The 72,089-nt window shown below is 38.8% G+C and overlaps 1 protein-coding gene across 6 annotated transcripts; it reads right to left on the bottom strand.

Moving 5' to 3' along the window:
- Positions 1-20,296: 20,296 nt before the first annotated feature.
- Positions 20,297-40,884, bottom strand: LOC127412970 (F-box only protein 38-like). Of its 6 annotated transcripts, none has more exons than XM_051649712.1 (21): positions 40,488-40,884; positions 39,976-40,174; positions 39,627-39,760; positions 37,942-38,105; positions 35,591-35,756; positions 35,228-35,503; positions 34,850-34,943; positions 34,626-34,756; positions 33,671-33,841; positions 33,305-33,447; positions 32,836-33,034; positions 32,627-32,749; positions 32,089-32,256; positions 30,478-31,062; positions 28,838-28,938; positions 28,646-28,748; positions 28,054-28,220; positions 27,388-27,533; positions 26,949-27,052; positions 26,555-26,668; positions 20,297-20,992 (listed from the first exon to the last, which is right to left on the bottom strand). In XM_051649712.1, the coding sequence occupies exons 2-21, from the start codon at positions 40,104-40,106 to the stop codon at positions 20,814-20,816; spliced, it is 3,399 nt and encodes a 1,132-aa protein (XP_051505672.1). In that variant the 5' UTR covers positions 40,107-40,174; positions 40,488-40,884; the 3' UTR covers positions 20,297-20,813. The 6 variants fall into 6 exon arrangements, 5 of the variants coding, with proteins under 5 accessions (XP_051505672.1, XP_051505671.1, XP_051505673.1 ...); XM_051649711.1 differs by having other exon boundaries at positions 40,494-40,884; XM_051649713.1 differs by having other exon boundaries at positions 28,123-28,220; positions 40,494-40,884.
- Between the last annotated feature and the right edge of the window lie 31,205 nt (positions 40,885-72,089).

The following is a 72,089-nucleotide window of genomic DNA, read 5'->3' as shown; positions in this document are numbered from 1 at the left end:
CTCTAAATAGGTAAAATGTCAAGAGAGAATTTGGAGAAATTGGAATATATAAACTAAAACCAAACTTAAGCTTAATATCCCATTGTAGAAACACAGGAAATAAGGGAAACTGAGGCATGTTGTCACACTCTATGGTAAATGGTCACGATGGAAACCACATCTTATTACAGGCATTCCAGCAAAATTTAAAGGAATGTTCCGGGTTCATACAAGTTAAGCTCATTTGACAGCATTTGTGCAATAATGTTATTTCGTACATAAATAAAAGTAATTTCAACTCATCCTTCATTTATAAAAAAAAAAAAAAAAAAAGAAAAAAAAAGATAAAAGAAAGCAAAACAACACGGTTACAGTCACTCAGCTCATTGGCTGAACTTGATTTAATCGTGGACAGTGGTTCCACATGTTTGAAATGAGTTTGTAATAAGCTTACATTAATTGTTATCTCAACAAACAATTTGTGTAGAAAGAACCTAGTTGATTTGGGCAAACCCAACAAAATTAGACGTGTCAGCGTAACTCAAATAAATCTCTTTTATTTATTTATGTACTAACTACTGAAAGTGATTGTTAGAATAATAAATGCCTGCTGGTTGGAAGCACTACAGTGCGTAGTTTTGTAAATATGCTATGGTTAGCACAACATTTGCTCAACGAAGCAAGCAATCAATTTTATGTGTGACATCTACCGGTCCTCATCGTAAGCTTTAGCTCTACTCTTCATCAAGATGGTAACCCCCGAAACTCTAACACAACAGAAACTCTTCTCAATCTTATCATAACAAAACATTAAACACTAACAAGTATCCCCCTTTATATTTATTCAGCACAAAAACACATAAAATAACACTTAAGTTTAACATTTATTCTCCCTATAGAGTCCCATCCAAAGCATGCTGGAAAATGGAAATCCCCTGCCCAGTTTCATCAATGATACATTAACACCACAAAAAAAATATTTTTGTAGTCCAAACTCAAATGGATTAAGTAAACCTCCATTTTACAAATTTAAATGGGTAGAATGACATCAAGTTGTGACATATTAGCAAGGGACAAGTTGAAATTATTTTCTGTGATAATGAACATTATGCCACAAATGCTGTTGATGCTTAACATGTATTGAACCTGGAATATTCATTAAAACAGTAAAACAATTATGAAACAGTTCACAAAACAGTAAAATGTAAAAGATAACATACAAAAATGTTAAACATTGTTTTGAGCAAGAAAAAATTAAATTTTTTAAAAACTGCAACCTGACAGTTTTGGGTTAAAATATACCTTCATTATGTAAACATATTACCCTTGCTTGAATGCAAATATTTATAGAAAATTGAACTTTAGTTTGCAGGATAAAATTCACAAAAACTATCCTAATTGAGGTCAGTTGTGAAGTTTGTGTGTGATTTTTGACTCAAAACATTTTAGTTATTGAGATAGAGCCCTTGTTGCAACTTCCCTTTTGCGACAACTAGACCTGGTCTCCCCTACACATCTGAAAAATATTTAGATGAAACTTTGTTTTTTGCCTGCATGACACAAAGATTAATGACAGAGAAACAGTCTCTGATGATAGATGTTGTGAGTGTAACAGACCAAGGCAAAGCTTTGATGTAATAATAGAATATGGCTCTGTAAATCTTCTTGTTACACTGACTACTGGCAACACAAACAGTTCCATAACGAAATTACGCACCCACATGGATAAACTGAAATCTTTGTTTTATTGATTAATCTATTATTGTGTATTAATGAGAGAGCGAGATAGAATAACAAAAAACACCAGCAAATTTGTCCAGTTACAGTGTTTTCTACAGAGGTCATGAGGCAAGAGATGGTCATGTTTGATATATTTAAAGTGTACTTTTGTATTTATTTAATTGTAACGCATTTTGCCATGTTGTATTACATTTCCTTATCCCCTTCTAATTGCAAAAATGTACATATCACTGTATTCAAAAGGGGTTCAAATGTCCACATTGAAAATCTGGGTTTCAAAATCCATCCTGATCTCCAAATCTTTTCTTTTTTATTATACTTAAAATGTAATTTATCTGACTGTGGCAAGATTTTTGCAAAATGATACATATAGCGGCAGTATTGAGGTGAAATGTCAACTGTGTGGCTCTAAATGCGAGTAAAATTTCCCCCAAACAGAGGTTTTAAAGTTTAATGCTCTATCGAGTTTTAAATCAACAAAACCTACCTCCCTACCTTAAATCTTAACCAAAACGATAATGTCACAAAAGCAAATGTGGGATGAAAAAGCAATATTTTAATTTTGTTTAATTTTTTCACTTCTATGACACTTTAATCTCACATGTCAACTCATGTGCTCATCATGACTCGTACCCCTGGTCCTTAAGTGTAATGTTCTATCAGTTGAGCAGTTGAGTAAGTGTAGTTGGTTATGTAACCCAAACATTAAAATATATCACCTTACAAGACTTGTGGTATAGTAAATGTGGTCTGATGTCATAAGATTGCATTGTGTAAAGAACAGAGCTAACAAGTAATTGTTTATTTACAGAAAAAATGGCATTTTACTTGTCATTTGTGTAAAGGAATAAAAGTCATTGTTGTTTCACCAGGAATATGCTGCGATACGTTCAATAAGCCCCATAAAAATCATTTTGCAAAAATGTAGGTATAGTTACATGATTCTATGAGACCAGGTTGAAAAAATCTAACTAAAGTATTTTGCATTAATATATGTTGAAATTAACATTAACTAAGATTAAGAAATGCTTTAAAATTACTGTTCATTGTTAGTTCATGTTAACTGTTGTTAAATGTAGTTACCTAATGTTAACAAATGGAACCTTATTGTAAAGTGATACCAATTAATTTTTTAGAGGTACCTTTATATTATTGCCCTTTTTAGGGTTAAACCTGGAAAAAAAAAAACAGAAGGTTTTGGGATATTGAAAAATTTCAAACAAAGAAACCCAAACAATCCAGACATTCAGCCACAGCAAGTCTCGGCATCAATGGACCACGACATCTGCTGAGAGGAGAGATAAGAGTAAGTATAAAGGAAAGCGTGACAAAGCCTTGACCTTGTGCTGTGCTCTCTGCCAGATGAATTTTCCTCCTGGACATGTTGAGCCATGGAGGTCAAAGAAGCAGATTGAATATGGCTAAAGAGAGAAAGAGGGTGGTGAGCTTTGTCTGTGAAATGTCCATCAAGGTTAGAGCCTTTTTCTCTTCCATAAGGGAGCCTGCAAATGCTTGTTACACTAATGTTTAGAGGTTCTGTCTCCTTCCAGACACATGCTCTGGAAAGTCTAAATTTAGACAATAGTGGGAAGGGGGGGTTGAGGGGGGTGACAACACGGTGTTGGTGTGAGCGATTGTTTGATGAGCCCTTCATTAGCTTCAGTAAGTAACAGAAGAGGTCGCCCCCTAGCTCTCCCTGGGAAGTCTTAAAAAGGCAATGTTTGGGGAATATTCTCTGTTTACATCTTGAGAAATGGGGGCCATTAAAAACAGCAGCCAGCCAGTGCCTCGTGGCCTGGCACCTCTGAGCACTAACAGTCCTGCTGATAAGTTATTTTCCTTCAAATAGTGAATGTCATACAAGTTCAGTGTAGCAGTGCAATTTCCTTCCTTACTCAGTTTATTTTTTATATATTTGAATAATGGATAATTTATATATTTAATTATCTTTATATACAGTGGCCCTAAAGAAGTATTTGGACCCTTAACACTTGTAAATTTATAGCTGTCATTGCATTGCATAGCAAAACATCAAACCAAGTGGAAATCGACATGTTGCTTCCGAAAGTGAATGTACCCCAAAATCAACCCCATTCTGATGAATTACTGACAGGCAGCATTCACCATTATACATTTTTGCATAAATTCTAAAGTGATTATCTTTTCCTCAAGCCTTACAGATTGAGACACGGGTTCTGGTCCTGTGGGAACCAGGAAGTAATCTTGTTCACTTAAAAAACTCCACTGATGGTTAGGTTTAGGGTTAATAAAATATGCATTCCTGTTGACTGTATTACGTCATTTACATCTAAAAATACAACTCGCTTTTGGCACCACTCTTAGCCCTTTTCCACCGACATGGTTCGGGGGCGGTGCGAATTCTCGAACTGTTCTGCACATTTCCACTGCAGAAAAGGCCGTTCAGGGGTGGAAAATCTGGTTCCGCACCAGCCCCAAAACCTTGCTGGTCTCTACACAGAAATCGTTTCGCCAGAGGGCGGAGGGCGTGAATATGTTTCGTCACCAAAGTTTTACAAACAACAACAGTAGCTACTGTCTGCAGCAAGGAGTACGTCATCACTCTAAAGCAACAATAAAAAAAACAAAGAATTGCGGAAGGAAAGAGCACTTGCTTCTACGAAGATCCAAGATAAACTATAAACTGAAAAAGATAAACTGATCTCAGTAAATTAATAGATTTGCAGACATTGTTAGGTTTTCTTACACTCTTCTTATCTGATTTTTGACAAGCTACACAATAAATTAGGATGATTGTGGCTATGTGTTATGTAAACCGGTGGGATTTTCAATCAAGACAATCAAGATTCCACTGTTACATTAGTACTTAGCAAGATAAGACACTTTAAAAATGTTATTACATTATAATGTTATTATGTTACCTGTTGACTTGGGGGTAGTAATTCCCAATGCGCTCTAAATCCTCGTGGTGGCGTAGTGACTCGCCTCAATCCTGGTGGTGGAGGATGAATCTCAGTTGCCTCTGCATCTCAGACCGTCAATCTGTGCATCTTATCACATGGCTTGTTGAGCGCATTACCGCAGAGATGTAGTGTGTTTGGAGGCCCACGCTATTCTCCGCAGCATCCACACACAACTCACCATGCGCCCCCACCGAGAACGAGAACCACATTACAGCGACCACGAGGAGGCTACCCCATGTGACTCTACCCTCCCTAGCAACTGGGCCAATTTGGTTGCTTAGGAGACCTGGCTGGATTCACTCAGCACACCCTGGATTTGAACTTGTGACTCCAGGGGTGGTAGTCAGCGTCAATACTCACTGAGCTACCCAGGCTCCCATCAAAATTCATACACTTTTAAGTGTATCATAGTGTCCAAATATGTTTCAGGGCCACTGTATATTATATAATTTTTTGAGTCTATAGAGGTCAGTAGTTTGTTTTGGAGCTATAATCTGCTTTCTGCCATAGACTTTGACCCCAAACAGCACAATGTGTTTAGTTTTAGTGATAGATGACTCCCTGAAACTGGTACACTGCTCAAATATACAAAGATAAATAAAATCTTAAAGACTATTTACATTAATGTGTTTTGTGGGGCCCTTGCTTGGGTTAACGAACTGTGGCAGACTGATTCTGAATGTCTTGAAAGGAATTCAAAGCAACTAAGGCAACAATACAGGTAACAACATCTTGAAACAATTGCAAAAACTTGAAATTGTGGGACCAATTTCACAGTCAATTTCCATGAAAAATACATGCTGGTGTAATCAGTTTCATTTTGCTATTTGTATGAAATTACACTTCGGTAACCACAAAGATTTTTTATGATGACACTACTAGTTTTTTAAAAAGTGTGGTTGTTGTGAGGTTCAAAGTGAGTATATAGTGGTATAAGCAACTACATCTATTGGTTCCCACAAAACATGAACCTATTTCCCAAAAGAAAAACACGGAACCCACACCAAATGTAGATGAAATGATGGGTCAGGAAGATGACAGACCAGAGAATACAGCCAGTCACTGATTCAAAGTATATAAGAAGGACAACTCAAAACATATATTTTTGTATCTTTAAATGATTTGGAAGTATATGAAAAACAAAAAGTGCTTAAAGGGATAATTCACCCAAAAATTAAAATTCTCTCATCATTTACTTACCCTCATGCCATCCCAGATGTGTTTGACGTTCTTTCTTCTGCAGAACGCAAAGATTTTAGAAGAATATTACAGCTTTGTAGGTCCCCAAAATGCGAGTGAAAGGTGACTATAACTTTGAAGCTCCAAAAAGGACATAAAGGCAGCATAAAAGTAATCCATACAACTCCAGTAGTTTAATCCATATATTAAAATATTAATCGGTTTCTAATCCACACTTATCATATCAAGTATGGATTACTTTTATGCTGCCTTTATGTCCTTTTGGAGTTTCAAAGTTCTGGCCACCATTCTCCTGTATTGTATGGATCTATAGAGCTGAGATATTCTTATAAAAATCTTTGTTTGTTTTCTGCTGAAGAAAGAAAGTCATACACATCTGGGATGGCATGAGGGTGAGTAAATGATGAGAGAATTTTCGTTTTTGGATGAACTATCCTTTTAAAGGGATCCAGCATGTTCATTTGGGGGACGGGATTGATATGAACTTTTTTGCTTTCGAAGGTTATTTATAAACATTATGTAATGTCCAACGAGCCACTCGTTGCAAAAAAAAAAAAAAAAAAAAAAAATTGTTGTCTAGTTTCCCCAGTAAAAAAAAATATCAAAAAATTATTAAAAAAAGATCAATTTACATTAGAAGCAAAATGACAGAGAAGCTTTAAAAATATATTATGTCTTGTTTTCCAAGAAATCGAACACAATTTACTAATGCTTATGCTTATAACAAGAAAAAACTATTTGCCAATGGGGCAAGAACGAAAAACTTGTTTCAAAGGGAAAACTAGTTTTTTCATACCCCATTGGCAAAAAATTTTTTTTTTTTAAAGCATAAACCCCACTAAATTTGGTAAATTTTTAGCTGAAAAGAAGACATAATATTTCATATCCAGGGACTAAAAATGGTTTAAGGAATGAAAACGTATGAAATTTTTAGCAGAACGTAACCGAAAACCAGAACTAAGTGATTTTCAATTGTTCCTTAATTTTTGTAATTATAATTTTTTCATGAAATTAAAGGCAAAAGGGTTTATCACATTTTATTTTTTGGAACTACACCACTTCATGTTGCCCGTAAAAATGAAACATGTTGTTTGAATCTGAAGGAAACTGCTGCATCACACATTTCTTTGTATAACTGTCATATATGTAATTGCCGTATTCTGTGAATGAAGACCTTTCTAACAACTATGTATAATTACTACATATACATGCACGGCTAATTCAGATACAAGGAAAACATTATTAGATGTAAAAAGTTATTTTTTTCCAGTTGTTTCCAATACTTCACTGATTTATTGTCAGATATGATACATAAAAAAATACAGATTTGATACTGCCGGGTTTTAACAGATATTTAATAAAAATTTTACTGAACTGTTAATTAACTGTATGCTTGTTACAATTTCTATTGTGATAAATCGGTAATGTTTTGTTTATTTTGAGGCGTGGCTTATTTTGAGCTTTTTTTTCCAGACCAGATTGCTTGCCTCTTGTCAGATCTGGCAATGCTGCAATTGGTACTTCACCGATTGCATGTCCTTGGCATCAAAAAGTTTGAAAACCCCTGAACTCTATAACAAAGGGAGATTTAACCAAAATGAGTATTGGATATTTTTAGTGTCGTACCTATTACATTTTTACTGTTTAATTTAGCTGAAATGCCTATAATAGGCTGTTTAATGGCATGTTCCATTATGACAGCTTATCCAATTTAGTTACAACATGCCCTGCTATTTGGGTAAGTTGTCACAAAAAGGTCAAGGTGTATTCAATGAACTGTATCTTTTTACCTGGGCAATAACAGTGGAAACGTTCAAAAGCTTTTTTTTAATTTTTTTTTTTTATAGCAAAGACATTACGGTATGTGCCTATACAGAACAATTTGTTTAATAAATAAATAAATAAATATTCACTGAAGTAAAAAGTGTGACAACCAGCCCGGTCTCTTCTACATGTCTGTCACTCACATTCATCTATCCCTGCACTGTCCTCTGAACAACCTCTCTATACTCCAGGAATACCTCGCAGTAGATCAGTTCCTTGGCCATACTCAGTAGACAGACACTGAATTATCTCTACACACTCAAGATTCATTTGCTTTACCTTCACATGGCCTAAAGGAAGGAGCTAGCCAAGGTGTCTAATTTAACTGGCCTGTCACATCTGGTTGTACTTACTTCCACCAGAGCAGGTTCAGCACATCCTTGAGCACATAGCCAGGGAGGTAAATGATGAAAGCCATACACTCACACATGGCAGGATGTATCAGCAAAGGGAGAACAATTCCCAGTGTCTGACAGCTGGAGCAATGCTCTATGTGTGAATGAGACCAGTGGGGTGTTAGCATGTAGTCCTGCAGCACTGTTTATATACCATATCCAATTCATTTGGTTCTTAGGCATATCTACATACAGTGGGGTCCGAAAGCTTGAGACCACTAGTGAAAATGCCTTAATTTGCTTTAGTGACAGCATGCACTAGACTCCACAAGTTTGTGCAAAGCATAATGATTCATGTTATCCAGCATGATTTGAAAATGTTCCAAAGAGTTCCAAAAAAGCCTTGTGTGCCTAAAAGGAAACAAGAAAATCGGACCTCTTATTGACCTTCATTATTTACTCACCCTCATGGTGCTATGTTGTTCTAAACCCATGCAACTTTCTTCTATGGAACACAAATGGAGATGTCAGGCAGAATGTAGGCCTCAGTTACCATTCACTTTCATTACATTTCATTTCATTTTTTCCTCTATATAAAGCAATTAAATCTGACCTTTTGTGCAAAGGTGTTTGCGTGGTCATTATAACAAATGACATTATATTTGTTTAGTAGCCTAGGAACAGTGCTTAATCTTAAATATTTCTTTAATATCTTTATGTCAACTTCTTTGTTTGAAATATTTTAAATCTTACAAGATGTTTTTAGTATGTTTAAATGAACACTTTTGGACCCCACTGTACATTCATGAACAGCCTGTATTTATCTTAACTATAGTTCATTTTTCCCATAAACGCTATCCTCAAAGACACTGAAGATGAGAGATTTCAGCTTGGAGGACTTTTTTCCTTTATAAGGCTCTCACTCATGGTGTATTAACCCCTAACATGTTTGTCCTCCCTTTGAGAATGCATTACGTCACCAACTACTTGCATCTTTTGCCCTTAACTGAAAAAAGACAAAGAATGCAGGAGGTTTATATATATATAAAAAATAAAAAAAATCCTTGGACTTTAATGGGATTTAGTAGAAAATGTATTCATTTATTACTGATTTATTCAAGGGTATACCTCAACTGTTAATTCATGCACAGATGATACAGAAGATGCAAGTCACACAGTGTAAAAATAGCTGCCTCTTGTCCAAATTGGCCTGTTTTGGGGTACTATATTCCAAACTAGATATTATAGAAAGTATGGCAGTGTGACCGGGTCTGGAGTGTCTCAAAGGGAGGAAATTATGTTTACATGAGCCAAGAACACAAGCAGGGGGTCATTCAAAAACATGAGCTGACAAAAGTAAAAAGCGTCACCAAATTTTCAAACAGATTTCCCGAACACTCGCCCTGTCCTCCATTTTTTGAGCCACTGTTCGGCTGATCGGGATGCCTAAACAAAAGGAGAAAGTATTATAAACTAATTTACCGGGTTCAATACAAGTAAAGCTCAGTCGACTGTATTTGTGGCATAATAGCCTATTGATTAACACAAAAAATTATTTTAACTTGCCCCTCCTTTTCTTTAAAAAAAAAGAAAAAAATCTGGGTTACAGTGAGGCACAGATTTGCCTTTGAATGGGGCAAATCTGTAAATGTTAAAATACTCACTGTTTCAAAAGTATAGTCTCTTTGCCGGTAGTGGTGAAACTCCGGCATTCTTTGGCAACAATGGACAATTTGCTGCAAAGCTCATTTGCATGTGAAAATTATCAGTGGCGAATTTGCGGCAACTCTTGATTATCGTAAGGGGGTATAATGTAAACAAACCCTAAAATGACTGTAAGAATGACGATTTAAACAACTTTATAGCTTCATATTTCTATATTTCAACCCTCCAAAAGCTGGCCCCATTCACTTCCATTGTAAGTGCCTCACTGTAATCTCGAATTTTGCTTATTTTATTTTTTTGTGAAATCAACATTAAGCCACAAATGCTGTCGATTGAGCATAACTTGTATTGAACCCATAATATTCCTTTAACATCGAAAAAATTTGATATTCAAAAAAGAACATTAAAGCCAAGATAAAATCTGTATGCTGCTTGTTTGAGCAAGTTATTGGTTTTGGAAGCCGATACAGTAAAATACATTATGTGCACAGAGATCAGAGCTGGTTAGACACTAAAAACAGGAACTCCAGGTTAATTACTGTTGTTACCCAAGCACGAGTACACTCTAGTTGCCTGTGAGTAACCATCAACACAAACCACATGCTTGTGTTTATTTCCTTGCATGTTAAGCTCAGGACAGCTGAAAAAGATTACCTTGTTGTGTCCTACAAAGAAAAAAAAAGTCTGTTTCACTACCGAGATTGATTTCTCTTTGTGAAACTGGCAGGATTTCAATGAATCACCCGGAAATGTTGCAGGTTCGACTGGTTCCTCCAGACAGGAACCGAGGACTGGAGGGGTGTTCTGCTCCAACCACAAATCTCTCCTCTTCCTGCTTATACAATGTTAAGCGACAAATGACCTGAAACATTAAACACCTTCTTGGTGTCAGTGACACACTGTAAACAATGTGACAAGACTAAATCCAGAGTAGGTCATGTACACGGCTAGGCATGTAGACAAACTACCTTCTCTCGCCTTGTGGGTTATTGAGTTTGGAAATGGACTGAACTGTAGAGTTACTGTATGTGGGATTGTGTTACACTACTGTAGGAACAGACTAATTGAAACTGACAGATGTTTTGCCTATGTTACACATTTGCAGCTTTTATAAAAACAGATGATGAAGGGAAACAATAAACCTTTGGAGGGATTTAGGAATCAAACACTTCATTTTGCTAATATCTACTATTATTTCAGTCATGGTTAAAGGAACAGTTCACTCAAAATTGAAAATTTTGTCACCATTTACCCATATGACTTTATTCTGTGGAACAGAAGATGTTTTAGCAGTTGATAGTGAATCATTTGAAAGCTTTAAAAAGCACCAGTCAAAAGAGAGTAGTCCATCCCAATTTTGCATCACATTCCAAGTTTTCTAAAATCATGCAATCACTGGGTCACGTGACGCCATGTGAGAAGCAGACGTGTGAGCGGCTAGCTCTGCGCACTTTGCTGTTTTTTTTTTTATTATTTTCATGTTATAACTGGTGAGATTCGATACACCCAGTTACATATTTGCTCTTTGAGGTAAACATGGCAAAGAAGTCAAAATCCTCAGACTTTGGAGACATTAAAAGACACTTACGTGTTCAAGCTAAGGCCTCTGACGGGACTGCGAGCCGGGGACTCGATTTGGATGGCACGTTGGGAGATGAAATCCAGCGTCAACTGTCCAACATCTCGGTGATGCTGACGAAGGTTGTTGCTGACTTAGAGGATCTCGCTGTAATACGTCAATAGATTATGGCGATGGAAACAAAAAAAACAAGAGTGACAGATGTTGAGAAATGAATCGATTGTCTGGAATCATCGGAAAAGGAATTATCCGCTAATCCACCCGCGTCCACAACAGACTTGGAATTTATTTTGGAAAAACTGGATGATCTCGAAAATAGGAATCGAAGGAACAGTGTTCGAATTGTTGGAATTCCTGAACATGAAGAGGGCAGAGATATGGTGAAATTCCTAGATGAGCTCTTCCCAATTCTACTCGACATAACAGGCCATAAGCTGGAAATCGAGTGAGCTCACAGAGTCCCAGCTTGCAGATCTGCTGAGGGAGACAGGCCCCGATCAATTCTGGCCAAATGTCTGAGATCATCCGATAAAGATCTCGTGTTGCGCCAGGCGAGGAGCAAAGGAAAGCTTTCTTGGAAGAATCACAATGTTTTCTTGTTCCCGGATTTTGCGAATTCGACAAGTGAGAAACGCGATCGGTTCAAGGAATGTAAGAAACTCTTACATCAACGGAAGATCGCTTTTGCACTGATGTTTCCGGCCAAACTGAGAATAGACACCAAGGATGGCAGCAAAGTATTTTTATGCCCCAAAAAGGCACTGGCCTTCATACAAACTATGGGTGAGTAAACCATTGGGCGTTTCTTATGTGAGTGGACTGACTCACTGTTCAGTGTCTCGACTGTCTAAGGAAGCTGGGCACCATTTTTTGTTTCTTTCTGCGTTGGCTCCGCCTAGCTGCTGGAGTTTGTTTTGTGGCATGACACTCCAAGAAACTTTTGCATTGACAGAAGATCGCTTTTACACTGAAGTTCCCAGCCAGATTGAGAATGGACACTATGGATGTCCGCAAAATATCTAAATGCTCACATAAAGGACGTCTTTTATAAAGTTGACGGACTGAGTAAGTCATGATGTATTTTTTTTTTTTATGTGGTCTCCGAGTGAATTTGACTCTAGATCATCCGAGGAACCAGGATGCCAGTTTTGTTTCTTTATGTGCTGGCTCCACCTAGTGGCTGGAGTTTGTTTTGTGGAATAACACTCCTTCAGGTCAGCTGTGGATGAATCTGATTGTTCTTTGTGTTTATGCCTCCTGTTGGCTGGAGTTTGTTTTGCGGAGTAATTTTAAGGGAATTAGAATGATTACATAATCTGCTGCACTCATAACAGCCGGCTCACTGAACAATTGTCTGTTTGTCTGAGAAAACTGAACGGCTTTATATCAGCTGGAATTTGTTTTGTGGAGGAACACACCTTCAAGACAGTTCTGTGAATGAATCTACATGTTCTTTGTGTTTATTCTGCCTGTTGGCTGGGGTCTGTTTTACAAAGTATTTTCTGTTATGTAATTTTGCCTCACAAAATTTGTATAGAAGCACCAGACTTGTGCAATCTGATGGCAAAGTTGTCGCGGGGGTTCTCGCATGCGCACATGGACTCTTTGAGTTTAGAGGGATTGACGCCAGTTGGCGCTGTCGTGCGCGGGGTTAATGTGCACGTTTTTCTTTTTTCTGTTTGTTTTGTTCGGAGGGAAGTTCGGGGTTTGATTGTTGCATTAATGGGGAATGTGGTCTGTATAATCTTGCTTTTGACACACAATTTATTTTTTTTATTATATCAATATGTTGATTGTTAATATGAGTGGATTATCTCTCTCCACATGGAATGTGAATGGGTTGGGGCACCCCATAAAAAGAAGCAAGGTTATTTATTTTCTTAAGCGTAAGAAATATGATATAGTCTTTCTTCAAGAAATCTTTCCCCACAGGAAGCTGAAAAATTTGGAACGATATGGGGTGGGCATGTTTTCTTTAGTGCTGGCTCAAGTAAGATTAGGGGAGTCATTATACTGATAAATAAACCTCTACAATTCAAATTTCTCAAACAGATTAAAGATAAAATAGGAAGTGTCATTATTGTTTTAGCAGACATTCAGGGGCAAAGGTTGATTTTGGCTAATATTTACACACCTAACACTGATGATCAGGGCTTTTTTATAGATCTTGAAGGGATGTTGCAAACCGCTGGCACCCCTCATGACATAATATTGGGAGGAGACTTTAATTTATTGATGGAGTCAATCCTTGATCATAGTGAAGCAAAAGTGTGTAAGCCCCCTAGAGCAACAGTGACACTTCACAGGATGTGTAAAAATCTTGGTCTCGCAGATATTTGTAGACTTTTGATCCCATCTGGTAGGGACTATACATTTTTTTCATCAGTTCATAAGATTGATTCTAGAATAGATTTTTTTTTATTTTTATATCTAAATCCCTAATTTCATCTGTTGTTGACTGCTCAATTGGAAACATCTTAGTCTCAGATCATGCCCTGGTGAGTTTAGAGATATTGCCACATACAGAGAAAAATAAATCATATAGTTGGCGCTTTAATGTATCCCTTTAGCAAAATCCTGATTTCCAACAAATGATAAAGACTTAAATCAATGTTTACATGGAGACCAACTGGTCCTCAGTATCCTCTGTGGTCGTGGCTTGGGAGGCACTTAAGGCAGTTCTTAGGGGTCGGATCATACAGTATGCCTCATTCATCAAAAAATCCAAAGCATGAGAACTCGTAGAGTTGGAAGAGAATATTAAAAGTGCCGAGGCAGAGCTGAAGCGCCAAATGTCGTCTGATGGCCTCAGAGAATTGACCCGATTGAAATACAGACATAATACTATTTTGTCACGGAAAGTGGAATTTTGGTTGTTCAGGGCAAGACAGTCATACTTTGAGTCGGGGGACAAAGCAAGGAAGCTTCTGGCAAGATATATAAAACAGAGAGAGTCTTTTTCAACCATTCCCTCAGTGAAATCTGCTGGTGGTCAAATTTTTACCTCAGCCATTGATATTAATAATGCTTTTAAAGAGTTCTTTCTTGATCTCTATAGTTCCACATCTTCGTCTACTGATGAAGATATTAGAAAATTTGTGGAACCATTAGAACTCCCTAAATTGATGACTGAGCAAAAAAATTCTCTTGATTCTGAAAATAACCTTGGAGGAGCTAGACGAGGTAATTAATGGCCTTCAGGCAAAGCTCCGGGGCCAAATGGTTTTGCCGCTGAATTTTTTAGATCTTTTGCTGCAGAACTGGCTCCACTTTTGCTAGAAGTTTATATGGAATCATTAAAGAATGGAAAGCTTCCGCCAACCATGATGCAAGCCCGGATCAGTCTGATTCTTAAAAAGGACAAAGATCCAAGCGAGTGTAAGAGTTACTGTCCAATTTCCCTGATCCAGCTAGATGTAAAATTATTGTCTACAATTTTGGCTAATCGATTAAGTAAAGTTATGACATCTCTTATACATATAGATCAGGTGGGGTTTATTAGGGGCCACATCTCTTCTGACAACATTAGGCATTTCATCAATATCATGTGGTCAGTGGCGAATGATCAGACTCCGGTCGCTGCCATCTCACTTGACGCCGAAAAGGCGTTTGATATGGTAGAATGGGATTGTCTTTTTAAGATTTTGGAAATATATGGGTTCAGGAGTACATTTATTGGTTGGAATAAGTTACTTTATAGACACCCTGTAGCGGCGGTACAATCAAATGGATTAATTTCAGACAGGGCATTAAGTATTTGGGCATTTTATTCCCAGCAAAATTGTGTGATTTAGTTACAGTTAATTTTGACCCCTTAATAAAACATTTTTTGAGCGATGTGGACAGGTGGGCTTCATGGCATTTATCTATGATCGGGAAAGTTAATGTTATTAAAATGAATTGTATTCCAAAATTCAATTTCTTGCTGCAGTCTCTCCCTATAGATGTCCCCCTCTCTTATTTCAAGCAATATGATAGCATAGTGAAGTCCTTCATTTGGAATATTAAGCATCCCAAATTACATTTCAATAAGTTACATAGGCCGATTGACAAAGGTGGGCTAGGCCTACCCAAGATTTTGTTTTATTATTATGCTTTCGGTCTCAGACATTTGGCTCATTGGTTGCTTCCACCTGAGAGAGCCCCTCCCTGGTTCTGTATAGAACAGGAAGTTCTTGCCCCTATTTCACCATTGCAGAGCCTATCAAATTAAGCGGAGAAGTTACATCCCGTTAACTCGCATTTGAACTCGGTATGGACAAAAATGTCCAGTGTTTAATTCAGACATTTATTTAAATGTTGCCTCGAGCATATGGCTGAACCCCAAATTAGGCATCAACAAGTCCCCTTTTTGCTGGTCAGAATGGATTGGGAGGGGGGGTTACTACACTCGGTGGCCTATATGAGAGTGGTGTATTGAGATCCTTTCAAAATTTGGTTCAACTTTTTGGGATATCCAGATCTCAGTTCTGTAAGTATTTACAGTTGCGCCACCTGCTTTGTACTGTTTTTGAGAGTGGTTTACACCCCCCTAAAGTGGCAGATACTCTGGGAGTGGTGATTACTGCTTTTGGAAAAGGTCATAAGGCATCGGTGTATTACTCCCTACTAATTCAGAGTCTGGGGGATGGAACTTCAACTTCTCTTAAGAGATTATGGGAAAAAGATCTAAACTTGGTATTGGAGGAGTGAGTGTGGGCTAGGATTCTAAAAAACGTCAAATCTGCATCTAGAGATGCAAGCGTTCGCCTTATGCAATTTAAAATCTATTGTCTATTGGACCCCCTCTAGATTGCATAGGCTTGGTCTTAAAGACACACCCACCTGCTGGTGATCTCAATCAGAAAATGGAGACACAACCCATGTCTTTTGGGGATGTGTTAAGATTCAAGAGTTCTGGTTGAGGATTCAGAGTTTTATGTGCAAGGTTTTGGCCTCTCAGATTTTATTCTTCCCCAGACTCTGTATTTTAGGAGATGGAGCAGTCATTAATTTGGAGAATAAACATGTGAAAAACTGGGTACTAACTAGTATTATGATTGCCAGACAGATTATTTTAAGGAGTTGGAAGTCGGCTGGAGCGCCCCCATTTCAGGAGTGGTGTTCAGAGGTGGCCAGAGTGGCAGCTCTTGAGGAGGGGATATCCAGAAGACTGGGGAGTCTAGACCTGTTTGGGGAGAAATGGGGCAAATATCTGTCTTTTTTGGAGGGCAAGGAAAAGTGGAGAGAGGCGTAGGGGATGTGTGCGATTAATTTATCATTTATTTAATTTGTATTTATATACTTTTTGTTTGTTGTGTGTCTGTAATTATGTGACCACCGGGGTGTTGATGGGGGTCGGGTGAGGGATTGGGGTTAAATATTGATTCTGTGTATATATGTTTTGCTGTTCCTTTTTAATAGATGAATCAATAAAATGTTAATCGCAAAGCATGCAATCACTTTGTATGATGAACAGACTTAAATTTAAGTCTTTATTCACTCTCAATTAAATTTAAATCATTGATCAACAAGTGTAAGAGTGCAAATCAAATATGGCGACAACTCAGTATACTTTACATAAAAACTTCAGGCCAAACATACATGCTTAGGGCATAAGATTTCATAAATGTGTAAGGGATATGTGCATTCAGCCGGTTATTATCACAAAACAAACACAGACAGACTCTACAAAATCCTGCTAATTTCATTGCTACTTAAAAAAAACAACAGAAAAACAAAACAAAATGAAACTAGCACAGCTAAGTAGGAAACAGTTGCCTTGGACAATGATCAAATATAGTTTTATACTTTGTACAGTTTTATACAATTATATGGTCATTATACAAAATATATCCTGTGACTGACCAGTCAAATATTCTAGAGAGCTGTGCAATAAATTCAGAAAATGTCAAAATCAAAGGACCCACTTTATATTAGGTGTCTTTAACTACTATGTACTTAAGGATTTGGTACAATGTACTTTTTCTTTCTTCTTTTTTTTTCACATTTTAGAATAATAGTAAAGTCATCACAACTATGGAATAATAGAAATGGAAATATGGGAATTATGTTGTGACTAATAAATTCCAAAATATATCAAAACTATGTTATATTTTAGCATCTTCAAAGTGGCCACACTTTGCCTAGATTTAGCAGATATGTACTCTTGGCATTTTCTCAACCAACTTCTTGAGGTATCACCCTGGGATGCTTTTTATTCTTGAAGGAGTTCCCATCTATATGCTGGGCACTTAGTGGCTGCTTTTCTTAATTATTCGGTCCAAGTCATCCATTTCAAATCTTTTTTTTTCTTTTTCTTTTTTAAATAAAATGTTTGTTTTGTAATTAAATAAATTATGTTGGCACAATTATATTTTTGTCCTCAAAACTAATTTCAAACATTTAAGCATACGCCTTCAGTTCAAAAGGTTTTTAAGATCATGAGAAAAATTTCAGGCAAGTGACCCCAAACTTTTGAACGGTAGTGTACATGCGTACCTGTTGCATTGTACTTACTTTTAAAGTACCTGCATTTAATTACATCTGTAGTTACTGTACACTGTTAACCTTACCCCTAATCCTAAATCTAACCCTACCCCTAAACCTACCTGTACCTCATCCTCAGTAGCAGCAAATGTTAATATTGTGAAAATTTTGCAGAACAACATGTAGTTACACAATAAGCACATTGTATTGTATGCATTTTAATGTTAGTACATAGTAGTTAAAGACAACTAATACACCAATGAGCCAAAATATAACGACAAAAACAGCGCCAACCTGCCGAGGCATGGACCCTCAAGACCCCTGAAGGTGTCCTGTGGTATCTGGCACCAAGAAATTAGCAGCAGATCCTTGATGTCCTGTAAATTGGGAGGTGGAGCAACCGTGGATCAGACTTGTTGGTCCAGCACATCCCATAGACGCTCAATCGGATTGAGATTTTGACATACAGATTTTGGAGGCCAAGTCAACACCTTGAACTCTTCATCATGTTCCTCAAACCATTCCCAAACAATGTGTGCAGTGTGGCAGGGCGCATTATCCTGCAGAAAGAGGCCACTGACATCGGGGAATACCATTGTCATAATGGGGTGAACCTGGTCTGCAATGATGTTTAGGTAGGTGGCACGTGTCAAATTGACATCATGAATGGCCGGACCCAGAGTTTCCTAGCAGAACATTGCCCAGAGCATCACTCTCCCTCCACCGGCTTGTCGTCTTCCCACAGTGCATCCCGGTGCCATCACTTCCCCAGGTAAACGGCGCACACGTACACGGCCGACCAGGTGATGTAAAAGAAAAAGGGACTCATCGGACCAGACATCCTTCTTCCACTGCTCCATGGTCCAGTTCCGATGCTCAAGTGCCCATTGTAGAAACTTTTGACGGTGGACAGGGGTCATCATGGGCACTTTGACCTGTCTGCGGCTACGCAGCCCCATGTGCAGCAGGGTGGGATGCACTGTGTGTTGTGACACATTCCTCCCATTATAATCATTAAAATGTTTGTAACTTGTTCCACAGTAGACCTTCGGTCGGTTCAGACCAGATGGGATAGACTTCATTGCCCCTTGTGAGCCTTGGGCGCCCAACACACTGTTGCTATTTTATGGTTTGTTCCTCCACGGACCACTGTCGGTAGGTACTCACCACTGCTGACCGGGAGCACCACGCAAGCCATGTTGTTTCAGACATGCTCTGAGCCAGTCATCTGGCCATTACAATTTGAACCTTGTCAAAGTCGCTCAGGTCTTCACTCGTGCCCATTTCTCCTGCATTCAACACGTTGACTACGAGAACTGATTGTTCGCTTACCACCTAATCTACCCAGATCTTGACATGTGGCCTTGTTAGGAGATGATCAATGTTATTCGCTTCACCTGTGAGTGGTTATAATGTTTTGGCTCATCAGTGTATAAAGTGGGACCAGATCAAAAAATAAATAGTCATGACAGAACTTCCAATTTTATTTAGTGAAATATTTATTCTTCATATAAACATATAAAACCAATCTTGGAAGGTCATTTAAATACAGAATATCTGTACACAGGCTTTGTACACAAGTTTCTGCAGTGCTCAGCATGGGTGTAGATTCAATCCATGTAGTTTCTTGGCTTCTGAACATTGCAGAGTTGGTCACCCAGAAAAATATAAAGTAAAGCAGCTAGAAGGGGGGTTCGTGCATTAATAGCTCTTGGACTCTCAACCCTCTAGTAATGAAACTAGATTTTCATTACCACTCATCACAAACACAAGTGAGTGAAATCTATTCTGCACCAAGCAGCCAGTTAAGACACATTGTGTGTTCTGTTTGATTCCCACGTTTTCTTCTTTTGTGCACACAAAACATTAAGCTACAACGTGAAGGACTAGGCAAGAAAGAAGGAATGAGAAATCCAGATACCTGTAATACTATGGAGTACTTTTTTACAGGTCTCATATTATAATGCAGGTTAATGGCTGCAATTTGTCGAGGCCATTTTGAAGATGCTTCACCCTAAGTAGAGAGAGCGCTTATGTGAAAAAGAGTATGTGCGTCAAAGTCATCTGAAGATGAATAAGGGATATGCTTGGTAACGTTATCCACTGTGCTTTTGATTTAAAACTATACTGCTGTAGGTTCATAAAAATGTTCTTTCAACTAAGGGGATTGGTCTAAAATGTTGTGCATAAAATACTTATGTCTCACATACATCTCTTTTTTCCACAATTTGTTTTTAGATCTATGAGGACCACAGGGTGCCATGTTCCTCTCAGAGGTCAAGAAACAGTTACAACATCTCTTCAACGGGTTGAGTTAAACTGACTCACATCAACGTTAATAGTGAAAATCAAATAACCAAAACCAATGAACCAATCTCTGGGGGACAGTGAGATGAAAAACAAGTATAAAATATGACAAAAAAAAAAACTTCTCTCACCAGCATGAAAGGTATGAGGTGCAAAAAACCAGCACTCTAGAACGATGATATTGCCAGTAAGGCATAGATCCTAGCCAAGACATTATGCCATGTGGCAAAAACCCTGCTTGGGTTATAATATATATATATATATATATATATATAAGCTCAGGAAAAGAAATCTACCATGGGATTTATTTCTGTTTCCACCAAAACCCAAACAAGTGATTTCACTTACCACCTGTCGTGGCTCTACATGTCTTTTCCCTCATGCACAACTGTTAACAAATTAAACAGCTGACGACACCATCACCCCCTCTTTACAGCAAGTGTGCTGCAGGTCAGTGCCAGGCTGCCATTCCTCTTTCATGACGAGAAGAGACACACAAGCAAAGCACAAGACACAATTATTCTACAGTTTATCAGTCCATCAACTTCACACATGAAAGCAATCGCTGACAATGGATGACTCAAAGCGATCACTATCAGTTTCAAGTAGACTCAGATATAAAGGCAACTGGAAATGCCTGGTATTCAACACTGAGGCTGTGTAAGATGCCTCTCTGTTCTCATACAGAAGGCAGCAGGGGTGATCAGAGTCTGGCAGAGGGCTGAATCAGAGTCCTTCAGCGTCTCCAGGCCCTCTGGCTGAGCAGTGACTGTTCTAGATGTAGTCATCGTCCACTGGTTCTCCACGAACATCACAGTAGTGGATGAAGATGACCACTACACGCTGGAAAACGCCCCTACATGTCTGCCGCCGCTCTGAGATCTCCTCACCGATCGTTTCCATGCAATTGTCAGCCGATAGCTGTCCTTTACGCCGTGGCGCATAGATAGTGGCTGAGAGACAGAGAAAGAAGTTTCAGAGAGCGAGTTGAGGAAAAAGGAGTGGACAACAATTCGTTTTCTACAAAATCTTTGCAAATTTTGACATTAAGGGAACAGTTTAACGTTGTGCCACCACGCGTACACATGCGTGGACATTGTATTTTGGCTTCGTTACATGCAATGCACAATTTAAAATGTATTTTAACCAACTGATCTCAGTTCAGAAGACCCTGTCTAAAGGGATCAACTTTCCACGCACGGAGTCATGTGACATAAAAATATGGCGCCGATCACAGCAGAGTTTGTCTTTGGGCGGCAACAAAACTACATCTGGTAAGAAACCTAATTAAGTTTTTACATTGAAACCTGTTTGAGTCAAAAGATTAGTCTCTAGTTTCATCCGATATGCCATTTAAACAATTTGAGTGATATATTGTGAAATGCCAGGCTGCTTAAACACAACGTACACTAATGTGCACTTCAGTGCATTTTTTACTTAGAAATCCTATATGTACTATGCATTTTCACATTGAGAATTTTTGTTTGGCTTTCAGAGGCTTTATATGCAATTAGAATGAAAATAAGGTGCATTTCAAAACAGTTCTGAGACTAATGCAAATAGACAGCACACTAGAGGTTAAATTACTCACTTAATAGGGAGCAAGGGAGCATCCTATAGCTTTTCTATGCAGTTAAGTTGCATTCACTCCTAAAATCTGACCAAAAGTTCAGTTTCAGACTGCAGATGATGTTTGGATCACTCAACATGTTTGGCAGATATGCGACAATGATAATCAGTACATAGATTCAGAATTTACACCGATCAGCCACAACATTAAAACCACCTGCCTAATATTTTGTAGGTCCCCCTCGTGCCGCCAAAACAGCGCCAACCCGCATCTCAGAATAGCATTCTGAGATGCTATTCTTCTCACCACAGGTTATCTCCGTAGAGTCACCGTAGACGTTGTCAGTTTGAACCAGTCTGGCCACTCTCTGTTGACCTCTCTCATCAACAAGGCATTTATGTTCACAGAATTGCTGCTCACTGGATGTTTTTTGTTTTTGACACCATTTGGTGTAAATTCTAGAGACTTTTATGCGTGAAAATCCCAGGAGATCAGCAGTTACAGAAATGCTCAAACCAGACCATCTGGCACCAACAATCATGCCACGCTCCAAATCACTGATCAAATTTTTTCCCCATTCTGATGGTTGATTAACTGAAGCTGTTGACCCGTATCTGCATGATTTTATGCACTGCACTGCTGGCACACTGTTGGTGTCAGATGGGCTGGTTTGAGTATTTCTGTAACTGCTGATCTCCTGGGATTTTCACGCACAACAGTCTGTAGGATTTGCCAAAAACAAAAAAAACGGAAGTGCTTTGTTGATGAGAGAGATCAACAGAGAAAGGCCAGACTGGTTCAAACTGACAAAGTCTACGGTAACTCAGATAACCGCTCTGTACAATTGTGGTGAGGAGAATATCATCTTAGAATACTATTCTGAGATGCGGGTTGGCGCTGTTTTGGCGGCACGAGGGGGACCTACACAATATTAGGCAGATGGTTTTAATGTTGTGGCTGATCGGTGTATAATGTATAATTTTATTTTAACATGGTTGGCAGTGATTAGATGATGCTGGCCATTACTTGTATCAGAATTATGCAAATTGTTGATGTAATGTCTGTAATGTCTCAAAAACATGAATAACCAACACTCCTGGAAACATAAACATTATGATAAAAAAAAAAATCTGACTTTCTATAGCAGTGGTTCTCAACCTTTTTTTGATGAATGCCCCCCTACTTCATTCCCTTACCCCAGCGAACCCCATGTGAAAACAGAAACTAATAATAAAATTGGTATTGTTATTATATTTAAAAAATAATTGAAAAAACTAATAATATAAGCATATTTTGTCGCACTGAAATGCTCGTTCTACATTACAGCATTGATTTTGAGTTGGATGTAGATGTAAATTTGCTGGTATCAACAACAGTAAGCTTATCTATAAAAGTCTATAAAAAATAATAATAATAAAAACAAATTATATATATATATATATATATATATATATATATATTTTTTTTTTTTTACATGTCACTATATGTACAGTTGAAGTCAGAAGTTTACATACACCTTAGCCAAATACATTTAAGCATTTTTCACAATTCCTGACATTTAATTGTAGAAAACATTCCCTGTCTTAGGTCAGTTAGGATCACTATTTTAAGAATGTGAAATGTCAGAATAATAGTAGAGAGAATGATTTATTTCAGCTTTTATATATTTCATCACATTCCCAGTGGGTCAGAAGTTTACATACACTTTGTTAGTATTTGGTAGCATTGCCTTTAAATTGTTTAACTTGGGTCAAACATTTTTGGGTAGCCTTCCACAAGCTTCTCACAATAAATTGCTGGAATTTTGGCCCATTCCTCCAGACAGAACTGGTGTTTGTAGGCCTCCTTGCTTGCACATGCTTTTTCAGTTCTGCCCACACATTTTCTATCTGACTGAGGTCAGGGCTTTGTGATGGCCACTCCAATACCTTGACTTCGTTGTCCTTAAGCCATTTTGCCACAACTTTGGAGGTATGCTTGGGGTCATTGTCCATTTGTAAGACCCATTTGCGACTGAGCTTTAACTGCCTGGCTGATGTCTTGAGATGTTGCTTCAATATATCCACATAAATTTCCTTCCTCATGATGCCATCTATTTTGTGAAGTGCACCAGACCCTCATGCAGCAAAGCACCCCAACAACATGATGCTGCCACCCCCATACTTCACGTTGGGATGGTGTTCTTCAGCTTGCAAGCCTCACCCTTTTTCCTTCAAACATAAAGATGGGCATTATGGCCAAACAGTTAAATTTTTGTTTCTCCAAAAAGTAAGATCTTTGTCACCATGTGCACTTGCAAACTTTATTCTCGCTTTTTTATGGCGGTTTTGGAGCAGTGGCTTCTCTCTTGCTGAGCAGCCTTTCAGGTTATGTCGATATCGGACTCATTTGACTGTGGATATAGATACTTGTCTACCTGTTTCCTACAGCATCTTCACAAGGTCCTTTGCTGTTGTTCTGGGATTGATTTGCACTTTTCGCACCAAACTACGTTCATCTCTAGGAGACAGAATGCATCTCCTTCCTGAGCGGTATGATGGCTGCGTGGTCCCATGGTGTTTATACTTGCGTACTATTGTTTGTATAGATGAACGTGGTACCTTCAGCCATTTGGAAACTGCTCCCAAAGATGAACCAGAACTGTGGAAGTCTTTGATTTTCCCATGATGTTAAGCAAAGAGGCACTGAGTTTGAAGGTAGGCCTTAAAATACATCCACAGGTACACCTCCAATTGACTCCAATTAGCCTAATTGGCTAATTGCCTAAAGGCTAGACATCATTTTCTGGAATTTTCAAGCTGCTTAAAGGCACAGTTACCTTAGTGTATATAAACTTCTGACCCATTGGAATTGTGATATAGTCAATTAAAAGTGAAACAGTCTGTCTGTAAACAATTGTTGGAAAAATTACTTGTGTCATGCACAAAGTATATGTCCTAAACGACTTGCCAAAACTATAGTTTGCTCATTTGAAATCTGTTGAGTGGTTAAAAAATTAGTTTTAATGACTTCAACCTAAGCGTACGTAAACTGACTTCAACTGTATATGTTTAAATGTAAATGTTTGTATGTATGTATATATGTTGCATTCTCTTGCACTGGAAGCTTCCTTATGTGTGTAAGCATACTTGGCAATAAAGTTCATTCTGAATCTAACTCTATAAAAAGTTAACAACTAATTTATGAGACTAAATTATTCTAACAGTGTGACTGAGTTGCAACTCCTTTCATCAGATTCTTACTGATTCAAATGAGTCATCTCTTGGAATTTTATAGTTTTAACAGTGGTATTTGTAACAAGACCATAGTAAGCACATGGATGCATGGATGTTCTTCACTACTGTGGTAAGATGTAACATAATTTCTATAAAACAAATTATGGCATTTGTGTAATTACAAACAGTAGGCCTGCTCTAAACACATGTAAAAACAATAAATACAAAATATAAACATTTCAAAGTTGTAACAAAAATGTATTATATTTCCTCACTCCCCTAATGTGGCCTATGACATATTTAATAGAGCTGAAGTAGTGATATGATAATATGTATTATGAATCTATTTCTGCCTAAAGTACAGTTAGTGTTACTATAGTAAATTCAAGGGTGGTGATGTAGAATTCTGTTGTGAATTTAAATGGTTTCCGCATCTCACGCTTTGCTTCTCACAGATTCTCGCAAAGCTGCGAGTTTAAGAGCTTGAGCTTTAAGAGCTTTGCGCTTGCGCTGCTCTGTCCATTCAGCCGTATCCACCTACAGAGCCATACAGGTGCATCAGCGGAGGTTGTGACTCCACCTGTCTATTTGAGGCTGCTAAACCAGATACTTCAGATGTGTCGCTAAATTTCAGAATCAGATGAACTGTGGTACAAATGCATACCAACCCATATAATGGAGTCCAGATAAACATTTTAATGCAAACAGGAACTTGACAACAGATTTGATTAACATGACTGATAAACGCCCGCCATTTGTAACCTAACACCCCCCTCTCTACTAATTTGTTCTCAGCTACCCCGGCATCCTTTGAATGCCCACTGGGGGGCGGTAGCATCCCCACTGAGAACCCCTGTTCTATAGCTTGGTAGTCCCGCTGTCCACATTTGTTGCCATCAATTTTTTTTTGCATGTTTATTAGGTGCTACTAGTTACAAACCAAAAAGGGAAATGGAAAATGCATATAGCAGTCACGCTCAGGTCTAAGGAGGTTAAAAGGAATAGTTTAAATAAAATAAAATAATAGGAAATAAAAATGTACAACCCTTATGCTATTCCAAACCTGAATGAGTCCTTCTGTGCTTTTTCAAAATATGACCGCGACATGCCATATTTGAATGTGAACGCAAATTAGATTTGATAGCGGTGGCGGCGGTGAAGATTTTCGAAGATTTTTTCAAATAACGGATCCAATTTTGTCCTGTTCCTCATACAAAGCTATCATATGTTTAAGACTTGAGTCACATGGGCTACTTTTATAATACTTCATGGTGCTTTTATGTTATTTTTTAAAAGCCTGACAGCATCTGTCCACATTCACTTTCATTGAGTGGAAATAGAGCACCTTGTAGATTCTGCTAAACTTCTCATTTTGTGTTGCATGTAAGAAGGTAAGTCATAGAATTAAAATGACATCAGGGTGAGCAAATTATGGCAATTTTCTTTTTTGCATGAACTTTCCCTTTAAGGCACATGGGCCTTTCCATTTTTTTTTAAGACATTGCATTTTAGCAGGAAAGGAGCATAAATGTATGTGAATAATATTACATACAACTTAATAGGGAATGGTTAATGAGAAAAAATAATGTGGACAGTGTATTAAAAGCACTAAATCTGACAAAGATGAAGTCACGATTGAATAACCGTGCCATAACAAGCAATCAATAAAATCATTGTTATAGATTAACAGGTTTTTTATTTCATGACAGACATCACCGAGCATTACTTACTGCTTTCATCATCCTCAAAGTCATATCGAGCGTAACTGTTGGGCTTTGCTGTGCGTAAAGAACGAAGCCATGGGAAATCTGTGATCATAGAGTATGGTGCCCCATCTACTACTCCTATAGCACATATAGAATATGAGAAAGGTCAAATAACATCACTGCAAGACAACATTTTTATTCATTTCAAACTAAAAGGCATTTTGTTAATATTTACAGCTAAATTTCTACAATATGAGAGCTGCAACTTTTCTCATATATTCATTGTTTTTTTTACTTTGTGTAAGGGATTTGTGAAGTGTAAATGCAGATGTAAATATCTCTCCTTCACACACATAACTACGGCTGTGTTTCCAGAGGAAGTGAGGGCAACATGGAGTTAGTGATTCGTTCTTCTCACCCTCTAATGTGTAGATGTCTCGTCCCCAGGGATAGTTGGGATACTTCTTTACATCCTCTTCTGTCCGTGTGGCCTCCGGAAAGAATTCATACTTGATGAGTTCTCTTGTCAAAGGATAAAAAAACAACTTAGTGAGCTTTTTGTTTATTGTGCAACCATGTTAAGAAAACCGTGTCATCTAGTGGACAAAGCAAGTATCTGGCGAGCCATTCGGAAAGCTGGAGTAATTTAACAATTAATGTGTGATAAAACAAAAATGATTAGACATTTACTATTGTTTAAATACAGTAATTATCATAAAGATTACTGTAGCTCAACACAGATTTTAGATTATTTTCCATGATAAAATAATATTCTCACTCCTAGTTGATAGAAACTCAGTTTAGTGTTAGTGTTATGTCTGCAGTGTAGTGTTTTATAGGTAATGTAGTTCACTCACTGGCTAATGTTGGCAATAGTGTCCATCCAGCTACGCACGCGCACTTTGTTCCTGACATTGGGTGGGTTGCTGAACTCATGGATAATAGCAATATGGTATGGGTACGGACCACTGAAGAGCTTTTTCTCCAGAGCCAGAGAGTCAATCTAGAAATGAACAGTCAAATGACAGAAGATGATAAAAAAACGATGCCTCAAATACCCCCTTATGTCTGGGGAGAAAAGCATTTCTTTTTTACTTATCAGTGGTAAATATTGTACACTGCCTGTACGGCATCAACAGCAAAAAAATACACTTGTTAAAACAGCATAGTTTTCAAGCGTGAAGCAGTGACAATTGTGAGGACTGTTTCTAATGGGCATTGTGAACAAACATAACTTATGGGGCAGACACAGAGAACGCGTCTTGAGTTACAAAAAAAGCTATGAATCTCAAGATGTGTTTAAAAATCGAAAAAATGTAAGATACGCTGAAAAAGCAGTAAGATGTGTTGTGACAGTCATAGATGTCCATCTAGTGTATATTTACACAGAAACAGAATTCCAAAACAGTGCAGACGAATGCAATAAAATGTCCTATGTGAACAGCCCTTTACATACTACACTAAAATCCATTGATTGTTGCTGCTACGGCAACCTCACTCTTTGCTACATGGACAGCACTGACCTGCTGCATGGGCCTCATGTAAATGATGCGGTTTCTCTCCGGGGGCATTCGCAAGATCTGATCCAGTACCTGCATAATGTCCATCTTTTTACATTGCGCGTAGTCAAAGCGATTCACTATAGGCGCACTTTCCACTACCAGATGTTTCAGCACCCTACAGCGTGTGGCTGCCAAAAAAAACAAAAAAATTACATATGATTGGAGAAGCGTTCTTACACTTTTTAAAAATAAAATTACATAACCTTTCTAGTCATTTGTATTTGTTGGATACAGATTTTTAAAAATAATTTTGACCAAGACCAAAGGTAATGAATTATTCAGACCCATTTGTTAACTTATTAGTTAAGCTAATTTTGGGACATATTCATTGATACATAAGAATGCTACGTTCACAAATCAGAAATCTCTATGGCTTGCAGGCAAGTTTTCCTCTGCCTAAAATATCTCATCAATCAGATATTGCTCTTATGTACAGGAAAACTATTAAAATTTGTTCATAGAAATTTCCATGCATTTTCCAATTGAAAACACTGTTGAAGGGCTTTACTAAAGTTTCAAATGTCAATGCCAAGGTGTTCTGCTACAAACTTACCGTGGACAAACATCATTTTGGGGCACTCCTTAAGGACTAGGTCTGTGATGCCACAGTTTGTAAGTGTGATCCCCACCAGATTTTTAGATTTAAGGGCTAGAACCTGTACAATAATATGACAATAAGATCATTCCGTTTAAGTAGCTACACTAAAGAAACATTAACCTGTGTCAATCAAAATTATGAACCCACCTGCACGTGGTCATCTTCAGTCACAGGGTCACTGGTGCTGGTGGACTTGTCTGCCATACGTTTCCTCTTCACTGCAGGCCGTGGCTTTGCTTTGGGGAGCTCTGGACAGATCAAGATGTGATGAGGCATGTTACAAATTAACTGCCATTGTTGGTCAGAATCATCTTAGCTAAATCTCATCTTATTATCTAAGCTTAACATTGAAAACTTTTAGCATTTTTATTTTATTGACACAGTTTTATGTGACATCCACAAATTTACTCCTTTCTAATGAGTCGTTGGAAATAAAACAAAATTGTTCACAAGGCACTATATATCCCTCTACAATTAGGACATACTAAGATGCAATTGTACCATCAGAGGCCTTGTTATTTATTATTCAAACTCATTCAGTTGAAAAGGTCTCTCTTAGCACACAATTGCCGCATTTCTACTATTGGGCCAAATGAGGGCGTGATAGTGCATACCAGGACTAGTTGCATTCACACTGTCACAATGAGGCTTCATTGTGCCTCCTCAGGGCTAACGGTCAAGTGCCTTTGGCCCGCCGATTACCCTTGGGCCAAAGGCCAACTGGGGATTGTGGCGGGGTCAATGTCAAAGGCGGAGTTTCGCTGAGTAAGGTCAGGGGTTTAAGCACCAAGATACTCATTTCCCAATTCTTCATATCTAGCTACAAGCTCACCTCAACAGAACAATGGAGAATGGAGAATCATCAGTACTGGTCACTAGACGAATTCAGAGCTCTTCTGAATATTTGGGCTGATGAAAATGTGCAATGTCAGATTGATGGCATCTGCCAAAACGAAGATGTGATTAAGTATATTGTCGCTGAACTTGCCAAGATATGTATCCAGCACACAACGATACAGGTTCACGAAAAATGTAAAAAAAATTGTGGACAAAGTACAAATTGCTGTTCATTTCAAGGGCTATATAGTCTCCAGAGTCTGATACCTCAGCTTGAGTTTCCCTCTTGCTTGTGAAATGGGCGGGGTGTGTGCCCTTAGCACCAGGGCGGTGTATTAAGGGTAATGCTGCGGTGCTATTGGCCTGATGGTGGGAATGCAAATTGATGTTGATCTCACGGCTCAAGGCCCGAGGCTGCTGGCCACGGCTGACCTGTTGATAGCCCTGGCTCACATTGGCCTGATGGTTGAAAAGCAGCTAATGAGTGTACGAGTCAAAACAAGCCTGAGATGTGAAAATTATACACTTCACATACATTTTATAAACACATTGGGCTCTTTTCCAAAAGCTGGTGAGCTGCCGTGCTAACTACTACCTACATAGACACATGATGCTGCCTTAGAATTTGGCCATAAGAAGGTATTTTAGAGGACAGAGTAATTTACCTGCCTACCTTGTGGAACAGCTTTGGCATTGGGAGCGTTAAGATGCCTTAAAATGCTGCCTACGTAGGCAGCTCACTAGATTTTGGAACATGGAGATATTCTGCAGTATGTTGGCAATATAGTTTACAGTGGAGTAAGCCAGATCCCCATCACACACCACCATCTGCTTTTATGCTGTGCACAAATGGCACACCACAAGGCTTAGCCCTTGCCCAACTGTGCCTTATTCCATTTCTCACTGATGCGCTAATGTCCCACTGCGTGGCTCCTCTGCTCTCATCTTACCTGACTCATACACCAGGGGCACAGAGGAAAGTCTGCTGCTGGCACGAGTGACTGGTCTCCTGGGGAACTCATCTGTTGGGGTTCTGTGTGATGAATCTGTTCTCAGGCCCTGCTGGTGGCCTGCATGGCCCTCAGATGAGCTCTGAGTTCTGGATGGAGTGTTGGAGTGCCTGCCCTCCATCTCATCTCCCACTGCTCTCTGCTCCTGGCTGTGATGTTCTGGCCTGCAGTTGTCACCCCCTGCTGGCTGGTTGTGGCCACTGCGAGTCCAGTTTACAGAGGCAGAACGAGACCTGTTGCATGTGCAGCTTGTCCTAACCATGTCTTCATCCCCCCTACCCGCCCCACCCTGGTCCTCCTGATTGGCTGAATCTTCCCTCCAGCGAATGGAGCAAACGCAGCTCCCAGAAGCATAGCCTGTAGCAGGTCCAGCCCCACTGTTTCCGTCTCTGGCCCCACACTCAGCTGTCTCACTGGCTGCCTTCATGTCGGCCTTGATCTGCTCGCTGGTTACCTGACAGCCTTTCTCACAGCTTGGCTCATGAGGCTGTGGGCCACGCCTACGTAGTGGCGTTTTTCCTTTACCTATCACAGTTTAAAACAGCATTTATAAATCATCGGCTTAAGTCAGACATCATGATTAAATTAGTTTCTCTGATGGCGTGGTCACACTGACAGCATTTTGCTATGATAGAGTGATCAGAATTAATTTATTTTCAGAGGGTTGGTGATTTGAGGCAACGTGAGTTAAAACAACTATAGCCTATGCAACAAAGCTGAGCGGAGGTTTAACTTTTCATTATGCACAGGTTTGGGAAGTAATGGAACACATGTAACGGGATTACGTATTTAAAATACAAAATATTAGTAAATGTATTCCACTACATTTACAATTGAAATAGTTGGTAATCAGAATTATATTCAAAAAGTATTTTGATTACTGAAGAGATAACTTTGCATTTTATTGTCATTTGTTTCATTTAATATTTAGTCTATTCAGTTGGAAAACATTTATCCGTAAAAATAATGCGATCCAAGGAACGTTTGAACGGCGGTGAAACACTTTCTTTTAATGTGTTACATACATACGAGCAGACAGAGGGTGCTCTTAAACTATTATGAGTGAAAAGGTGGATATGACATCATTGAAGAAAAAGATGTGGTTGTGTACACTCTGGTTTTGAAGTAAGTTTGGAGCAGAAATAGATAACCTTGTGTAAATTGTCATGTGAACATTTAGATTTATGCTAAGCTAAAATGCTTAAACCAAGTTAAATGTTGGCTTTTTTCAGAAAATATATTTTTAATATAAGTGTATTTTGTCTTACTGTACAGGCAGATGTTTTTTCCACTTGGTATTAACTTGATTATAGTCAAAACAAGTAAAAAAAAAAATCTGCCACAATAAGGTGTTTAACATCATCAAGTACCTGGCCTTTTATAACTGTCCACATCTTCACAACCCACACAACTGGATCTAACATGACTACTACGACTGACAATAAATAAAGTACAGCGACTAGGTGAATGAACGACTCCATAGGCTGAATGGGATTGTATTGTACTGTGATCTGATGCAGTGATGGTGTGAAAGTTTTGAATGTTAACTACCATGTGGAGTCACAGCTGTGCTGCTCTTCTCCTGGGCTTCTGTCTCAGCGTACTGGCCTTGAGAGCGGGCGGCACCCTGCGTCCTGACTGGACTGTACTCGTCCTCACTGTCTGAGTCCGACACCACCACTGACTGCTTCTTCACAGCAGTCTGAACTCCACTAGGCCCTGGATGATGGACATAAAAAAGCAAAAAAGTTAAAGGTGAAGGTGAAGGGTGTAAAACAGGTTTCCAGAACACTCTCCTTGCCACTGGTCAACCAAACAGAGAGTCTTGCCCCAAACTCATGGCTTTAGTTGAGATAATGTTTACAAGACAGGCTGGTTGGAATGCTCAAACAACCAGAGCAATGCTTTCATAGTATCAGGGGAATCAACCAACAAATGGCTTGCTTATCTTATCTTACTTATCTTTGCATATTATTCTGGGATAAGAGAAAGTATTTTAACATCAAAACAAACACATTTTACTTCTAATGGCTGATCATTGAAAGCGTACGTCTACGATCATATAATTTACAGTGTTTTTTTTTCAGACCTGCTTGTTCCTCATCCTGCTCAGGTGAAGGATTAGTAGTCTGGCTGGAACCTTGGGTGTCGTCTGCTAGACTGCCAGCCACAAGAACAGGCTCTGCCACCATGCCCTCTACATCAGGAATCTCTGAATGAAGTCAGCAAATTAGATTTCAGATCAGCACCAAAGAACAGACAGTTAATGTCAGATGGTGATGTAGGTGGTATACGCACCCTCTGCACCTCGGTGATTTTGTTGAGGAACGTCTTCTGCCTGATTGTCATTGTTATTTGGTGGAATATTTGCATTGTTATTGTTCTGGTGATTGTTGTTGTTATTGTTGTCATTATCGTTGTTGGAATTTTGATTGCTGACCAGGGCAGATGATACACCGATACCTGTGCCTGCACTGAGTCCCACACGCGCACACCCCTGTGGTATACAAATTGCATTAACATGCCTTACAACATTTTAGTCTATCAGTCTACTGAGCCAAAATCACTTTCAGCCATTTTTTAAGTTCAACAGTTCAAATATTGGGAATAGCATAAGATTCTTACTATTGATGATTTGACAGATGACAGATTTAGACAGAAGCCACAAATGGTAATCAGATATAAATGATGGTTTTTAGGTAATGTAAATCACTGTCAACCGGAGGAAAGTCCTTTTACTTTTTTCATGGGTCGTCAGCATGCTCACCTTAGGCGGCTCACGAAACATCTGGTCCAGACAGATGAATTCCAGGCTGGGAAGCATCTCGATGAACTGACTGAAAGACTCTAGCTTGATAGCATGACAGCGCACCAGACTGAGGTCCACCAACCGACTCCAGCGAGAGTGATCTAAAACAAAGAGCAGCAAATAAGTGAGTCAAGGATCGATGTATAAAAGGCCATCTACAGTGTGTACGAGACATACAGTATGATTAAAAACAACCACCAAATACCCAGGACATTACTGATACTGTTGATTGAAAAGGTAAAACTGAAACAAAATAGTCCACAAGGCACCTAAACTCAGTATCATCATGATCTCAAGAAATAAAGAACTGACACCAAATATTACCTGTAATCCAGTTGTGTGGGTTATGAAGATGTGGACAGTTATAAATAACAAGATACTTGATGGAGGCAAACACCTCATTAACAGCCTTCATTCCAATGTCTGTGATGATTCCTGGATTCTCAATCACATCAGCAAGACCATATTTCACTAACTCAGCATGGCTCATTTTACCTGTTTAAAACAACACATGTTTCTGTAACACAAAGAGCAAGTTGTGGCCCATGAATGCAACCTAAGGTTTAAATGCAATTGGTGATGCCAGGATAATAATAACCATTTCATCTTCAGCATATTGGCCAAGTGAGAAGTTCACCATGAGGCGCTTGTGGGTTGCAGGCTATTTTAAAGCTGAAGTCTGTGATTTCTGTGCTACTAGTGCCACCGAACGGAATCACAAAAATAAACTTCGTTTTCAAAACAGCTTTCTGAAACCCCTCCCCCCTCTGCCGTTGGTCAAACAAATAGATAGTCCCACCCCCAGTTTCTGCTATTGGTTGAGTCAAAGTAATTGTGTTTGTATAGATGGGTCTGTCAAAACAAACAGAGGAAATTTTATAGCGCCACAGAGACACAGTGTTTACAGTTTTCAAAAAACTGGCTTACTTATAGTTGTCTCTGCATTTTTAGCTTGGATAGGAGAAAGCATTTTAACAGAAAAACTTACATCAGCTTTTAAGGAATTTGTATTCATTTGAAATTGGGATACTTGACCTTGAGAGTAGTGAATGTGAGGAAAATAGCTCATATCAATATTTAGAGACAATTATTAAAATAATTTAATAAAATAATTAAAATATTAGGAATTAATATTTATAAACAAAAAAGCAATTAAGTTACATAAACGCCACACTGTCCATTCTGTATGTTATTACTTCTGCATTTATTCTTTCATATTACGCTATTCAAGCTCTTGATAGCAAGAGGTGATCATACACATTATATAGAAAAGACTTACACTGCAATAAGAACTCATCAACATATCCAATGTGCAAAGTCTCAAACTGGGGGAACTCCAGTTCAGCCATTTTCAGTGCGGAGAACACCCCATCTTTGGTTAAGGAAGGCTGGATTCGAACTTCGTGCAATCTGGACAATGACAGCTGATTCTGTCAGCACCTTTAATTCTATTGCGTAATCAGAGAAAGTATAAAATGCGTGGAATATCCGCTGAATACCTACCTGCGAGCAGCAGTAATGATGAGGTAGCCCAGGTCGACTTCAAGTGCATTCTTACAGGCACCAAATACAATTGTGTGCAAATTACGAAACCCCCCTAGAAGACATGTACATTAGTAAGAATATGACTAACAGACCTGACATTTCCTTTATTACGGACCATGCTTAAAGAATGAAGAATAAAAATGCAAAAAACTGTAAAACACAATGAGTTTCGACTACACTTTGCCATAAGAAAATAAAAATAATGATAGCTAAAAGTAATAAGACAATAATAAAGACAATATACATTTCAACAATATCAAACAGCAGAATCTCCTCCTCTTATACTTCTTTTTAATATATTTCTCACATAGTGAGCAGACATGATGTTGTTCTTACCTGACCTCCAGCTGTCCTCCACCACATGCTGAATCAGTCCCCCTAAGAAGGGCACCCTCACCAGCTCCAGCTGCTCAAGGTTGCGGGCGGAGGCCAGACCAGTGACAAGAGGCACATACTTTAGAGAATTGGTGGGACCAGCACAGTTCCTCATGACGAATGTACGCAAGTTTACACAGAGAAAGTCTTTAAAGGGCTGAGGCTTAGTGAGGCGCACCCATTTTAGGTACAGATGGCGAAGCATGGACAGACAGGGGATCTCTGGCACGTTTACACCTGCAGGAAAGAGAATGCAGAAAGGTTTGTGACAGGATGTGAAGTGATATGAAAAAGTCTGTACCCTGGAGAAGATTTAAAACCAACCGACAAGATGGAGAGTCTGGATTTTAGCTGCCACTGGAATGGTGAGTTTGTTCTCAGATGGAATAGGAAAAGCCCCGTTTCGGTTCCTGAATTTGCCCAGAATGTGAACCTGAGGCATGTAGTTCCATATCGCCTCCACCAGTTCCAGATGTGATGTCTCCACACCCTATGAGCACAAATATTGTCTGCATTTCAACAACAGTAGGATGCAGAGAGGAGACCAATGATTCATGGCACACAGTGGATTCAGTAATAGGATTAAAGGGATAGTTCAACCAAAAATGAAAATTCTGACATTGTTTACTCACCCCTGTTGTTAAAACCCTATATGACATTCTTTCTTTTTCTTATCACAAAGGGAGAAATTGTGAAAACAAGTTGTGCTCAGTGATGTCATCCAATGGCAGTTTATGGTGACTACCTCTTCAAGCTTCAAAAAAATGCAAAAATACAATTCAGAAGTCTAATAAATTATTCCATGAGATTCATGATTGTTATCAAAGCATACAATAAGATTTGGTGAGAAAAAAACTGAAATCTAATGTATTATTCAGCGAAATTATGTATTGTTTTAAATTTTCACTTACTGTTAATCTCCTGTGTGCGTTCATGATAGGGCACGAGAGCAACAGTTCACAAAGCCCCCTCGCGACATTGGGGCGTTCAAGCGAAAACTCATTGTTTATCTAAAAACAGGTTCGCCACAGTGATAGCGACAACAGAACACAGAACACAGCTGCACAAAAACCAGAGAACAGAACTTACTAAACATGTCTGAAGAGTTCGTAGTTGAAGAATTGATGCATTTCTATGCCCAGCCTTATTTTTGTGAAAGTTTTTGGTGCCAGTTCACAACAGACAGAGTTACCCGCGCGATGCCGAAAATAGAAAACAAGCAATCGATAGAATGTACCATCGCTCGTTACTGTTGGTTAGGACAAAAACTCTAACCAAAGAAAATATATTTTTTTATCGCGTGTCATTTGCTGTCAGGTTAGGACAGTGTGACCGTGGCTGCCTGCCTCCTCTTTGTTTCTGTTTGATTTTTGAGTACTCCGTTCAAAAAAATATGGCTGAGCTCAGAATTGTATCAATTCTTCAACTACAATTTCTTCAGACATTTTTAGTAAGTTCTGTTCTCTGTTTTGTGTGCAGCTGTGCTGTGTTCTGTTGTTGCTATCGCTGTGGCGAACCTGTTTTTAGATAAAACAAGTTTTCACTTGAACGCCCCAATGTCACAAGGGGGCTCCGTGAACGGTTGCTCTTGTGTCCTAACATGAACACGCACAGGAGATCAACGTTCAGTGAACATTTTCACTAAATAATACATTATATTTCGGTTTGTTTCTCACCAAACCTTATTGTATGCTTTCATAAAATCATGAGTCTCATGGAATAATTTATTAGACTTTTGAATTATAGTTTTGCATTCTTTTGAAGCTTGAAGAGGTAGTCACCATAAATTGCCATTGTATGACATCACTGGACATTTTTTTACAATTTCTCCCATTGTGATAAGAAAAAGAAAGTCATATAGGGTTATAACAACACAGGGGTGGCAGAATTTTCATTTTTGGGTGAATTAATCCTTTAATCCATGTGTAATCAACTACATTTAAGAAACTTTCACAGCTGAAATTTTTTATTTTGTTAATAATTTTTCTGCAGAAAGATACACAAACATAATGATGAAAGCCAAAATATTAAATGCCATTAAAAGCTTATTATTTTGGAGCAAAAGAATGTAAAAAGAAACCTTAAAGGTGGCAGCATCATTATTTTATTTTTCCTTAGTAAATATTGATGCATGGTATTTAATATTTTGCCTTTGATCATCATTTATGCATTTATTTTAATGGTTAAACAAAATTGTGCAGGGGACCTCTGGTTGAGTTGACGCTGAATAACCCAATAGTGTACAGTATACCACATACTTGTGCCAAAAATGTAGGTACATGTTTTCATACAGAAAAGATCCATCCAAAAGTACATATTTAGATTTTTTCTGAATTTAGGATACATTTATATCTGGAAAAATAAAATAGAAAAAATAGGACTCATCTTGCACTTAGAAACATAGAATGTGAAAGGCTGAAATGTTTTTATATTATTATTAGAAATTGAATACTACATTTGCACTATTTATTACCCTACAACAAGTCTTATTTCAGAGTATCAAAGGTAAGAACAAATTTATGGTAACAATGGTTGAATTCTTGCACAAAAAACCTCTTCTGTGCAGATAAATAAGAACACTTGTACACAATTAATAGTGATGGTTAGTGTGAGGACATAATGTTTTCCATAAACTGAGATGACAGATATCACTAACTTGGATATCATGGACTCACAATAAGGTTAGGACAGGCCTGTAGAGCCTCCAAAACACCAGGAATACTGAAAGCCTCATAACCTCTAACCCTCCTTCTCTCTAGGTAACGTGGATGAAGACCATACAGCTGCTCCAAATCAGGCATCTTCTTCATCAGCATGAGGAAACTGGAGTCTGTGAAACCTAAGATGACCACAAACACACACCAGTTCAAATAATCTATTACATTACATGGCATTACATTACATAGCTTCAAGATCTCTATTTATGACTTCATGGATTCAATTCCAAACTTTATCGACATCTACTTCATTTGAACTCTGTGTAACAATCTCATTTGCCATCATTAAACTTAGATATACAGTATATCCTGTATATATTAAGTATAGGCATTATATTGCTCATCGGCCACCCTGCTCTCTAGATATCTGCATTGACCACTCCATACATATAACTCGAAAGTTGGTATACACAGATTCTGTGCACTTTAACATTTTATGTGCTGGAAATGTTACATTTAGCATTGCATGGCAAAACATGAAGGTTTAAATATGGTCAAATAAGTTAAACAGAGCTGAGAGTACTACACATGTATTGGTAGCGAAAATATCGAAAACATTTAATGAACAAACTTGGAAGGGATATATAAAACGTTCTGAATGACAGACGTTCAAATTTGGCAGAAATCTGCAGAAGTGAGTGTTCTACTGTCAAATTAATGATTATGATCCTTAATATTAAAAGGTGCATTCAGTAAAATGTGTTTTGAGTTGCGCTGACACCAAGTGGCATAGATGAAAAACAGATGTTCAGTTACTGAAGTCATTGCAAAAATGTGCAGTCAGCCATCATTGATTTCTTCCATTCAATACCTAAGGATTATTGAGTGGGTTTTTACTGGTCATATGACTTCAATATGGTGTTGCTCATGAATGTGCACCCAACACAATATATAGAATAGTCATATCAGTTTTAGAGAAAAAGACGCTTTTCAAGAGTCTTCGTCCCTGTCTCAAATGGCACCCTAGCCCTTGCGGTCCTCCTCCGCGTCCAGATTTTGTTTGATGGAGTAATTCCATCACTGGATGTTAACCACTTATACACATCAGACTAAAAAGTGATGCTATATACACACACACAAGAAAAGCAAGTGATCCGTCGTTGACAATCAGGAAAAACTATTTTAAATATGCACATGATATCATCTTGTCCGCCATTATTTTCCCTCAGGCACGAAACTCCAGTCCGCTGTGACTGGTCAAGAGGAAAAGAAGCGTGGACTGTTGGGTAGTAGACCGCTGTGGAGCTCACACCAGTGCTGGCTCAGCTGAAGGGTGCAAAGAGGCACTCATGAGCACCCTTCTGAACGCTAAAATGTCAAATGGGACACTCTACGATCTCATGATTTTTGCGGGGCGAGACCGCAAGTCCACATGAAGTGTGCTATTTGCGACCGGGACATCTTATTTGAGTGTACATCATTTTAAACATAATTTTCAAAAATAATATTATACTATTCATATTTATTTCAGTTTTAAAAGTTTAGAAATTAGCAAAAAAATGACTGAGTGCACCTTCAATATAAACTCAAAAAGGTAGGCCTGCCACAAAGCCCTTAGACAGACATTAATACCAGTTTTAATCAGAAACAGATCTCAGCAGTGAACTTTCACACAGGGCAGAGGTATTATGGGTTCTGCCTACCTGAGGGCATATACTCCCACCACCGGCTGGCACAAAGGTCCACCACCTTTACCACTCGCAAGTACAGAGTCACTGCCTCCCGCAGTTTACGTGACAGAAACTCCATACACATTATGTCCTGCATGGGCAGGTACCTGTGGGGAGATGCACCTATGTATTATAATTCAAGGCATATTACAGTATTAAGGTATAAGTGTCTATAATTTGAGTCAATCCATGTGCTGCAAGAAATCTCTGGAACAGGTGTGCTCATTACTCCTATTACACAATGACTCACCACTGAAAGGCCAACATTTGAAAAAAAGAGGTAATGGGTGGTAGGTTGTGGATGCACATACGCTACACTGACCGAAATATGTGGCAGAGCACCTCATGTGAGAGCTCATTGATATAGTCTTTGTGTTCCTCATGTCCGAGCGAGCTGAACGTTCCTCCCCACAAACTCTGAGTCCTGGTGACCTTCCGCCGTGGGCCCGTCATGTCCTGGGCAGTGAGATATTCACCCGAGCAAGGTAATAAAGTCAGTCTTTTTCTCCTGGTCCACTTTTCTAGAACATAAACACCAACACACAATCTTCACTCAGTCCTACATAAATAAAACATATATAATATCAATTAAACATCTGAAAAAGAAGCTGGAAGTCACTTTCAAATTACATGCATTTAAGACATTAAATGTAAATATGTCTAAACTATTATAATCCAATTGCTTCAGAAAGTCCACTAACAAATGTTCCTTATTAAAGCTGTTACCCCACCCCACAAATAATTGACAATAGCTCATAAAGCGGGTAAAGAAGGGGTAAATTCACCAAAACACACGAGACAATGGACATAACATCTACACCAAACTGAGCTTACACTCACAGCAGGTTTCCAGGATATATGTGAATCTTAACAGCGGTTGTTGAAATGTATCATGGTCAAATAAAGCAGGAGTGGACCAGTTCAGTGACCCGCAGCAAGTGGAGATGATGATGATGATGATGATGATGTTGTTGTTGTTGTTTATGTTTCAGGTTGTTCTGTATGAACAGCTCTAGCTAACAATCAGCTGTCAGCCATCTCACCCCTGTTTTATACTTATAAACGCTTTAACAATGGCTTAAAAGGGGAAATTGCAGCAGAACCTGGTCTGTATATGTCCTCTGAATTTCACTCAAACCCTAGAAGAGTGATTTACGGTGAATTTGAAGATATGCAGCAGCTAAAAATCGGTCTGGATCCGCGTTCAGCAGCGATGTGAAGCCAGCGTTTGACTCCCACACACAAACAGGAAATGGAGTTTTATTGTTTTACAAAATAAAAGACCCGAATAATGGCGTGATTATTAAAAGAAGTACTCTTCCCCCTCATTAAACACTTTTATACAAGCAAAATAAATAAATAAATAAACAAATAAAGTGAAATGAATAGTAATTTTAAAAAATATGTTTATCATGTACACTGACGTGAGATTAAGATTCCAGTCATATCAGTATTCTACAATTCAGTGCCTTTTAAGTTCTGGTAGGCTATATTATCATTTTTACAGTTTCAGTAGAATTGAAGAATAAAGGATATTAACAATATCACACACTGCTGTGGGCCTAAATATCAAATGTCTAAATACAGTAATTAAAGGATTTTAATTTATTGCACAAGTGTGTTTTCCTCATGCCTTTAGAGCTGCAAGTCACACATTTTTGACAAAAAGAAATGCTAAATCATTGGATTTCTAATTTTATTTCCATGTAATCAAATGTTTATTATTACATTCTCTTACTAATATGTATTCATCTGTGGTGGTAAATGTATCATTTTAACACTAATAGTGGAGTTTTTGTGTGTGTCCCTTGACTTATTGTCCATCCTGTTATGTTTATGTTATGATACTGTGTCCTAATTAAAGTTTTGTGTTGTGAAAAGACATCACACACTAGAGGTGACATCAGCCATTCAGCAAAATAATGTCGGAGTTATTTGAAGTGTGTGTAACTCTTCTGTTTTATTTATATTTTCCTTTATTTTGTGATGTCATATTTGGCCAAGCATGTACAATGTTATGGGAAGATATAGTGAAAATGTGTGTAATTGAGAAGAAGAGGAGAGGAGTTTTCCGTTTTGATAATTAAAATAATAATAATAATAATAATTGCACTGTACATATTATTGCAATCAATAAAAACATCAAATTGATCAAATAGCCATGTGTCATATGTTGTTGGAAAGCCCACACACAATGTAATCGGATGCATACATAATTAGACAATCCACACAAAGCACGTTACATATGGCCACCAGGAGATGGCGCCAAGTATAAATATGTTTGCTTAAATTTTTACCTCAGCTTTCTTCCTTGCCTGTTTTTGAACGTATGCATGCACAAAGAACATCACAGAGAGAAATTATTATAAGAATGCTACTCTTTACCATAGCTTAGGAATACACTGTTAAAGAAAACATCACTAGAATTAACAACTACACCCCACTATTTAATTTAATTTGTCTACTAATAATACCCAACTTTGTATTTATTTGCATCACAAAATTATTGTCTTTCACCATAGTGTAATATCCACCACATCTCAAACTCAAATGTATTGTGTTTAATAGCATTCAGTGGTGGCAACGACATTTTTACATTTTAAACAATTTTGGAATAAAAATGACACATTTCTCTTTCTAAGGCTAATTTCATAGCATAGCATACAGTATATGTATCAAAAATACAAACAATTAAATTATATTTTTTATAATTTTTGCATACTTTTATAAAATTGCAGCTTGATTGAAAATGTCACATTATAAAAACATTCTGTTCACAAGTCTCATCACACGTCTCATTTTTCATTTCAAGCATGTCACTGACATGGTTGTCTCCTTGGTAACCAAGTACACCACTTTTATTTTTATTTTTATAAAGGGTCAAAACTGTTAACACTTACTTACTCTAACACCCAAAATACATATTTCCACTTGAAAAGAAAGACAGAAAATGAGAAAAAAGAAAAAGAAAAAAAAAATGAACAGCAAAACAAAATTAAGCTATGAAAGGCTATATTCAGCCTGACATCTATCATCAAGCAGGCACAATCCTGCCTTCCTCATAATGTGTTGGCCATTCTTGGTCACACGCCACAACAATCTTACGGGTAGACATGATACCTCTGTATTCACACTTTGGGTGTCTCGCCCCTCTCTTTAAGTTACATGTAATCACAGGAAAAGGCTGGTTGCTCACAAAAAATTTTCCCTCTGGAGTTCCTCCACCGGTACAAACTGCTCTAACTTGGTCTTTATTTGCTTGAATAAAGCTGTTAACATCTTTGCAGTCGTTGTCATTTAGGCCTTTTGAGATTTTTCTCTTGCGGATCTCACTGTCACATTTATTCACAGTCATGCCGCCATACACATGCTGCTTGAGGAATTTCTCATAACGTTGCCTTACATCTGCTGGTTGACCATAAGTGGACAATGAGACACACAAGATGAGGAGCAGAATCACAGTGGACTCATGAATCTCCATGACCTGGTGAGCAATACATACAGTATATCAAGACACTCTCTACTGACATTTGACTATTTGAAAATACATGTTGTGAAGTCATACCCCACTCTTCTTGACAAAGCAATATTTTGTTCCAGCAGCTGTCTTCTTTTGTCTGTTGGCTGTAAAACAATAAAAAGAAGCTTAAAACACTTGAAAAATGATGATGAAACTTGCTACAAACACTTTATATTCTGTAATACTTCTAACCAGCTTCAGTTTAGTCTTCACTGCTGTCTGTCAGTAATGCTGGTGATTTTAATTGTAACCTAACATGACCTTTAAACACGTGATGGTGCATATGTGACCTGATTTACAGGAAATTTCACCACCCTTGTTTAACATTGGTTAGGTTTGTTTGAACAATTATTTAAACATGAAAAAGCAAGGTTTAAGACCACATTCTATCAGACATGAGCCCTGTTGATTCTTTTAGAGTACATAATTGGCCTGATATGGGTTTTATGTTTGTTTTATTGGTGTCTGTCATCCCTCACAAACGTTCATGGCAGCACGCATGTTCCCTACCATGGTTTATTTTTCCTCAATAAAGTGTTCTTTCAGTGTTTTAAACTGTAGTTCACATACTGTCAATTGTAACATGAGCAGATGGGGAGAGTTTTGGAGAACATTGCATTTCTTCCAGATAGCAGTCTATTACTGGTTAAAGGAATGGGAATAAACAACATCTGAGAAAAATAGGCATTTACAGCTGAAGGACTGAATTATAATTGAGTTAAAACACTCTGAGTAGAGGGTATGAATATTGCACTACTAAGTAGTATATAGGCCTAATCAGCAGAATGTTGCGTGTTTGTGTTACAGAGCTATGGCATTACTGATTGATAAAACATATTTGACAATGTTGTCACGACATACCTAAAGATACTGAATACACATGAAGATGCAGACCTGACAGATATTAACCTCTTAGTGCAGTGCTTTCTGAGACCTACTACAGGGGCCGGTTGCACCAGCTGTGCGTAAGTTCAAACTTAGCCTAGTTGTGGAGTAAATGGGCACTAAGTCACAATTTACGCACTACTAAATATTTGAGCATTGCACCATTAAACTTAGGTAGGACGTAACCCTACGTATAAACTAAATATTTACGGAAGCCTCCGACCAGGAGTAATGGATGGAATAAAAAAGCAGATTCACTTAATGACATCAATGAGCTCATGTTTTAGTTGACAGGCTTCAGTCCTCTCAACATGTATATGATGGTGTTGTCATTTACACTCTTTTACATTTATGGGAGAAATCATTATGTAAAAAACTTACTTCTTCAGCATGAAACCGATCTAACGGTGCACTTTCCTGTGTACGGTGTCAAGTTTCAACATATACGATTTATATAAGATATAAAAATGAATAAATGTCTATTTTTCCAGCCTGTTGTATAAATAATTATTTATTTATTGTCCCTTATTCGTTTTAGATAGTTATTAAATATTGTTATTTACATAGGCTAAATATACCATTAATTAAATCTCGTTTTATTACGTATCATATTTTAATGGGGATATGATTTATTACAGCTGACAGTCACGTGAGCAAACAAGGTTTGAACATCAACTGTAACGAGATAAAACCGAGATGCACGGCTTTTTAACACTTCTGTGTGCAAATTTGTAGGCTATTGGATCAATTAATGTAAACGTCATATTATGCGACTACGCATTACTTTACGGAGAGCTTACGACCTACTAGTTAAGTCTTGCCTTAAGAACAGGTGGTGCAACCAAATTAAGCACTGACTTAGTTACAAACTAACTAGTAGTTACTAAACCCTTAGTGTGAACTTTACGTCCTTACTTACGTGAGAACTTACGCATAGCTGGTGCAACCCTACCCAGTTTTCTGGTGCTCTGAATATTACTGATAAGCACCTCTTTCTGTATTCGCCACTCAAAAAGAATTGCAATGTACAAAGAAAAAATTATTGATAAAAAGGAGCTGGTGTGAACAAAGTCACTTATTGTGGGAAGGCTGTACGGGAAAATAAACCTGTTTTTCCAAGATTTGTTTGCCGTATTTAGAATTTGTGGTGCTCAGTGGTGCTGAAGTCCAAACATTGTAGGTCTGAATCTTGGCAATGCCACTGTTTATTGGCACAGCTTAACAGTGTAACAAATTGAACTGGTTTAACTTTAAAACATATCATTGCCATAAACACTGTTAGGATGTAAAAGCATAGAGTCAGCTTTTAACCATTTGTTTCATAATGTTATTTTCACACTCGCAGCTAGCTCCCAACAACTAATCTTTCATTTATAGAGCACCTTTCATGTAAGTAGCTCACGGTGCTTTAGGAAAAAATTAAAGTAAAGAAAAATTCATGAATGTAAAAGTGAAACCTATGAGAAATCAATTTAATCCCATAGGTAAAAACCCATTTAAAATGTTTTTATCTGATTGCAGTGGAATGGATTCCAATGGAAATATTTGAGATTAAAAATGTTTAGTCAGTCAGAGCAAACATTCTTGTTTCTTTTTTATAGTTGACCTTATCTTACCCTGAAAAGTAGTCCAAAGTGAACGAGTCACCTGAGTAACCCAAAGAAGCTCTCTTGAATGCCAAGTTTATAAGCACAGGCATATTTTTCTGTAGAAAACAAAAGTCACTGTGATTTCAAATTGATTTGTGTGTGTGTGTGTGTGTGTGTGTGTGTGTTTAATTTCCAAATTCCCAGAAAAGTACTACATTACCCATTGAAATGAAGTCATGGTTTCTAGCTAGGTAATGTTATAAAATGTTAACCTACCTAGCTTCCTACCTAAAGTTAGTTAATACTGGATGTTGTAGTGTTAATAATAAAAGACAACAGTCATGTTATCGGAAAGAAAAATGCATTAATATACACAAAATCACAGAATGATTTGATGACATCTTTTGTAATGTGGTATGAGTAGTTGCAACATGGGATAAGTAGTTAATTGATTCCCTCATAAGTACACAGTCTTGTATGCTTGTCTTTTTTCAGATTTTCAAATGCTTATTTTTATTCTATTCAAATATTGCAATGTTGTGATTTTACAAGAGTTGGTTGGTTTGCAAGGCTTAAAAATCTTTAATATTTTTGAATGCCTATGGAGATAAAACAAAATGAATATATATATATATATATATATATATATATATATATATATATATATATATATATATATATATAAGCCCAAGGGAGACGTGGGTCGACCAATAGGGAGACCATACCATGGAAAATACATCACAGGGGGCTACCGGAGGTAACCGGCGCTTGTGGAGCACCTACCCCAGTACAGGGCACGCTAGCACATGTACTGGGTCTGGCTAGGAATTCCTCCGCCGATTTCGCCAGCTATAGGGCTAGGGAGGAAATACATCCAGGGTTCATGGACTCGTGAACTCGGGGAGATCCCATAGCCTAGGAGGATTCAGCCTCTAGGTGCCTCTCAGGAACCTGATGGTCGGATCATGCTTCTCTAGGAACTTGCGTCATGGTGTGAGCAACTTGCGTCTTGCGTCATGATATGAGCAGACGGGGTATGGGATCTTGAGCCGTGCCGGGGCAAGATGTGCTGTATTGCCTCAGTCTGCTTCTTCACTGCCGAGAACTGCTGGGCAAAGTCGTAGTGTCCTCAACAGTGTCGCCGAATAGGCCGATCTGGGAGATGGGCAGGTTCAGGAAATGAAACTTGTCGGCGTCCCTCAACTCGACCAGATTCAGCCATAGGTGGCGCTCCTGGACCACCAAGGTGGACATCGCCTGCCCGAGTGCAGCTCCTGCATCACATTGGGATCAGGACTACCCTCGTGCAGAGTTGCGACATGCGACGTGAGCGTAAGCCACCAAGGCGGTTTATATATACGCTACCATCGCTATGTTGTCCGTCCGGACTAACACGTGCTTGCCCTGGATCAATGGCAAAAGCCTCAGCAGGGCGAGCAGTACTGCCAACAACTCGAGGCAGTTGATATGCCAACACAGTTGCGGTCCTGTCCAGAAACCGGCGGCTGCGTGCCTGTTGCACACAGTGTCCCAGCCTAGCTTGGAGGCATCTGTCGTAACCATGATGTTGAACAAGTGGTGGCAAATCGGCATGATGGACACGCGATGTTTGCCGTGGTGCCATGCCCATCTCGGGACTCGAGTCTGAAGCCAGTGCTGAAGCAGTCTCATATGCATCAACCCCAGTGGCGTGACCGCCGCCGAGGATGCCATATGCCCAAGGAGCCTCTGAAAGTGTTTCAGTGGAACCACTGTTCTCCACTTGAATGACTTCAGGCAGTTCAGCACTGATTGCGCGCGCTCACTGGTGAGGCACGCCATCATCAACTCCATGCCAAGAAAAGAGATGCTCTGAACTGGGGAGAGCTTGCTCTTTTCCCAGTTGACCCAAAGCCCCAAACGGCTGAGGTGCCTGAGCACCAGGTCCCTGTGCGCACACAACAAGTCTCGAGAGTGAACTAGAATCAGCCAGTCATCGAGGTAGTTGAGGATATGAATGCCCACTTCCCTTAGCGGGGTAAGGGCTGCCTCTGCGACTTTCGTGAAGATGCAAGGCGACAGGGACAAGTTGAAGGAGAGGACCTTGTACTGATACCTCCGGCCCTCGAAAGCAAACAGTAGGAAGGGTCTGTGTAGAACCGAGATGTGGAAGTACGCGACCTTCAGGTCTATCGCCGCAAACCAATCTTGATGCCGGACGCACGCTAAAATGCGTTTCTGTATCAGCATCTTGAAGGACTGCGATCTCCACGTGCAGGGCGGCGGCGTTCTCGCCCTTCACCAAGGTGAAGCGGATGGCGCTGAACCGGGGCGGGCACCTGGCGAACTGAATCGCATAGCCGAATCGGATGGTCCTGGCCAACCACCGCAACGGGTTGAAGAGCGCTAGCCACGCATCCAAACTCCGGGCGAGGGGCACTAAGGGGACAATCGCGTCTGACGTACCTGGAGGTGGGTCCTCGCGGCTTTCGCCTCCGCAGGGGGACGCCCTCAGTGAGCAGACGGGGTACGGGATCTTGAGCCGTGCCGGGGCAAGATGTGCTGTATTGCCTCAGTCTGCTTCTTCACTGCCGAGAACTGCTGGGCAAAGTCGTAGTGTCCTCAACAGTGTCGCCGAATAGGCCGATCTGGGAGATGGGCAGGTTCAGGAAATGAAACTTGTCGGCGTCCCTCAACTCGACCAGATTCAGCCATAGGTGGCGCTCCTGGACCACCAAGGTGGACATCGCCTGCCCGAGTGCAGCTCCTGCATCACATTGGGATCAGGACTACCCTCGTGCAGCTCTTTCAGTGCCTTGGCCTGGTGTACTTGCAGGAGGGCCATGGCATGCAGGGCGGAGGCGGCCTGTCAAGTAGCACTGTAGGCTTTGGCCACCAGAGACAACGTAGTCCTACAGACCCTGGAGGGGAGTGCCGGACGATTCTGCCTTGTCCACCTGAGGAATCTCCGTATATCCCTTGGCCGCCCCGCCATCGAGGATAATGAGAGCGGACGAACTAGGAAGTCAGGTTCGGACAGAAAAAGGTGCCCTCATGATCTCGTCAGTTCGTCATGCACATCCGGGAAAAAAGGGACCGGGGTGGGGGGGCGTGGCCGTAAGCGGTTCCTCTCCAGCCCGACACTCACGGCAGCCCAGGCGAGCATGGCGGTCAGCTCCGCGTCGGCCTCAGACTGGGCGGGCACACCTGAAGTTGGCAGCCCAGTCGAGTCCCCGGCGTCCGACATCACCAATGCGCTCTCCGATGCTGCTATCGAAACCTCATCCATCTCATGAGCTCCGAAAGAGACATTAGGCTGGCAAGCTGGCGTGGCGAGCTGCCTGTCTCATCCCGGAACTGGACCGGTGCAAACGAGTGTGCTGGGGAATGGGCGGTCCACGGGGGATTACCCGGTGGAGCCATACCCATTGGAGCCCCCAAATCTCGTCCAGCGTCAACTGATCTGGCCTCATACCGGTAGGTCCCCTGGAAGAAGAAAAGTCGCGACCACAATGTTGCCATGGTCATGTTCTCGCAATGAGAACATGAACCATCCGCGAACGCTGCCTCAACGTGATTACGGCCCAGGCACGTGAGGCAGCGATCGTGGCTGTCAGAGGTGGAGAGATTATCGACTGCACCCAGGAATTACACAAAGAGTGAAAGGCATCTTTAAAAAGACGCTGTCCGTCAATGCGTGCTCTTTTAGAGGAAAATATACTCTTATTTCTCAGAATATATACTCTTTTAGAGGCTGTCGAAGCGCCCAGGGGCGTACTCTGCACTGATCGCGCAGAGGGAGAGAAAGCCGCTGAAATGCGCCGTATATCCAACAGCATACGCTTCTTAAAGAAGTGAATGGACCGGCAATGAATTTCAGCTGTGTGAGAATCAACCACTCAGCTCCGAAGAAGAAATCTGAATGAGTGGTTGCGAACTAGCTCCTTTTATACCAATATGTCTGGGGGAGTGGCATGCAAATTCCACTCGCCAATTCTCATTGGCCTTTTCTCAAAGATCAGAGGTGTCTGGGGCTCCCGAGAGCGACCCCTAGTGTCACTACATCGACACAATGTCGAGTGAGTGACAGATAGGGAACAAAAAATGGCACATCATGTCAAAAATGTATTTAAAAAGTGATTCTCCTTTAGCTCAATACATAGAACATGTTGCTGATGTAAATCTTTAATGTAAATGCACATTTAAAATGCATGTACATTGTAGAATATTAATAAATATATTTTAAGTGTATTAGACTGTGTTTTTGAAGTACATATTTAGTGGCACTAAAGTGTGTTTTAGTAGCACTTCAACTGCAAACAAGTAACTTTATAGTTTATATGCAAGCACATTCAAGGTAATAATAAAAATACATTTGAAATGCAAAATGAATAATGTTTTAGAATTGCATACTTATTTACACTAAATTTGCAGTACAACGGATATTAATTTGCAATTAATGACATCAAACATTATAATTTAATATATTCTTAATACATTAAAATATATGTAAAAAATATTTCAAGTGCATTATAAGATGTTACAATCTTAAATATACAGAGCTACTTAAGTGCTACTTGAGTGGATCCAAGAAAGCACCCAAAAGTTGAACAAATGTTTGAAATGAACAAATGAAATGAACAAGTGTAGCATGGAATAGCAGCAGTCATCAGTAAGATGTGTCAGATATACACTATATTGCCAAAAGTATTTGCTCACCCATCCAAATAATTGAAATCAGGTGTTCCAATCACTTCCATGGCCACAGGTGTATAAAATGAAGCACCTAGGCATGCAGACTGCTTCTACAAACATTTGTGAAAGAATGGGCCGCTCTCAGGAGCTCAGTGAATTCCAGCGTGGTACTGTGATAGGATGCCACCTGTGCAACAAGTCCAGTCGTGAAATTTCCTTGCTACTAAATTTTCCACAGTCAACTGTCAGTGGTATTATAACAAAGTGGAAGCAATTGGGAATGACAGCAACTCAGCCACGAAGTGGTAGGCCACGTAAAATGACAGAGCGGGGTCAGCGGATGCTGAGGCGCATAGTGCGCAGAGGTCGCCAACTTTCTGCAGAGTCAATCACTACAGACCTCCAAAGTTCATGTGGCCTTCAGATTAGCTCAAGAACAGTGTGTAGAGAGCTTCATGGAATGGGTTTCCATGGCCGAGCAGCTGCATCCAAGCCATACATCACCAAGTGCAATGCAAAGCGTCGGATGCAGTGGTGTAAAGCACGCCGCCACTGGACTCTAGAGCAGTGGAGACGCGTTCTCGGGAGTGACGAATCACGCTTCTCCATCTGGCAATCTGATGGATGAGTCTGGGTTTGGCGGTTGCCAGGAGAACGGTACTTGTCTGACTGCATTGTGCCAACTGTGAAGTTTGGTGGAGGGGGATTATGATGTGGGGTTGTTTTTCAGGAGCTGGGCTTGGCCCCTTAGTTCCAGTGAAAGGAACTCTGAATGCTTCAGCATACCAAGAGATTTTGGACAATTCCATGCTCCCAACTTTGTGGGAACAGTTTGGGGATGGTCCCTTCCTGTTCCAACATGACTGCGCACCAGTGCACAAAGCAAGGTCCATAAAGACATGGATGAGCGAGTTTGGTGTGGAAGAACTTGACTGGCCTGCACAGAGTCCTGACCTCAACCCGATAGAGCACCTTTGGGATGAATTAGAGCGAAGACTGCAAGCCAGGCCTTCTCGTCCAACATCAGTGTCTGACCTCACAAATGCGCTTCTGGAAGAATGGTCAAAAATTTCCATAAACACACTCCTAAACCTTGTGGAAAGCCTTCCCAGAAGAGTTGAAGCTGTTATAGCTGCAAAGGGTGGGCCAACGTCATATTAAACCCTATGGATTAAGAATGGGATGTCACTTAAGTTCATATGCGTCTAAAGGCAGATGAGCGAATACTTTTGACAACATAGTGTACATGAGCTGGCCATCAGAAACTAAAGCGTATCCCTTAAATCCAGTACATGCGTTTCACTTTTCATCAGGCTGTCATGAATTTTAGGCTAAAGGCTAAAACCATCACATCTAATGGACTGCATGAAAAACTTGTCATATATATGTATGTTTAGAGGGTATCACATCTTCCATTCTGTTTTGGATTCTTTACACATGCATTTATATCAGTAATGACAAGCAGAAAGATACCTTGTATGACAGCTTTCCTATGGATCTGCCAAAATACAGATAAGGAAAAAAATCCTGATTTCAATATCTGATGCACACGATTCACTGTAACACACCATGGGATGTCAACACACCATGGGATGTCAATCAGAGAAATCTGATTAGACTATTAATTGAAGCAAAGGCATGTTTGTAGTACCAGTTACACTCATGTTATGTTGAAAATACGATTACATTGACTCAATTCAAGCGGCTGACTGACCCCGTCTTCTAATCTTTCAACCATAAAATTACAATCCTTTCAACAATTACAATCTCTGAGTAAAATTTGGTGTATGATGAAAACTGAGTGAAATCTGGTGGAAACCCATGGAGGGTTGTAACTGGGAGTTTTTTAGGAATCGGCTCTCAGCAACATATCTTAGACATGAAGCACATAGCAGGCCTCTGATATATCTGCCAGCTACAAAGGTGGAAACACACACAAAACTGAACACAACATGAGGAGAGGTCACCTCATAACACCAATAATAACATCATAAATACCTAATTCATGTAAGAGAATGTTGTAACACTTTTAAATATTAATGCTATCAAAGACAGAACTGGATTTTGCCAGATTTTGTATCATCCTCAGGCATACTTAGAATTTTGTTCTTTGTTAATCTTTTTGTGTATTTTCAACGTACTGGCATGTACAAAAATAAATTAGCCTCAAAGAAAAATAAGTTTTGATATCACACTTTTAGTAGACTACACACTTTTTTGAAATTCAATCTCATGCATCATTTTTTAACGGTGACTTCAAAAACTAAGTATAAATACACCCCTATAGTGTATAGAAAATGCAAAATTTGGGTTAGTAATACAACTGTAGCTGTTATTTAAAATTATACCTGAATGCAAAAAAGGCTACTTTTAAATGGTTGTACAGGACAATTGCTAATTAATGTAATCAACTTTGTAGTGTGAAACCCGCTTTTAGGGCATGTTGTCACAAAAGGTCAACATTTGTCCAGTGAATTGTATTTTTTGCCCTGGGCAATAATGGTGGAGATGTTGAATATATATATATATATATTTTGTAGCTGTAGGTTCTACTGGTTGTTTAGATCAGTGTTACTATCAGAAATACTTAATAATTATTTCTTTAGTTATTAATTAATATTTAAATTAAATAATAGAATCTAACTCATTAAAACCTCACCATTAAATGTAGTGCGCCACGTTCAGGAGCGTGTTTGGTTATTAGTAATAATTAATAATTATCAAAGATAATTATTAATTATTAAAATCAATAGAACATTGATGAGAATCAATGTTAGCTTTTTAAATCCTTTAAATCAACAATTATCAAAGATGATCATTAATTATTAACATTGATGAAACATTGATTAAAATTAACACTAGCTTATTGATCCTTCAAATTCAACAATCATCAAAGATAATTATCAATTATCAAAAATTAATAGAATATTAATAAGGATTAATATAGCCGGGGCACCACTCTGGAATCAGGGACTAATAACCAGATATTATAACAGTATCAATATTAGATTGTTCTCTTAGGAAAATTAACATCCGAAGAATATCGAACTTCGGAAAGAAACAGTGAAGGCTTGAATCCGAGCACTGACATCCCCTGTCAGCATTTGACACAGGTGTATGCAAAACAAACCAAAACACTTCTCTTTGAAATATAACAAAGTTTATTGATGCAGTAATATCAATAAATAATCAATACAATGCAGTCAATAAACTTCCGACTTACAACTACAAACTAAACAGTGACATGATTAGACATGGTAACCAAAATAATCCTATAACACATGAGAGGAAGGTAGGTGTGTGTGTGTGTGTGTGTGTGTGTGTGTGTGTGTGTGTGTGTGAATGTGTGTGTGTAAGGTGTGACGTGCACAAAATGGCGGACGTGACCCTCAAGGAGAGTACGTCACGCGAGATTTCCGGCCAGAGAATATGGATGTGGGCAGAGAGAAGCTGGCTAATGGAGTCTGCCCGTTTACCGCATGTCTCCGCTTGTACGATAACTTAGGGACAAAGCTGAGCTTTATCACAAAGTTAACTACTAGCCAAAAGTGTGTGCGAGAATGTTTGTGAGGGGTCGCGTGTGTGTGTGTGTTTAGTATGAGAGAGAGAGAGAGAGAGATAAAGTGGCGGCACCAAAGCCGGTTTCGTGATCGTGGGAGAGAAAGCAGCTGTTAGTTTATCACTCAGAGACACGGTGGACGGCTCGTAAACCGTCCCGCGGTCTTTGATTCTTTAATGGATAAATTCATTGTGCCGGTCTCACCCGCGATGGCGGAAATACACAACAGTCCAATGTGGTTGGACTACAACACAGCAGATCTCATTCGTGATAACAGTACATTACAGTAATACCTTAAGTATTATTAGCAGCAATGAGTGGACTCGGCGGTCCGTAAACTGTACAAGCAATAACCTTGATACACAAGAATAACACACTATAATATTCTGTCTCTGCCCAGACATAAACCTCTTACTTGAATTGTATGAGCACACAGACAAATGTGTGTTCATCTGTCCTTTAACTCCGACTCGGTTCCTCGAGGCTCGGGTGATGACGGGAGGCCATTTCCTCGCTCTGTCGGTGGGCGGTACGCTGCTGATTCTTGGCGGGCTGGCGTAGAAATCAGTGACGTCGACTTGATTGAAGAGGGAAGAGAAATCTTTTCTCTCTTCACTTCTGCAGGCAAACGGATGAAGATGCGGATTGCTCGGCGGTCTCCTTCGGATCCGTTAGAGTGTTCGGTGGAACACAGCGTAATCTCAACTCATCCAGCGAGATGGAGATTGTATGGCTACAGTTTCAAGTTGTACGCCTCCAGGGGCACCGTATCATGGCTGACCCTGCACTCTGACCCCAGCTTAGCTGGGATATGTGAAAAAAAAAGAATTTCACTGTATATGTGCAAAATGTATAATGTGTGATAAATAAATATAATTATAATTATAAATTATAATTATAATAATTATAATTATAATTATAATTATAATAATTGTGTGTTACTTCCTTGTGCCACAAGGCTACACCTGAGAGCAGCGATGAGCTGCGTCTACACATGGCGAGCAGAGTTGCTGGAAGCAAAGCCCGGAAGCATCTCAGAAGTATTTCTACTCCTGATGACATCATGGTTAAGGGGCATTCTGTCATGTGCCTCATCCAATAGGAGTTGAGAGTACGATCCTTTAGTGAGCAAGGCTTCATGGGATTTGTAGTCTGTTTTGGACTCCCTTTGTTTGATTTTGGTGCAGTTTTTATCAGTAAGATTTATGACTTTGTGTGTGGGCCTCAGTTAGGTTTTACGACTGAGTGTATCTGAATACATGAGGCCCAACATAGCCAAGACTTTAAGGTTTGTGCCTATACATAAACTGCCTTTTTTTTTATTATCCTACTCTAACAAATATTCACTAGAATAAAAAGTGTGACAACTAGCCCCAGTCTCCATTATTTGATGACATCACAGAGCTGTAAAGAGCTTAAAAACACTGCCTCCACAGGTTAGACGATCAAGCTTCTTCATCTGAAGTTTTTGCCATTGGAAAGGTTTTATAGAGAGAAAAGAAGGTCAATGAGATGCTCCTATCTGCGACCAAATTCAGTCTCACACCAAATTTATTTACACATTAAGTAACGTGATTGAAACACTGCTCAAATAATCATTTGGAGAGACGAGAGAGATCGCTCTCATGTGAAGATCCTAATCCACAGTGCAAGTCAGTGATAAAATAATTATGCCATCTGCCAATGAACATTACGTTAAGTAGCTTCAATCGGCTTGGTCAGACAAGGTATTTTTTTCCCCATCTCTTGAAATATCTCGCTTGATCTGACCAACTGCTTAAAAACCAATTATGAATGAAAGCCAGTGATGTATAGGTCCGGTTGCAGAGACGGGTTTCATTTGAAAGGACGATGAGGAGTGGCAGCTCTGGGATTTTGTCCTAGTGATACTGTAAATTGGACGGCTAAGACACATTATTCAGAATCCTCTGAGACAAACAGAACGAAGCACAAGATGAGATTCAAACCCTTTACTTTCCCCTCTGTGACATAGTGGCTTCTCCTTTAATATGAATGACATCAATCCTTAAAAAAAGGGATCTTGATGCCATCATACAAACTGTAATGCTCTTTATAAATGTGTACATTTATCACATCTGGATTTTCTACTATGGAATTAGGAATATCATCCAGATAAGAAAAAGCATAAAATAAAGCAAATACATCTTTTTAATATGATTTCTGAATATCTGTGAATAAGCGATTGTAGTAACAGCCATGAATGAGGACACAGTGCTGTTAAAGTAATATCAATACAATTGGAATGCTTGTCAGTTATTTGAGGATAAACAAAACTAACTGTTGTATAATATAAACATCACACAAATCTCAGACATAAATGAAGAGAGGTCCAGTCTAAAACAATTATGAGTTTAAGGATGTTTGAAAACATGGTTTGAATTGATTTTGCTGACCAAGAGTTACTACCCATGGACAATCAATCACAGAGCTTCACTTTTATTTGTTTTTATTCAAACTTTATTTGAACTTTATTTTATTCGTCTCAGTTTGTGTCAATTCTAATTCTGCAGTAATAACAGTCTTTGAGGTTTGTATTGTCCCACCAACAAAGGTGAGTGAAAGAGAAAAAACAGAGACAGATAAAGAGAGAAGATATATGCAGCCAATGTATGTGTATTTGTTTGCTCGGGCACATTCTTCCCAGGAGAATAAAACCCTTGCAGTGTGTTCTGTAATGTACACATCAATAAATAATGCATTGCAATGTTTACACAAGCTCTTTTTAGTTCTTATAGCCTTACACTGGAGTAATTTTGTAATCCTAAACACCTTGGCTCTTTGAGATAATTATTACAATACCAAACATATTACAAAATGCTCAGATGTTTCCCTTAGCTTTCAAAACTTCCATTTGTTTTCTGTTGTAAGGAACTAATATGTAATGTCTTTCCCAGTATTGTAAAAACAGAATAACTTTTGTGATACACTAAAGGAATATTCCAGGTTAAATACAAGTTAAGATCAGTCAACAGCACTGATGATTTGACCCCATTCACTTCTATTGTAAGTGCTCACTGTAACCCCAATTTTTTTCTTTTTCTTTTTCTTTCTTTCTTTTTTTTTTTTTTTTAAGAAAAAGAAGGACAAATCAAAATTCATTTTTGTGGTAGTCACAAATTATGTTAGTTGATCTTAACTAGTATTTTTGTTCCACTGGTTGCACTAAACAAGAACTAAAAACCAAACCAAACCAAATTAAACCAAACCAAAAAAAAAAAAAAAAAAAAAAAAAAAGTTTATTAGTTTGAATAAAATTAGTTGGACCAGCATGAAAAAATAGCATTTTTAGCATGTTCCGAGCTAAAGAAGCACAATTTTTTATTTGATTGTTGTCAGATTTTATAGCTGATTTAAAATTTGTTATTTGCTCATAGTCTAATAATATTGACCAACCATTTTGAAATTTTTTGTCTGTCTCCATTCAAGTAAATATAGCTGTACTTGCATAGCAGGCGGCCCGGAGCTGTTATAAACATGGCCACTGAGTGACCAGACTTGATATAAAGGGACTTTGGTTTGGTTGGTCATGATTCTTAAACCATCGGGCTATGTTTTGTTGCCACAGATCCAAAGTGTTTACATTTTACGGGGAAATCAACCTACAGATGGCTAACTTACAAATACAGTAGTTGCCTCAGCATGTTTGGTTGGGACAGGATAAAGTATTTTTACTTTAAAGGTCAATACCGCCGCTCCCAATACGCATATTATCTGCGTATCTGTGTAGGGCACCAACTCTCTGAGGGGTGGGGGACCATCTTACCCTAGGGGGACACCAAAACTCCACCAGCTACCCTTAATCGCACATTATACGTTATTCAAGGACCCGATTGCAGTCAAGGAACACAGATGATCGCCTCGCGCTCGCACTTTCGCACCCCGCCTCGCACTTATGATCAGATTACATTGACTTTTTATGGATTATGTGATTACATATTAATCAGGCAAAGGCCAAAGGCAAAGGCCTGATTAATATGTAATCACATAATCCATAAAAATCAAGTACTTTTTTTTTTTTTTACATTTTAAATTCTAAATCAGCCTAAAACAGCTGATGTACAGTATGTTCCTCCAAGTCTTTGATTGTTTTTGACATGGAAGATTGAGCGGTAATTCAACGAATAAATGCTGAACCACTTGGATTAGTAAGGTAAAGTTAGTTTTTATTTTGCAAATTGCTTTTGTACTCCGCTTCAAAATGCACATGTATGTGCTTTTGCTTTTGTGACAACTTTTGAGACACATGGATTGCATTTGTAATGCCAGAATTGCTGGAGTAATAACATTTTAATTGCCTTTTTTTATTTCACTCAGGAACAGACAAATAGCGAGTAAAACACGCACCAAAAAAATCAGTTTTTATACAATAAGTATGTTTTCTTGAATGCATTTAAACAACATTGTCAAAATGGTACCATCAAATCCTACTCAAATGCAGGTGACAATAAATAAACAAGAATTGTCAGAAATAATCCAAAAGTAATCCAAAGCATTAACATTAGATTACCTAAAAATGTAATCCAAAAGATTGCATAGCTGACTACAATTTTAGTCATGTAATTTGTAATTAGTACCAGATTACAATTCAGAAGTAATCTACCCAGTGCTGATTGCTTTTTATTTCAACATATTATCTTAGGCAGGGTTTCCCGAAGAACTAAGTAGAACGTTAGTAGCCCTTAAGTAGTACTTAATCTCTGTGGCACATTTCCCAAAAGCATTGTTATGTAAGTAGTACGTAAAAACGTTCGTAAATTAACGATAATTCCGTAAAATGTTATATACAGTAGGCCTTTGATAAGCATACTGTAACCATAAAGATATGTTCTTATTAAACAGATTTTTTAAGGTACACACGAGTAATGTGACCCTGCAGTTTATAACTTAAATAAATAGACCTTCATAAATAATTAAAATATGGTTAACAAAGGAGATTAGAATGTGAGTGTGCAAGAGTGCACAGAGTGTGCAATGACACCCCTCCCCTCCTCTCTCTTCCTCCTCCTCCTCTTCTTCATTCCTCTGGTTCAAATTGTCTCCAGCAGCCTAATGTCTGTTTACATGGCAGTCACAAATTGCTGCACAATGGCAGTAAGGCTACAAGTGAACAGTGCTTAGAACTGTAACCAGATTATCTATTAATATTTAGATAGGTCTATGAGTAGTTCAGTATTGATATTTGTAATTTTAATCATGTTCTGTGTGCAGTTTCCAGCCAAACAAACAAAACTTTAGGCTACACGAGAGCCCCTTATTATGGTTCATATTGCGTGCATTCACATTATACATTTACATGCTACACACTCTCACGGTGAAATTGTAAGGATTCATATGACTTTTCTAAATTTGGCTAATTCGTATGAATTCGTACGACTTTCACTACAGCCAACGACGTCACTGGACATCGTTTCCATCTAATAGGCGACAATTACTTGCTTCTGTCACACTCAACAGCTTCCTATCATGTTTACACACTCTACTGATTGGTTAGGTTTAGATAAGGGGTTTGGGTTAGGGCATAATATTAATAAGCATGTCCTTAATGCCTTGTGCGCGAAACTCGTGCTTACTTCCGCATTAGACATCCGGGAATTTGCACATGATGAAATCGTACAAATTTATATGAACAAACTCATACAAAATCATACAAAGTAGAAATATGTACGAATTTTCATGAGACTGGGTTGTCACATGCATTTCTTGCGTCACTCTTAATAATATTTAAGAAGCTGAACATCAATACATAATCCATCTAATCCAATAATCCAATTCCCATTTTACAAAAGCCATCATTTTTAGTTTAATTAAATTCAGTTATAGTTAAAGGGATAGTTCACCCAAAAATGAAAATTCTCTCATCATTTAATCACCCTCATGTCATCCTAGATGTGAATGACTTTCTTTCTTCTGCAGAACACAAATTAAGATTTTTAGAAGAATATCTCAGCTCTGTAGTCCCATACAATGCAAGTGAATGGGGTCCAACACTTTCAAGCTCCAAAAAGCAAATAAAGGCAGCATTAAACTAATCCACAAAACTCCAGTGGTTTAATCCGTCTTCTGAAGAGATTTAATGGATTTTGGGTGAGAACATACCAAAATATAACTCCTTTTTCACTGTACATCTCGCCATTGCAGTTACGATCATGATTTCAAGCTCAATTACACTTCCTACTGCTTGACAAAAATGCAGAGCGCTAGATAACGCCAGGAAGTGTAATTGAGCTAGAAATCATGATCGCCAAGTTATATTTTGGTCCGTTCTCACCCAAAACCGATTGGATTGCTTTAGAAGACATGGATTAAAACAATAGAGTTATAATAGCCTTTATGTCCTTTTGGAGCTTCAAAGTTCTGGCCACCATTCACATGCATTGAATTAACCTACAGAGCTGAGATATTCTTCTTTAAAAATTGTATTTGTGTTCTGCAGAAGTAAGAAAGTCATACACATCTGATATGGCATGATGAGATAATTCTAATATTTGGGTGAACTATTAATTTAATAACTTTGTGTGCCTCGACAATTTCCATGTTTTTCTGTATTTCCAGATTTTTTTTTTCCTTTTGAGAAGATAAACTTCTGGAAATATTAGCCAAAGTTTCAGCACCTTTGGACCAGACAGCTCTAACAAAGCTCTTAAATTCTACTTTAAGCAACCTACGTGCTGCTTTGGGAAACAGGTGTTCTTCCATCCTAAATAATGAAAGACGTTAGTTAAGTTGATCGTAAAAGCTTAAATTGCAACGTTATCGGGAAACCCATCTGTAAAAAAGCCCACAGTCAGTTTAAGTATATTTAACTGCAAACGCTATATGGAGGACAGATTGACAGCTGACGTTCTCCTTTGGAAAAAAAGGGCATGTCATCATTGTTTCCTTCCAGGAAATGGATGGGGTCAATGGAGAGTGGACTTGAGCGGTTCGGCACATCTGAAAGAAACTTGCAATCATCTTCATCTTTGTCGCAACACGGAGCGAAAAGGAGGAAAATAAGATTTCTCTCAGCTACACATTTGTCTTGTGGCCTGAGAACAGAGTACGTTCAAGCTTCATTACAGAGTATGACCAGGGCCGTGGGAAGATGATTTATGTTGGGGGTGCTGTAGTGGGAGGTTGCATTTTTGCATGTACATGTTGGGTGACCAGATGACCATGACGGGGGGGGGGGGGTGTTTGACAAGAAAAAAACCTAATAAACTATCAATTACAAAATTAAATAAAGAAATCAATTAATTAAAGCTGTTTAATATTATAAATATTATATTTAACTATGGCTAAAATTATTAGTTTATATTCGTTTTCATGACATTTTACAGTGGACGTCTCTTATCGTCAGTTTGCATGGGATTAAGCGATTTCTATCCACCTTATTTTGCAACACGGAAGTAAGCAGCGGCTGCATTTCCGGTGAATTTGAGAAAGTTCCGCTGGCATTGACCGCAGTCTAAATATCTAGAAGGTTATAATACCAGAGTTAGTGATCTTGGCTTATAAACTATCACACAACCATAGGATGTACAGCAGAATTATGTGCCAATGTCGGATAGTTTTCTAACATCAGCATTTATAGTAAAAGATAAGTAAATCTTGTTGCTGTGTGTTGTATTGAAGAAACGGTAATAAAATCTGCTTCTTTCTTTACCGAGATTGTGATGATGCAGTCTTTCTTGTCTCCATATAAACCTCCCTTCATATGTACCTGCAAAACTTCCGATTATGCCTTTATTTATTTATTTATTTATTTCCAAAGGCGATGTTTCATAAGCCATGCTGACTGTGAGATCTGCGTGTCTGTTTACCATGCACCACTAAGTAATTGAGAATGTTCTCTAACAAGCAGCATTTTCCCGGCATCTTTCTTCTCTCTGCTAGTTGTGTAAAGTTTGTGGAGGTGTGTCAAGACGGCGCCCAGGACTGTCCGTGTCAGCGCCTGATTTCATTAATTCTGCCAGTGCAACATTGTGTGATTAAACGTTGGGAAAATTAGATAAACGCTAAAACTATATGTGCTCAAAATTAATGATAATAATATGTCAGCAGTTATTGTCAGCCTGTAATATAAAGCAGCATAATGTTGTATTTTTGCATAGCTAAAATAGCTGGAAATGGCTAATACCGGAAGTGGTCCGCATTCAATGTTGCTTATGGCAGTGCCCTAGTTTTGCTGAAAAATAAGGTGGATAGGTGTGTATACTGCTTTTACACTGCCATTTCACTTTATTTATCTATGAGGAAATGTATTAAGCTGTGCTGATTAATTATATAGAAAATATTAAACTTGTGCATAATGGGATTATTAGACGAAATGTATTGGAATATTTGACAAATTACAACAGATTGCAATGCTCTTACTCTCTTGAATTAAAAAAAGATGAACAATACATTCAAGTTATGTAATTTTATTTGTAGCCTACTTCTGGAAAATATATCCCAAAATGCGGGCCTACACTTTTCCTAACCAAATGAAAATATGTTCCTTTCTTTCACTTTAAATAGTTAATGCTGTCTGTTGCCTATATGGGTTGATGCATGTTTTTCTTAAACATTTATTTGATGATGTGGAGTGCTTCTTTTCATTTTCTGGTGTCTTTGGCCAATGACTTTAGACACAGAGAACTTCAGAAACAAACAACAATAGTTATAGTGCTCACAGACAGCACAGATTCACTGGCTTTTTACCAGAATGTCAATTCGCAGTGGGCCACCTTTACCTGGGTTATTATTAGGGCATGTTATAGGAGATAAAATCACTGTAATCTTTATTGTCGCACACATTCCTCAGAAAAAAAGTCCGGAAAAAATACTGATATGCTCGTTTAAGAAGAGATTAAAATCAGTGAGAAGCTCTTGCAATCATTACATTACCCCACATAAAACGAATCCCATCCTGTAACAGAGGTTAAGGTTGGGAAAGGAGGAGGAGGGAACCGGAAGAACCATCAAAATAGTGTTTAATGAGAAATTAAAAGATAAAGACAAAACATAAACACAAAGGCACACACTGCAGCTGCTTGTGGCTCTCTCTCCCCGAACTGCCACGTCACGCTGCATTTATCCCTCTCCTCAGCTGATTAGCCTGATTGGGGGCCGGGCATGTGTAGTCACGGACTGGCCTCACCCTCCTCCTGGTCACACGTCCACATATTGGTTTATGACTAGGGTGGCCAGATGTCCCGTTTTTCCAGGACAGTCCCGTATTTAAGCACTTATTCTAGTGTCCTGACTTACTCTGAAAAAATCGTGTTTTGTCCCATATTTCCCCTCTCCTAAAATTTCTCTATTGCCTATGCAGCTTTCTCAGACATGTGAGTATACTAATCAAAGGTAGCCAAGGATACGGCTTGTAAAACCAATAAAATCACACCATGTTATTTGAAGTACATGATTGGATTAAACTATCCAATCACAATCCCCTATCAATAGATGTCCAGTTAGTGAACTGATTGAAGCGTCAGTTTGAAAGAGCACACAGATGAAATTGCGGCTGGAAAAATGTCAAGGATGTATGTACATTTAATGAGGATCTTCAAAAAGAGTTAAAATTTCTTAAAAAGGAGTCACAGATGGAGCCAAGTAAAGTGAGGTGTGAGATTTGTGGAGCTCGCTTTTCCATCACCCATGGAGGCCGCACCGACATTGCGCTGCATGTTCATACAAAAAAGCATGTGGATGCTGCTAAAAGTAAGTGTGCCACACCAAGTGTTAGCGATTTTTTTGTAGCAAAGTTCAGAATCTGACAAGGTGCATGCAAGTGAAGGACTTATTGCTTATCATCAGAGGTGGGTAGTAATGTGCTACATTTACTCTGTTACATTTACTTGAGTAACTTTTTAGAAAATAAAATTACTTTTAGAGTAGGTTTAAAAGTGGGTACTTTTTTACTAAACTAAGTAAATTTCTAATTAATTTTTTTTACTTTTACTTCTTTACAATGGGTGGCATTCCTGTCGTTACATTACTGGGTTTAATTTTAATTAATGTGTAATTTATTGAGAGATTATTGAATGGGACTTTTACGAGAGCGGCAGTTCACACAGCTGCACGCACTGACAGACTGTCACTCAATCACTGCTGCAGCATCAAGCTCTTCAAAGTGAAACACTTTCTTCGCTCCACACAGTGAAAAAAAAGAATAGTTTCGTCATGCAATGCCTTAATTTAAAACCAAGAGAAGCGGATATTTCAAAATTAAAATCTCAGCTCCAACTTAAGGTAGCACGCTGAGGTAAGTTTTGGCTCTAATTCTAATGTGGGCTTTTCTGTGTAATGAGATGGTCATTTTCAGGGTGATAATGTAACTGGGCTCTTATGACATCAGTTTTTAAGTGTACATTTTTAAATCAGTGCAGCAATATATCAGTGCGCTTTGTCCCGCGTCCCGCATGTCATGAGCAGTATTTACACATTTATCCCGCACCCTCACGGGGGTACTGGAAACTATCGCAGCTGCTTCAGGCAGATTAACTGTATAAATCCATGTTAAGTGTAAATCACTGCCATTCGCGTGATCGACAACTGGAGCGCGAACAGACAGCATTTTGAGGTGCGCGGAGCGCGTGCGTATGAGATGTGCAGGCGTGAGGCGATTGTATGGCGAAGAGAGTGGCTGTGTCCGAAATCGTTCACTCATTCACTATTTCCTATATAGTAATGGCAGTTAGTGCACTATATCTCAGCAGTAAGTGAACAAAATGAGTGAGTGGTTCGGACGCTGATGGATACACTGAATGTTGGAGCTCTGGGGCTGTTGCAGAAACAACGTCGCATATGAAATACTTGGGCCTTACTTGTTATTCTTATTAAATAATATATTAATACAATAAATCTTCATTCTGTTTGCCATTTTTTATATATACTGTGTGTTAATATAAAGAGTAAACACATTTTATCAAATAAAGAGTACATTTTAAAAATGTATCTGTATGTTTGGCCTCTCTATATGTTATTATGTTATTTTAATCAAGTAATGATTTGTCAAAAAGTAATTTACTACATTCAGCATGAAAGAAAACATTGCAGGAGTGAAGGAAGCAGTAAATTCCCAGCTGGTACATCTTCCCAATGGTGGATTAACTGTCGTCAAGTGTACATCAAATGTACACTCGAAATTAGAGTGCATTGTGGGTAATAATGAGTGAAAAAAAGGAATGAGTGGCTCACTCAGAATTCAGACACTCCTACAAAATGACAGACAGCCGAAATAGTGCACTATATAGTGGATAGGTGGCGGTTTCAGACACCGCGAGTGTTCCATGACTGGGGTTTGTGCCCTACGCAGGCTGCGTATATGCATTTAGAGAGTGGCAGTACTGCTGTACAGAATTAAAGATCTAAATTCTTTCGACACTGAAAACTGTAACTACACTGAAATAAGAACATAGGACTTTAAAAGTTATGATATAGCTAAAATAGGCATTCAGTAAACATGATCTTGCTTTGGTTTATATTTCAGCTTTATATATAATGTCCTTGTGGGACATTTTCACGTTTTCACTGTAATAATTACTAGAAATGCTTCTGTGACAGACTGGAAATAAGTCTGACAGTGAAAGACAAAGTTAAGTTTAAATTAGATTAGACACCCCAATTTTTTTTCAGTTTTATAATATAAATCAGAGTCTTTATTAAGAGTTCCAGAGTTACATGGATTTAAGTTCAGTGTCTTCTACAAGTTGCCTGTAGGTGGCGTATTACGCTAGAGTGATGGGGAAGTTACGATCTGACAAAAGGTTGAAGCAATTAAAGAAAGTGCCAGAATGCTACAGATGTTAAACTGTGTTGTTTTTCATTTTCTACAGGTATGTAATACTGTTTTATGGACCAATATTCACCAATATTGACATGTGAGAGACGTCTGAGACCATCAACCCGCGCATCTTATCACATGGCTTGTTGAGCGCATTGCCACGGAGACATAGCGCGTATGGAGGCTTCACACCATCCACTGCGGCATCCATGCTCAACTCACCACGCGCCCCACTGAGAGCAAATCACATTATAGCGACCAAGAGGAGGTTACCCCATGTGACTCTACCCTCCCTAGCAACTGGGCCAATTTGGTTGCTTAGGAGATCTGGCTGGAGTCACTCAGCACGCCCTGGGATTCGAACTAGCGAACTCCAGGGGTGGTAGCCAGCGTCTTTTACCACTGAGCTACCCAGGCCCCCCCAAACCTCTCTTATTGACAAATTCATCCAGATCTGACAAGAGCCCTTAAAGGGATAGTTAAAATTCTAATTATTTACACACCCTCATGCAACCTTTCTTTCATCTGCTGAAATCAAATGAAGATTTTTAGAAGAATTTCTCAGCTCTGTAGGTCCATACAATGCAAGTGAATGGATGGCAACATTTTAAAAGTAATCCATAAGACTCCAGTGATGTGATAGGTATGGATGAGAAACAGAGAAACGGAGCACTTTCACATTCTTCCTCTTGTGTTTATGGTGATTCACATTTTCTCTGCATATCGCCCCCTGCTGTCTAGCAAAAAATGACAAATATTGATCTGTTTTTCACCCACACCTATCATATCACTTCTGAAGAGATGGATTACTTTTATGCTGCCTTTATGTGCTTTTTGGATCATCAACATTTTGGCTTACAGAGCTAAAATATTCTTCTAAAAATCTTAATTTGTGTTCTGCAGAAGAAAGTAAGTCATACACATCTGGGATGGCATGAGGTTGAGTAAATGAGGAGAGAATTTTCATTTTTGGGTAAACTATCTCTTTAAAGTGATAGCTCAGCCATAATTTAATATTCTGTCATAATTTCCCAACCCTCATGTTGTTCCAAACCAGCGTGACACTTTGTATTATGTGGAACACAAAATATGTTAGACAGAATGTTAGGGACTGACAGTCTCGGTCTCCATTCACTTTCAAAATATGGAGAAAAAAATCATTCACTGAAGGTAAATAGTGACTCAGGCAAACATTCTGTCTAAAATCTCCTTATTGTGTTGCATGGAAGAAAGAAAGTCAGGTTTGGAACAACATAATGGTGAATGATGACAGAATTTCCATTAATAATAATAATAATTCTGTAATACATGTTCAATGTGTATTATGTAATGGAATATAGGGGAGTAAACGTCTATTATGTAATTTGTGAAAGTAACGAGTTACTCACTACTTGAGTGCTCTTTTAATTGGATACTTTCTTACGCTTACTCAATTAATCATTTATGTTAGTACTTTTACTTCTACTGGAGTAATTATTTTTTTTAATTAATTGTACTTTTACTTGAGTACAGTTTTTGGCTTCTCTACCCACCTCTGCTTATCATTCTATTGTGTACAGCCTTAGCTTTGTGTGGCAGGGTACGTTAAACCCTTCCGTGAATTAGTGGCTCGTTGATGTTTTCATGACGATGACTAGTCACAGCCTATCAGCAGTCACTGCTTGCCTATTTAAGGGGCGTTACATGCCACCTGGAAATGCTTCACTGTTAGCCTCACGGCCGCGCCATTGTTGTTGTTTCCTTCCAAGAAATGGATGGGGACAATGGAGAGTGGCCTTGAAGACATTTTCCAGTGACTGTGATTGTGGGTCGCTCTGACTACTCCTTCCCAGCTGTAAAACGTAATGTAGACCACTGGATTTGTTTGTGCTGTGTCAGCCCCACCATTCTCAGTTCAATGCTATTGTGTGTTAGCGTTTGGATCGAGGAGCTGGCATACTATTGGTGGGCTCGCTGGAACGCTGTGAGGCTACTGGGATTTGCGTTTGTGTTTCTCTTGGGACAACACTGCTGTTTTGTTTCTGTTTGTTTTATTTTTCAATTACTTCTGTTTTTGTTTTGTCTTATTTCTTTCAGTTATTTATTTTGTTTGTTTGGTTATTTCCTTTGTGTTTGTTGCACATTGTAATGCCATTTTGAGAGGTGTTCTGATCTGTATTACTTCGGAAACACTCTGGCCTAGAATTTTGCCTGGCCTCTGATTTAATGGCCTTTAATGCGTGAACCCTGTGGCTGCAATGGAGGGAAACAAGGCATGGGTCTCTTTGTAGAGTGTTTACCCATGTTCTTTTCAGCTGAACAGTTTAAGTGTTTTTTAATGAAACTATGTTCTTATGGGTCCCTGGTTTTAACTGCTGTGTTTCAGTGAGTATATGCCAATGCTATGGAGTGATGTGATTAGAATATTAAATTGTTAACCCAGTTGTGTTTGTTGCACGATCTGGGTGCCAAAGGCAGGGAGGCTGGCTTTCTTTCCCGCTTGTATTGGTGGTGGTGTTTTTCACTGATATCCAGTTTTATTGTGTTGTGTGTGTGTGTGTGTGTGTGTGTGTGAGTGCACATGTGAATGCAGTGATCCTCTATTCTAGGGCTGATACTGGTCCTTGTAGTATGCCCTTGCTGGTAAGCCCCATTTCTTGCAGCTGTGTCTAATCATATATTTTATAATTTTATATATTATATCATATAATTCCAGTTCCGTTGTGTGTGTCCTGCTATTTGCACCAACTCCTGGTTAAGGCCAGTTCTCATTTTAAGATTAAGTGTTTTATTCTAATTGTATTTTTAATAAAATGCTTATTTTTGCACTTGTACCCATGTCTCTGGCCTTTCATTAGTGAAGTGAACCTGTGTGACCTTATTAATTGACATCTTGTGTTTCATACTCCCTGGGTAGAATTCCCAGGGTGGCGTAGTTGGGTACAGTTTTTTAGTTATTATTTTCAATCTTGCGCCACTCCGCAATAGTCACACATTTGTGACCAGAGAAAGTCTTGCAGGCCAGGCTTGAGGAATCATTCATACCCTGTGACATTAAAAAGCAGTTGGATGACCTGTTTGAAGCTGGTGACATGTGAGCGGTGATTTCTTTTGTGCAGTCAGAAACTTTTATTCAGCATTGGTGGATTACCTCCAAAATTGGAGCTATCATTGGAAAACAGAAAAACTTGAGTGAAAAACTTGGCCCTACTGAGAGACATCCCAGAATGGAAAGACATTCAGAGCAGCCTCGAACACGTCTACTCCAGAATCCCCGCCCTCAGTTTGATTGACGAATCCACACTCTTTGATGAGTGGGCTTGCACGAAAAACATTGTCACTCGTCGCATCACTGAGTGGAACATGAACAAGATGGCTGTGTCTGAGAGATGGACAGATGTTTTTCGTGAGCTGGAGAGCAAACCATCAACTTCAGAGTCTTAGCCAAGGTCGTGGAGTTTGTTTTATGCCTGCCTGGGACATCTGCATCTGTGAAGCGTGTGTTCTCATTAATGAACGCAGCATGGACACCAGATAAAGCTCGACTCAGTGTAACAGTCATGAAGGCAATGTGTTTCGTATGTATTAATTTTGTATTGGACTGCTCTGCATTTTATGATAAACTCTTGAAAGACAAGCACACACTGAGAACAATTGCTGCCAGCAAAAAGTACAAGGTGGCAACAGTTACAGATGCGGATGCACCCTCTACATCGCATTGATCTGCACCTAGGCAAGGATTCGTCAATTTCAGGGGGCTGTCCCGTTTTCCACAAAAGGGAATCTGGTCACCCTATTTATGACATCACATGGCTCGTTGATACACGGTTGTGATTTTACTAATGGTATGCCAAAGGATGTATATTAGGAAGGGGATGCATTTTTTTTTGTTGCTATTTCAATACCTTGATCTGTGCTATTATCATCTCTCCATCCCTGTTTTTTGGCTTCAAGCACATGAGTAAACTTTTCTTATGGACTGACAGACAGCATCAGAGGTGGGAGGGGGTGATAATTAAGTGGGAAAGTTCAGCACAGCAGAAAAAATCACAGCTGATACTGAGACTGTGGGAATAAATGATTCTCATTATTCATCACAATTTTTTCAATATGGAAAAAGCATGAATTACAGCAGTGATCATTTTCGTAAAATATTAGGCTAAGACTGATTATCGGGACAAAATGCGTCCCGACTGTCACTCCGTCAGGACGCGGGACACGACTCTACGTCAGATTTTATCGGGACGTCTGGTCACCCTATGTGCATAGGGGAATTATGGACCAGGCCAATGGGGCCAGTGCCCCTAGGCTGCAAGGTCTCGCGGCCCATCAACTTTAAAAACAAATGTTTATATATGCTTAAATATGTGGCCCCCAGAGCTTATACAAGACACCCCCAACAGGTCCCTCTGACTATAAGGGCCCCCAGCCCTCTTATAGTACCCTTTTGCTTTTCTGATTCTAATACATTTTTTGAGCAACTCTTTAACCTTGTAACGCCGCATTTGTTATATGTGATACACTTTCTAAAGCCTCTACATTATCAACACGATGTGTGTGAGATGTCTGCTGTCTCCTGGTGAAAGTTTCCATGCTGTCCTGGAAGTAGAAGGCCTTGTTATATAATTTTCCAAAATAGCTACCATCATGTTTTTATGCACTCATCTTTTTTATGTGAAATCTATTCTGATTTTGATAAAGTAAAATTAACAATAACGTTTATTTTGTTACTTATATTTAAAAGTGAGTATTTATTGAATTCAAGCAACATGTGCTTAAAATTTCATTATTTTGAAGAAAAATAGGTTTAAACAGGTTTAGGTTTATAATTTTCTGACTGTTATTTCATATGTTAAGCTTTATATGATTTTTGTATAAAAGGACTGTCGAACAAAAACGTTTATTATACTATTCATTGCTATAACTGTATGTTTGCCCTACATTACAAACAATTACTTGGCTTAGGTGCATAGGCAGAGGGTGAACGAACTGCAGGGTAAGGCTATTAAGTTAAATAATGACAGACAAATTATATAACATAATAATATTTTATTAAATGGCATCTACTACCAATGGTAAATGTTCACACTCCATACAAAACCTTCCAGATGAATAAATGTTTATTATTGTTGTTTATACAGATATTGATGGATACTCATATTAATAATTATTTTAGCGACTTAATAATAGTCAACAGCAAGCAAATATGCACTATTCATTTGATCTGCATAACAGCAAATTAAATAATATGTAGTAAGCACTCTTTGCTAATGCAGCAAAATAAAAATAAAATAAAAACCGGCACCGTTTGGACCTGCATACGCTGTTCAAAGTGTTCCCGCACCTACAGTATAGGCTTATGTCATGCAGTTGATTTAAAGTTTTGGAAATTAAAATAAAATCCAGTGGAGAGAGTGTTCTTCACAAGCTCAAGGAACGATGATGAATATATTTTCAGTCATTTCCTTGCTGGATCCTTTTGAGTTTGATTGTATGCTTAGGCTATTTATTTAAATGTGATGGATGCAAGGAATGGAATGTTACAAATGCGGATACACTCGTTTCAATGCAACTATAATCTAATAAATATGTATTAATGTAAGAATTTCACTACGTTATTTTATATATTTTTTCAAATGTTAAATTCTTTCAGAAATAAAGACAACCCATGCAGTGACTCAAGCGATTTGGGTTTTAAGATGAATTTGGACACGGTCACTGATCTAGAGTCAGCTTTCCCTCCTGCTAGTAATTAAAGTTTGTAGGCTATATGAGGTGGGTGAACTGAAACAGTTTATTGGCCAGGGGAAGGCTAAGCCTCACCCAGCCTTACACATGCTTCGCTTATGCTTAGGTGGTTGGGAAAAACAAAATATTGCTATTTAACTTTTTGTGGTTTAAAAGTACTGATTAAACTAGATATGTAAAGTTTGTTGAGACAAACTATAATGTTGGTCTGACAAAACCTTGTCTGAAAGTTTAAAATAGTTTTAAATGCTTGAAGTTAGAAATCTTTACAGGTTTAACAGTAAGAAAGAAAGAAACAAACAAACAAAGAAAGAAGAGAGCATCTTATAGCAGTCCAAAGGGCTTGTGTGTAAGTTTTGACAGCTCAAACATTTTTCACAAACATTTCAAAACAGACTCGTAGCTCATTTTAACATTCTGTCAATGTAATGTAGTCTAGGGGATTTTTGGACACTAAATGATGCCTTCGCAGGGCTTTTCGATTGAAGAATAATAATGGTAGCTAAGCTGTAGGGTCGTTCGAAACTGAATTTACCAAAAAATTACCAAATGACCACTATTTTTGAGCCACACACCTTTCAGCCCTTCAAAGCTCTCACAATGGACGGGAAAGTCTTTCGAAGGAAATAGGGTGTAGGGATAATCACTTCGGAATGGAACGCACCCCATCATACAGATGAGTTAGAAAAGATTTTTGGACACTAAATGATGC

The sequence above is a fragment of the Myxocyprinus asiaticus genome, chromosome 22, assembly GCF_019703515.2.
Source record: "Myxocyprinus asiaticus isolate MX2 ecotype Aquarium Trade chromosome 22, UBuf_Myxa_2, whole genome shotgun sequence".
Taxonomy (NCBI): Eukaryota; Metazoa; Chordata; class Actinopteri; order Cypriniformes; family Catostomidae; genus Myxocyprinus; species Myxocyprinus asiaticus.
The sequence above is the reverse complement of the archived record's forward strand: the minus strand, read 5'-3'. Positions and strand labels throughout refer to the sequence as shown.

What these genes read in the sequence shown, in the direction of transcription:
- LOC127412970 (XM_051649712.1), bottom strand. Translation starts at nt 40,106, where the DNA reads ATGACGGGCCCACGGCGGAAGGTCACCAGGACTCAGAGTTTGTGGGGA. An exon ending in CCCACACAACTGGATTACAG is followed by an intron (nt 33,448 to 33,670) that starts GTAATATTTGGT and finishes TCTTTGTTTTAG; the next exon opens with ATCACTCTCGCTGGAGTCGG. An exon ending in CAAAATGATGTTTGTCCACG is followed by an intron (nt 28,221 to 28,645) that starts GTAAGTTTGTAG and finishes TTTTTTTGGCAG; the next exon opens with CCACACGCTGTAGGGTGCTG.